The sequence below is a fragment of the Callospermophilus lateralis genome, chromosome 1, assembly GCF_048772815.1.
Source record: "Callospermophilus lateralis isolate mCalLat2 chromosome 1, mCalLat2.hap1, whole genome shotgun sequence".
NCBI classification, from domain to species: domain Eukaryota; kingdom Metazoa; phylum Chordata; class Mammalia; order Rodentia; family Sciuridae; genus Callospermophilus; species Callospermophilus lateralis.
In genome coordinates, this window is record NC_135305.1 from 124,503,689 (window position 1) to 124,564,636 (window position 60,948).

The window sequence follows — 60,948 nt, forward strand, 5'->3', positions numbered from 1 at the left end:
GAAATCAGACTATTCATGTAAAAATATAGAGAGACCTGTTGAGCCACAAAAAAAGCTGGGCTCTTTTGTCTCTATGCCTTTTGACCAGGAAAGGGCACTGACTAGGAAGGGACACTGTGGGAGAGTCCTGTAGTCCCCACATAGCTGCTGAGTTGGGACCACTACTCAAAGGAGCCGTAGCCTTGGGCTGGGCCCTGTGCTCACTGATAAGGACTCACCAACTGCATTATTTCTGGCCTGAGTATTGAAGCAAGGACTTTTGTCTCATCTCAGAAAAAGTTTCCTCCCAGGAATCCATAAAGAAATAAAACAAGCCCTCATCTTCTCAGTCTATACAGTATGAATTGAGCTCTAGGACCAGGGCCCAAGGAGAGGCTGGGGAAATCATGAAGGAAGCATATTTGCATGAATAACCTCTATACTGGCAGAGAGTGGGAAAGAAAAGGAGGCGCAAGGTGACCCAGCCCCATGGTGGGGCCCTAGGTTCGCTTTCCACCATGGCCTGGGCTCTTCTCCTGCTCCTGCTCCTCTCTCACTCCACAGGTAGGATGAGGCCTCAATGATGGGCAGCTTTAAAACCTTTTTTTTTTCTCCTGGCTCTGATTCATGGGAAATTTTGCCCTGGTCTGTGTGCCATAATGCAGAAATCTCTGTTTTCAGTTCCCTCGCCCAGGCTGTGCTGCTCAGCTGCCCTCCATTTCAGCCTCTCATTGATCATCAGTCAATTTTACTTGCACCCAGAGATGTAGCATTGGCAGATATAAAGTATGCTGATACCAGCAGAAGCCAGAGAGCCCTCACTGGTTGCTCCTGTGCTACTACCGAATCAGATAAGGAACAGACTCTGGAGTCCCTGATCACTTCTCTGGATCCAAAGATTCTCAGTCAATGCAGATGTTCTACACATCTCTGCACTTCAGTCCGAGGGAGAGACTCACTATTGCTATGAAATCTGGCATAACAGTGCCTCTGACAGTGTCACAGATAGATGAGGAAGTAAGGCCAAATCCCGCACAATAGCTGCCCTCTGATTCCCCTTTTATTGATGTTATAATACTTCTACAATAATATAATAAAATGAAATCTACAATATTCACTCAGAAAGCCTCCTCCAATTTAAAAAAAAAAAAAATGTAAACACTTAGCCAGGTGTGTTGACACACACCTGTAATCCCAGAGGCTTAGGAGGCTGAGGCAGGAGGATCATGAGTTCAAGCCAGCCTCAGCAACCTACAGAGGTCCTAAGTAACTTAGAGAGATCCTGCCTCTAAATAAAATATTACACACACACACACACACACACACACACGTGTGCCCTACCCTCCCTCAAGTGACACAGTACAGGATCAGATCTGGCCTTGCCCATGGAATTCTGGGAAATGGAACCCTAAGAATTAAAATTATCATGTGATGATGTGCATGAAACAAAAGTAACCGACAATTGAAGTTATGAGGGAGCTGAAATGACAAACTTTTCAGCCATCAGTTTACAGAGTGAAATAGAATCCAGAGGGAAGATGTTGGTTTTCCTCTTTTCTGGTACCCACTCTGGGTAGAAGATTTACACATTGAGTAAAGATCACAGGGAGCTAATGCTTAAACCCTTCTGAATCTTTTTTTTAAAACATTTACTAAATTGTTTACTTGTAAATCAATAAATAGTATACTAAACATAAAAATTTAGAGACATTAGTAATCAGTGTACATATAAAAGAATTCCACTCTCAAGGCTGAATGTTGAGTAAATAGAATTCACTGCATACATATGAGTGTGTGTCATTTATGACTCCCCTCAGAAAGAATGGATTATTCTTAATTCTTCCCTAGTCTTTTAAATTCCAAATTAATAAAGCTTTATTGTGATTCAGAACTGCCCTAAAGCTAAAATATTGATCCCTTTAGACATTTGTTTGCTACTTATATATGTATATAGATGGGTAAGTCACAGAGGTATTGGTGTTTTTGGTTTTGAAGTTTAAACGAACAATGTATAGTTAGTAGCTGGCTGTGCTAAATTATCCTTTGGTTCCATTCTAAATTTATAATCCAGCTTTTTAATGTCATCTTTTGAGTATGTACAATTGTCACACACGGGGTAAAAATACTAGGACTTTAAATTAAGGTGATTATTTTTGCTTAAGATTAATTATAATCAAGAAGTTAATTTACCTAGACTGAGAGATTTTAGAATCCAATGTTCTGACTCTGTCTTTTTTTAATAACTTTATTTTATTTATTTATTTTTATATGGTGCTGAGGATCAAACCCAGGACCTCCCACCTACTAGGCAAGTGCTCTACCGCTGAGGCACAACCCCACCCAGCCCCTGACCCTGTCTTTCTTGAAGAAAAGTGATGCACAATTTTTGGATAATTCAAAGAGAAGTTACAACTTTTCCAACTAGTTGTTTACCAAACTTCTGAATTCACTGGTTTCTAAAATGAGCCTTAAACCAAATTCTGAAACTTAGGAAACTATTAAGAACCACATAACCTAGTCCAAAAAAAGGTGTTTCAAAGTGTCTTAGAATCACTTTTCACCTTATAGGAAACAATACAATTTTCTCACAATTCCACATTTTACTGACCTCATTACTACCTACATCTTACTACATATAACAGAGGCTGCAGAATAAGTTCATTTTTATTTATATAGCACTAAATATAACTATCAACTTATGAAAGAACTTATGAAAAAGATCACAAACTTTCAGAGTATCTAAAATTATTTTTTGGTACCAGGGACTGAACCCAGGGGCACTAAACCACCGAGCTACATCCTCAGCCCTTTTTATTTTTAATTTTGAAATAGGATCTTAATAAGTTGGTGAGGCTGGCCTTGAACTTGCAATCCTTCTGCCTCAGCCTCAGTTACTGGTATTACAGGTATGGATCACCACATCCAGCACAGAGTATCTAAAATTTAAATATTATGTTTCTTATACATATTTTTCTCCTTACATGAAAAGTACTAAGTAAGTTACATTTAAATGCCTTATATTTTAAAAAAAGAAAATTAGGTACTTCTCACTTAAGAGAGTTGAAATTATTTAAAATGATGGGTGAGGGTAAAGAATGAGCTATATATCCATTGTAAATTGGATAAAACCCAAATATAAAATATAAACAGAAGGGGAAACTTTCCTAAAAGGGAATACATATTAACTACTTTTCCTCCCAAGGTAGGTAAATTAACATTACAAAGAAATCTAGAGGAAGCCAGTTTGAGTTTCTTGCCCTTATAAATGTAAATAAAAATAAAATCCATGGGGTCGAAATATTTAGGGTTATAACTATAAATATATAATTCTACTTTTATGAAAGGCAGTTAGTTGAAATAAGTTAACACAATCATTTGAATTGGTTGTCTGCACACTGGACAGGGCTTATTCCTTTTCTTCAGCTTCTTTGCACATGTGAAGCCTGCCATAAGATGTCCTGTTTTACCATGAACAATGCAACCATTTTTAGGTTGACCTTGGCAAATCACACAAGGTTCAATGGCATTAAGGGGGAAACTAGATTCCATACTTTCTTCTTTGTCTTGTGTTTCTTCCTTCTCAAACTCATTGACATCTTCTTGACTGCTATAAATAATGCTATTTGAAGTTGATGGCTGAGAATAGTCCTCACTTTCTTGTGACTGGGAGGCTTGTGTGATCTTATCATTTTCTTCAAAACATGATTCTTTGGAATCATTTGCTGTAGTTTTTTTTCCTTTACCATCAGGCACATCCAAGCCAATTCTCACGAAGTTTCCAACATCTATTGAATGTGGTGGAAGGGGAGTATTCATTTCATTGCATGAAGTACACTTCCAATAGTCAGCTAAGGAAATTTCAGGATCTTCTTCAGATGAATCCGTATCACTTTCCCCTGCCTGATACACAATAACTCGATATACCTCATCATCTACTCTGAGAGTTCTTGTCCTTCTTCACTAAGGCTATTTCCTCTGAATCAAGAGATTCAACTTCAAATTCTATACTAAATTGATCTGAAACTGAGTCCTGATTCAACCAATTACTGGAATTTTCACTCACACCATCTTCAATATCCAGATTTGATGGAGTCTCTATTGATTCACTGCTACTGCTTTTTTCACAACATATTTCCCTTATTACACACAGAGCCAGGCTTTCATCAAAGGAAAGGAAAATACTATCAGATTTGTGGCACTTTCATCATTCACCAGATAATTCATCTGAATTTTCTTCTGTCTCACTAATTGCTCTCCTTCTAGATGAGGTAGATGGTCTAGAAACCAAACAGGAGGATGAAGGCTTCTCTTCTTGTAGTTCTTGCACAAGGTCCTTCTAATCACTCCCACCTTCAAGGTGACACCTGTTCTCACTCACTAATGTGCTGGAATCTGATGATTCCTGCTGATTGGCTACACCAAATTTTTGTAGATCATTGTATATATTCTCCTGTGCTCCTTCACAGAGAAGCTTGGCATTCCAAACAAATCTTCTAGAAGATTCATTTGAACAATATACAATATGTTGTTGCTTCTCATCATATAATAGTTTAGTCATAATATACTGGTCAAGATAAAATATAACCTCTTTCATAGTGTAAGTGTCTTTTTATGCACCAACAACTTCAAAAGCAATGGCTTTGGTCTAACCAGAGTCTCTTGTTCCAAAGCTGGAATCTGTGAGGTGCTTACAGCACCATCAATAGACACAGACATGTTGATATTGCACATTGGCCTGGATCAGTACATAAAATGTGCCTCACGTCTGTGACCACAGGTGTCTACCTTCAATCGCTGGTGACAATTGCTCAACACTTGGGGCTTTTTGCTTGGGTTGGGGGCGGGTACGGAGGGGCCTTCAAGGTACCCCAGTTTTCTTTACCCAGAGTGCTTGGGCCTCGACGACCATCCCACTCACAGCCCAGACCACTGGGCGCTTGAACGCACTAAGTCCAGCGAGAAAGGAAGTTCCTGGCAGCAGAAGGGACAGGAACTTGGCTAGAGGGGTTAGGGCTGCCCCTCCATTTAAGTTTCTGGCTCCATTTTCTCCCAGGAATACAGGGCTGCAGGGGCCAGCACAAAAGCCAAGTTCCGCAGGATCTGAATCTTTTATTATAAACACCCACGTGTTCCCAAAACTTGAAGTGTACTACTCAAATTTAAGATTTAAACATTCAACGCAAAAGAAAGTGCAGATTACTTTTGTCATGCAAACAGTTATATAGAAGAATTAATTAATGAGGAAACTTTGGTTGAATGAAGTGAGGTTGGTCTCATACTGATAAACAGCTCTCAAACTGATACAACAACAACTGATACAACTGATACAACAGCTCCTTGTTCAAACTGAATCCAATCCTTACTTTGAATTGAAATATATACAAACAATGAAGGTATTTCTGCACTTAAATTATGATTCTAAAACAACAGATTTTTTTTCTTTACTTGCTTGATTAGTGGTTTAAATGACAGTTAAGTTTCTAGTCTTTGTACTATTTTGGTGAGATGAGATTTTTTAATTTTATTTATTTATTGTTTTTTTTTATGATGAAAATTTTTATTCCATTCTTTTTTTTTTTTTAATGAAATCTCATTGCTCTTATGCACAAGCAAACAAAACCCTTTTTCAAAGATCATGTCTCAGTCATGTTGAAATGGCACAGCCACTGTCAATGGGATATCCATTCATCTGCTCCTTGAAATGACCCTTCGCTATTTGGGGAAGTGCCTTGATTGTAGATATTACACTTATCTTTCAGGATCCCATGCTTGAGCTGTGCTCATTATTCATCCATAGTCCTCTGTGTCAGGAAAGCAGCTAGCTGGACAGGCACAGGGTGAACCGGCAACATAATCATTCTAGAACTAGGATATCAGAACTGTGAGTGGTCTGCCATTGTCCAGCACCCCACACTGTTTGATATCTCTGAATAATTTTAAAAACTGATACATCTGAGAACATTGCACCTTCAATAAGAATGCAGCATCCTAGGAAGAATGGAGGAACTTTGAGTTGGGCAAATGGGAAAGTGAAGAGGAGTTATGGGGGTAGGAAAGATGGTTGAATGAGGTGGACTTCATTACCCTATGTACATGTATGATTGCACAAATGGTGCTTTTCTACACCGTGTACAACCAGAGAATTGAAATGGTGCGCCCCATTTGTGTATGCTAAATTGAAATGCATTCTGCTGTCATGTACAACTAAGTAGAACAACAACAATAAAAACAACAACAAAAAAGAATGCAGCATTCTCTCTTTATCCTGATTCTGGAACTCACTCTTCATGCAGACCCAGATCACAGTTACCTACTTCCTGGCCCCTACAGAAGGAGCTATTCAGTTCTGGGTTCCAGAGCCCTGTGCATTCTCACTTCCCTGCAGTCTCTTCATATGGTACAAAGATCTTATTCTATACATTTGAGCCTCTAGGAGTCTAGGAATTTCTCTGTAGCCAAAGCTATTTACTAACATCAGCCACTGTGTGATCAGTCAGTGGGGTGTTGCCCATGGAAATCTACAAACTGACAGTGCCAGGTTATCCAGCCAATGTGTTTTCCACTGAGACTGATGTTTGAACAGTGAATAGCAGCAGGTGCTGTGGGTCTTTCCAGAGTCTCCCCTGTAGGTACCCACTATTGAGTCATCCCTCTAACTGCTAGGCTGGGAAACTGGCCTATGTTTGCTAATTGGGACTCAACATCTGTGTCTCTCTGGGCCAGAGTCTCCTGCTCCCAGGTCTATGAAAGATCCCAGCAGCTTCTTCCTTCCTAGTGTCTCTCCTACATCAAAATCTGAGTCTACACCCTCTGCCTCCACTGCCTAAGGAATCAAGCTCAGACTGTAGCTGGTGCTCAGAGTGGAGCAGAGATCACCAATAGAGAATAAAATTGGCATGACCAGTCCTTCCTATTTTAGGAGAGTGAAGACAAAATAAAAGTGACCAGCCAACCCTGCTCTTGGGCCTTAGTGAGCTGTATACACCATGGCCTGGACTCCCTCCCCTTGTGTTTCTCTCTACGGAGGTAGGAGCATTTGTCAGAGAAATGGGACATACCCCAAGACTGTGTCAGTAACTGGCTCAGATAACCAACCAGTTTAACTCTGATCCCTGTCCCCATCATCCATGTGACTCTATGTTTTTCGGTTCACTCTCCCAGCCTATGTTGACTCAGCTATCCTTGTTCTCTGCATCCCCTGGAACATCTGCCAGATTTACCCGTACCATGAGCAGTGGCTTTAGTGCTAGTGGATTCTACATATACTGGTACCAGTGGAAGCCAGGGAGCCCTCCCAGATGTCTCCTGCACTACTGCTCAGAATTAGAAAAACACAATGGCTCTAGGGTCTGACTGCTTTTCTGGATCCAAAGATACTTCATCCAAGCAGGTGTTCTGCACATCTCTGGGCATAGCCTGAGGATGAGGCTGAGTTTTACTATAGTATATGGGATGGTAGCTATAACACACAGTACTCTAGGCTCACAAGAAAGTCAAACTAAAATATCTCCTGTGTGCACCTGGTCTGATGTGGTAACTGCTGCTGGTCAATGTTCTCAAATCTAGCTCAGGGCATAACTACTAGGACTTCAGTGAATCTGTTGTCAGTCATTCAGCTAGTACCTGTTGTACAGGACTTGTAGATATGAAAATCTCTCACTATTTTTCTCAGTTAAAAATAATAATTTGATCTTTGACTAATATTTTCTCACTCAGATCCTACCCACCATGGCACAAATCAGTTCTTATGGCTCAGGTTCCCTCCAGGAAAACGATGGTTGAGATAATGGGAGGTTGGCCATCCCTTAATGCCAAATCCATGTTCTAGGTCTGACTCAGAGACATATGTGTTCTGGAAGCTTCTGGTCTGTCTCTGAGTCCACTAGAACAATCCTAAGAATAAGGTCACCTTCCTCTGCACCTTCTAGTTCCAACCTGTTTCTGGGAATTGTCCTTCCATCCTGAGGCTGAAGAAGTAGGTCTCTATGGCTCCAGGGATATTGAGCAAATAAACCGAGTCTCCTCCACTATGACATGATATTGTGTCCATGACCACCACTAAGTACTGGAACCCCCAGCCTCAGGATCCATCCCCTACTGAGTCAGGCCCTGCAGTAACAGTCTCCCTTCTGCACATCAATGGGATCTGCTGCTCATTCCAGGACTTCAGTGAATCTCGGACACTCAATGATGGGTATATATTTAAATAAAGAGGTTCCACCACACGAGTATTGTACAAGGATCAGAGGAATTCAGAGAGCTATGTCCCCACTTTGGGGCTTAGGAAGTCAACTATAGGGACACCCTGCACTGGCTTGGTCTCCCTTCCTCACACTTCTCTCTGCACAAGTAACTAACTGAATGGGATTTAAGGGAAATGGCTCATAGGGGCACTTTCACTGCTCCTCTTTTCATCCCATAGCACAAGCAGGCCTTTATACCAGTTTCAAATAGTAGAAGCAACAGAGTCTTTGGGTGACTCCTATGTCTCCCTCAGACTTACCTGACCTGACAATAACCTGATCAATTGTCTATGCCTCTCCCAGGAATCTCCACTTTCCCCAAGTTCTTCAAGTGCTTTGAGCAATGAATCCAGTCTTGATCATGCATCTATCTTGAGTACCTAGAGAGTTCTCCTCCACATAATTCTTCTTCACATGGCCTCTTACCCATTTCTTCTTTTTTTTTTTTTTTAAAGAGAGGGGTGAGAGAGACAGAGAGAGAGACAGACAGAGAGAATTTTTAATATTTATTTTTTAGTTTTTGGCAGATACAACATCTTTGTTTGTATGTGGTGCTGAGGATCGAACCCGGGCCGCACACATGCCAGGCGAGCGTGCTACCGCTTGAGCCACATCCCCAGCCCCCCATTTATTCTTTGATAGAGAATGTTGAGGTTATTTCTTCCAGAGTAAAATTTCCACACATATCTCCTTTTCACTAGGTTCATAAACAGGTAGAAGAACTATGTAACCTTGCTGAGTCTATTCTTATAAAGATCATCAATAAGCCTTATTTGCTGCCAACACCTCCATATTTTGTGATTTTTGAATTAGCAAGTGGTGACAATGAGGACAATTTTCTCTCCTAAGTAGGGATTTTAGAGAGCATGGGCCTGCTGAATTATTCTGGGAAAGGGAGACATCTGCCTCAGTTTGGAGCAATTTTTACTGGCCATGTGGTAATGGGATTATGTTAAGTCTCATAGAAACCCTAGACCCTTAAGTGTGTTGGGATCTTTGGTTATAGATCAGCTGCAATGTCCTTAATCTTCCATAATATCTAGATATCCATTTGAGCCCCCAGCAGGTGACTGTCCTCATGGCTGGAGCTGACTGACTAGGGATTTGTAGTCTGTCGTCATTGCATATACTGCTCAAGGAAGTTTGAGGAAGTTTGGTGGATGTGTTTAGCTCATAGACCATCAGGGAAGAAACTTTTGTTAAACATCTTATGGAAGTTGTCACCACTTATACACATTATCTGTGTAAAGCTTAGAGATGTTACTCTTCTAGACCTGAGCAGAAACATTTCTCAGGGAAGCAATTTTCCATGGATCTAATATAAACCATGGGAAGAGAACCAGCACTCACTCTGACCTGTTTAACTTTCTTTCTCCCTGTTCAGAATGGTCCCCAAAACAAATGCTTTCCTGGCCTTCAGAAGGGAGTGGAAATGAGCCTGGAGAACAGTACCCATAACACATTTGGACAAACCCTATGAGAATTTAGGCTATATGGGTTCAAGTCACTAAATTGAATATGTTAAACAGCATCACTTAGATTATCAAGCCTGATGCAGAGTAGGGTTGTAAAATTATGTATCTTCAATATGTTTTCTGGGGATGGACAATTTAATATGAAGATTTTATTTGCTCCATAACAAGTATTTCAGCAGAATTGATTCTGAGACGAGTAGATTCTGCTTTGGGGTATAAGAAACAGGGTCCTCATTGATGTAAGACTCTTCTACAACTGTCATCCACATTACCAACTGACCCTAGTCCTCCTTCTCTTAAAATATTGCTACTAATTCTGACTCTTTCTAGGTTTTCAGTGAACTTTTTCTAGGAAAAGTATGGCAGTCTAATGAACATCTATCCAGTGGTTTTTGAAGCAGTGTTTCCAAGTTGTATCCACAAGATAGTTATTTGAGACTCCTTCCTCATGACCTCTCTCCCTCACCCACCTCACTCACACTGTTGACCAGTGTTGGAGGTCAAGTTTAGTGGCCCCTGAAGATCACAGGGTGTAACTTTCTCTCTAATATTAGGTATCCTGTGGCCTTTGGCCTTAACCTTGTGTAATCTATCACCACAATCTGTGTCTTCAGCAGGGGTCTTAATGGCCTGGTGATCTGGTCAGAGCATCATTCAAATATCTCCTTGGAGTATCAGAAAGAGGCTTTCATTATAAGAATTGGAGCCACCACCTCTCAAGAAACCAAATGAGCATAAGAATAGCTCTATTTACATCAGATAAAATATATTTAAGTTAAAAAACTGTAAAAGCAGATAAAATCGCCACTATATTATGATAAAGGGTGTCAATTCAGCAAGATAAAAAATGTAAGTGTACGTACTCAACATTGAATAACCAAAACATATAAAGCAAACACTATTATAAAAAAAAAAGGGAGACCTAGATTGCAGTACAATGATAATTGTTGGAACCAGGCACAGAGGCGCATACCTGTAATCCCAACAGCATGGGAGGCTGAAGCAGGAGGATCATAAGTTCAAAGCCAGCCTCAGCGACTTAGCAAGGCCATAAGCAATTCAGCAAGTTTCTGTCTCTAAATAAAATATAAAAGAAGAAATATATTGTAAATTTCAGAATGAATATTGAAGTAATTTATTTTTGAAATCTTGGGGGAAAAAATGTCTTTGGAAGTACTGTCACATGTTACTAACCTTAGAGATAAGTATTCTTTAGGTTAGAATGGTCAATCTAATTAAGTGAATTTTATGCATCTTTAAAAATAAAACAGTGTGGAAAGACACAAAAAGATCTTTAAATTTATGGTTGAAGGAAATGCATCATACATGAAATTGTAGGTATAATTTTGTGAATTAGGGATGGAATGGTAATATATTATTGGGTAGGTTTATGTATAAAAAACATACTAGGCCTTCGGCCCCGCGGGATCCCGGAGCCCGAGCCCGCCTGGGGCCGAGGCCGCCCGAGCCGCGCTTCCAGCGAACATGGCAGCAGAATGAGAAGGCTGGCGCCGGTGGGTGGCCGCCGTGGCCGCTCTGAAGCTCGAGATCCGCCTCCGGCGAGCTCCGAATCGCATCCGTAGGCGGCCTCCCGGTGGCCACTGGATTGTTTCATTGGGAACCAGGGCGGGGGAGAAAGAAGCCCCCGCCGCCGAGCGAGTCCGTGCTTTGGGTGTGGAATCGTGTGTGCGACCCGCCGGCTGCTGAAGCGACGCGGGAGAGAACCGGCCCGGGCTGCGGCGGTGCGCACGCGGGGATGAGCCGGCCATGGAACGGCCTCGGCGGGGCGCACGGAGCCGGCCGGCGCCACAGCGGGAGCGCTGCCTGAGCCCGGGCTCCGCGGGGCTTCGGGGCCTCGGGCGCACTGGGGGAGTCCCAGACGCTGCCTCCGGGAAGGACGGGAGCCCTGCGTGGGGGACACTGCAGCAGTCGCCGTGCTGAGGAGCCCAGAGCCTGCTCTGCCCGCAGCTCGGCGCGCTGTCGGCACCCGGGCGCACCGCGGCGTGGTGGGTCTGCTGCGGGAGCCGGGTGCACGATTGGCTAAAGAGGTGTGTGTGCGCGAGTGTTGGCCTGGCGATCGCGGCAGAAGCAGAACCGGGCGAACCTGAGCAGCCATGCTTCCCGGGGTGGGCGTGTTCGGCACCAGCCTCACGGCCCGTGTCATCATCCCGCTGCTCAAAGAGGAGGGCTTCGCGGTGAAGGCGCTGTGGGGCCGCACGCAAGAAGAAGCGGAGGAGCTGGCCAAGGAGATGAGCGTCCCCTTCTACACCAGCCGCATCGACGAGGTGCTGCTGCATCAGGACGTGGACTTAGTGTGCATCAACCTGCCGCCGCCACTCACGAGGCAGATCGCTGTCAAAACCCTGGTGACCTGAGGAGGTAAACATACAGTCCTCCTGGACACAGCAGCCCTGTTCCTTGGCCCGAGGACCTGCACACCCTGCTCTCCTGAGGATTTTGGACCAGCCGCTTGGCCAGGAGCCATCAGTATAAGCTGGCCCCAGCCAAAGCTCTGACTTGGAGTTCTGTACAAACACAGTGTCTTTGAATGTCACATAAAATGATCTGGCCTCGCGTTTCTCAGGCTAGCCAAGACTTTTACAGGAGTAATCTGATAGCCCATCAATATTTTCCTGCTTTACAAATGGAGAAAATAAAGCTATAGAATGAAAAAAATAAAAAATAAAAAAAAATAAATAAATAAAAAACATACTAACAAATCTTGAGAAAAAAATAAACTAAAAACAAAAACAATAATACAGGAAGGGTGGCTACTCTTTAAACAAGGTTGTCAACTCTTGGAAAATTGTCATTTCTACCAGTTGTCTTAATTGACTCAGAGCTCCTTTGATTTAAATAGCTTCATCCTCAATGTGTTTGTCAAAACCATTAAAAGTTATCCATTAACACTGCAAATAATCAAGCCAACCCATGAAAAAAGAAATAAGAGATTGACCAAACATACAAAGGGGAAAAAAATGAGAAACAGGTAATCCATAGGTGATATTGAAGACCTTAGACAAATTCCTTGGTGGGGTAGAATTATATATATCATTGGTGGGGTAGAATTCTTGACCTTCATGACCAAGGACCATGTACAGAAATTTTTGACCAGTAGTTCAAAGGTGCAGAACAAAGACAGAAAAATACTTGAGATCATTATCACGAAGTGTCCTTTCCCTCAGGCAGCAGTAACTCAGATGACTTGGGTTTATCTTCCTAAGATAACTTAGGAACTAAGTCTACAAGGTTATACTTTAGACAGCAGTTGATTAGCATAGTGACCTAAAATTTATACTAGCAATTAAGTTATGGAAATACATTTCTAGAAGGTTTACAAAGTAAGAAGAAACTTCACAGGTATCTGTTTATTGCTGACCTGTCACAGAATTGTTTACATATCAAAAGAGAGTCCTCAGGCTTCCAAAATATAGCCATTTGTAACCCAATAGATAGGGACTCCTGGTTAATTAGGTTCCCAGAAGAGAGACTAGCAGAGGGGAAAGGGAGAAATTAACCCTTTCCCCAGGCACTGATTTTTTTATCATAATATTTTTATAATTTTATTTTATAATCCAGTCTGGTATCTCTGCCTCAATTTTAATATAAAATAGCATCCCCAATGCTAAGGAATAAACTTAACCAAAGAAGTGATAAATATGTGTCACCAGGCAAATACTTTCTCAAATCCTGAAAAAACAATCCACTTGGCTAACCAGCATTTTGTTCTAGAGCAGACACCCACCTAGCCAGTTATGCAAACATCTGGGACCTGGGCAGCTGCTGGAATCAGGGAAAACTACTTTCAGCCAAAAAGAACAGTTTGTGGATCTGTTATTCACCCCAGACTCACTACCATCTCTTTGTAATATAGGGCCCTACTAAAATTCCCACCCACCAGCCTTCTCTTAGTCTGATCTGCTTCTGACTCTGATTGGAACCAGCCTGTTAGAAATATCAGGGTGCCACAAAGAAAGCAGATAGTACTCAAAAGTCACTTGGTAAAGCAAACTTTACTTCTCAGAAGGGTGTGCTACAAAAAAAAAAAAAAAAAAAAAAAATCTGGCAAGCAAGCACACTGGGTAGGAAGTCTGCTCAAGTCTCTAACCCTAACACAACACTGCCCTTGCTCTGATAGGAGAAGTTTGGGATTACAATCTATATGACTGACTAATTTAAAAATAAAGAGGGAAAAATGAAAGTTCTGTAGTTATGATTGAATCACCCACTATACTGTAGGCATTAAGATTGAGAACAGTCTTACTGCCTACAGTATAGGAGTCAAAATGGCTATCTTTTAATCACATGGTTCAGATTACAGAAAACACAGTTTTGCCACATATTAGAAAACTCAGACTACAGGTTTAACTTTGACAAAAAAGAGAGCATTAATCTTAAAAGCCAATTAAGGATCAAAAAGAAAGTGACCACTCAGCTCTAGGCTAGATCTAACTCCCTCCCCAAGAAGTCATATATGTATAATAATTAAAAAATTATATTATTATATTATTAATAGTATTCCTACTCCTTAACTAAAACCCTCCCCTTTCTCCCTTTACTCTTTTTTTCCACCCAGGGCCTTGTGCATGAGAGGAAAGCACTGTAACAACTGAGCTATATCTCCAGCCCTCCTTTTACTCTTAAAGGACCTTCATCCTTTGCTAGGGCAAGAAGCTTATCTGAGAGGTATTTCTCCTGGCTTCTCCAAAGAACCCAGATTGAGTAAGAAATTAGTAACCCATATTGTGAAAACTGCAAAGTATTTGTGAATATGACCTAAATAAATGGGATGACAGCCTCTATTAATGTATTATTAGCTTAGTGTGGTTAAGCATGGAAATACTCTAAAAGCAGCAAAGAGATTTAATATAATCCCCATCAAACTCTGTTTTGTTGTTCTTCTAATTCTTCCATTTTTGTGCACCAATTTAAAAATTGACCACAAAAATTGTATGAGATTGAAAAAACAAAAAACAAAAAAAAATTATCAAAATCATCTTACAAAAGAAAAAAAAGTATGACAACTTGTACTTAGAATTCCAAATTATACAATAAAACTACACTAATCAAGGGTGTGATACAAGCATATGGAAAGACATGTCATTAAGTCCACACATCTGTAGTCAATTGATTTTGAATAATTTCACCATATATGTATGATAATTTAAAAATTATTTTATTGGCCCTTTATGAAATATGGTTGAAACAATTATATATCCACACAAAAAAAGAATAAATTTAGACCCCTGCCTCACACTGTTGTAGGACAGGCAAGGCACCGAAGATAGCAGGAAACGGTTTTATTTGACTGCAGCCAGGTTCAGAGGGTACAGCCTTTGCTGTAATCAATCAATCCCCTGAACCCCAAGTTCAGGAAATTTCAGAGTTTTTATACCCAGTGTGTAAGGGGAGGGGCTCAGAAGTTCACAGACTGCAGAAGTTCACATAAAAGCAGATTTTTTCTTTCACTGTTCTGGGCAAGTTAACTCTTTAAGGACAACACCTGAGAAGGGGAGAGCTTCTTCTCCCCTTTCTTTCCTCCCCCTGCCAGCTGTTACCATGGAACCCAATTGTAACTTGCCTTAAAAATGTAGACATCTCTGTGAAGCCCAGCTCAAGGCCAGAGACCTTGTTTGCACATTTCTTCAAAGTACTATACTTGATATTTTGTGAAAACTAGTAAGGAGGTGTCCAGCACCTGGAGTGCTGGTATCTTCTCAGCCAGTGGCCAAGTAAACAGGGTGACACGAAAATAGAAAGTTTATCTACATTGGACTCTTTTGCAGAGACTCCTTTGCTGACAGTCTTAAAATCAGCCATGGTGAAGAGGGCTTTTCTGTTGAGAAAGGGGGTGCCACTTCAACACCATTTTTAATGATTAACTCAAAACAGATTAAAGACCTAAATACAACATTGAAAACTATAAATTAACCCTTAGAATTAAATTATAGGGACAAATTTTAATAAATGGATTGTTGGATGTGACCAAAAGAAAAAAGCATAACAAAGGAAAAAATTTAAATATGACTTGATTAGAATTAAAACAACAACAACAAAAATATGCTCACAACATTAAACAGGGATGAGAGGTGGGAGGGAAAGGGAGAGAGAAGGGAAATTGCATGTAAATGGAAGGAGACCCTCAGGGGTATACAAAATTACATACAAGAGGAAGTGAGGGGAAAGGAGGAAAAATATAAGGGGGAGAAATGAATTATAGTAGAGGGGGTAGAGAGAGAAGAGGGGAGGGGAGGGGGGAGAGGGGATAGTAGAGGATAGGAAAGGCAGCAGAATACAACAGACACCAGAATGGCAATATGTAAATCAATGGTTGTGCAACTGAAGTGATTCTGCAATCTGTATATGGGGTAAAAATGGGAGCGCATATCCCACTTGAATCAAAGTGTGAAATATGATATATCAAGAACTATGTAATGTTTTGAACAACCTACAATAAAAATTAATTTAAAAAAATATGCTCACATCAACAGATATGGCCAAGAAAATGAAAAATCAATATAGTTTTAGCAAAGAAAGATGTAAAGAAATTTGAACCTCCAAACTTGGCAGTTGTCAATGTAAAATGCTTTACCCAAATTAGAAAATAAATGGCACTTCTTCAAAAAATTAACAGAATTACAATGTGAATCAACATTACCACTCTAGGTACAATTCTCAAGAATTGGAAATATGCCCTCAAATAAAAAATTGTATACACAGCCAGTGATGGTGATGCATGCCTATAATCTTGGGGATTAGGAGGTTAAGGTGGGAGGATCAAAATATGAGGCAAGCCTCAACAACTTAGCAAAACCCTGTGTCACAGAAAAGCAAGGAGCTGAAGCTCCAAACCTCAGTTCTTGTGTTCTGATGAAAGAAAATTTAAAGTCAGACACCAAAAGTCATGCAAGAGAACATTATTATAAGTGAAAGTGAGGTAAAAGCAAAGTGAGGCTTAAACAGAGAGCACCCTCAAGAGAGAGTGGGCCATCTCTGAGCAGAGAACAACAAAGGAGACAATGCTGTCTCCAAATTTATTACTCTTTCATATTTATCAGGAGAACTGGGGACCACCTTCTGTACTCTTTGCCAATGAGGAGTATTTGACTCTAGTTGGTCCTCTCAGGAACTGTCATGGTGGCCTTGCTATTGGTGGCCAGGGGGGCTTCATCTATAAGTCAATCCCATGTTAATGTAACACTTGGGGTCACTAGCTGTTCACAAGTTACCTTAGTGTGCTTGTACTACTAAAGGAATCTCTCTTCCCAGACAGATAGAGACACTTATGGCTATAATTCCTAATTTCACATGGACATCAGTGGACCCTGTCAAGAGTTAGTCTCGTTAATCCTTTTCTTTTGATGTATTTTCACATTAGCTCCTTTGCTTTTGTTTATGTTCTAAAAATTTACTATCATCCTTTGCTTTCTCACCTACTTTGGAAGTATAAAGAAGACCCTAAAGTAATTTAAAGAACACTTGTAATCTTGCCTTCATTTCACTACTCATTGCTAGCTATTACCTAATACTATCTCAAAATAAAAAATAAAAAGAATTAAGAATGTAGCTCAATATAAAGTACCCCTTATTCAATCCTCAAAAGCAAACATTTTTAAATTGTATGCTCATATTTGTAGTAATAATAGTACAATAGCCAAAAAAGAATCAAGAACCCAAATGGTTAACAGTTAATAGATAAACAAAATGTGATATGTGCATATAGTGTAATACAGTTTAGCAATAAAACCTTCCTATATAGATGAACCAGGAGGAAATTAGGCTAAATGAACTATCAAGGATAGGTAAATTCAGAGACAGAAATTAGATTGATGATTACCAAGGGCTGAAGAGAGGGGAAGTGAAGAAATATTTCTTAATGGGTATAGTTTTTTGTATTTTAAATGTCCCCCAAAAGCTCATATGTTGAAGGCTCAGTCTCCATCCCAGCAGTGTTCAGATGTGGGACCACTGGGAGATGAGTGAATCATAAGACTCTGATCTAATCAATAAATTAATCCATTTATGGATTTAAGGATTTGGGGAGAGGGGTTTTATTTTATAAAAGTTCTTCTCTCTCTCTCTCTCTCTCTCTCTCTCTCTCTCTCTCTCTCTCTCTCTCTCTCTCTCTCCCCTTCCTGGCCACCAAAAGATAAGCAGCATTGCTCCCTGCCATAATGTCCTGCCTTGCCATTGGCTCATAAAGAATGGAACCAAGTGATCATAGATGAAACTGTGAGGCAAAATAAATCTTTTCTTTCTGTATGTTGGTTCTTCTCAAATATTTTGTCAAGATAGCAGCAACAACATCAACAACCACAAAAAAAAGGGGGGGGGGGCTAACACAGTGAGTGTGTACTTTCCACTCTAGTTGATGCAAGAGTTTTAGGACTAGGAAGAGATAAGTAATTGCCCAACATCATGAATCACCCTGATTTAAATAACTTAAAATTGTTAGTTTTATGTTAATTTCAACTCATTAAGAACAACAAGAAAACTGAATTGGAATCTTTGCTCTGAACCAGATTTGCTCACAAACCTTAGACTCCTTAGACTAGACCAGGTCTAGAGGAAGATGTAAAATATCCATTATTTCTCCCTCCCAATCTGTTTTAACCCAGGTGCACATATAGAAGAGTGCACTGTACCTGGAATTCTTCCTTTTGTTTTCTCTTCAGATTCTGCTTATCCATGCATTCCAGTTCTATTTGCCAAAGTGACACCAACATTTAGACATAATCAGCATTTTAGTACTATTTTAGGCTGAGGATAATTACCTGTATTCAAGAAGGTCTGGATATCCCTAGTATACCTTAGAGCTAAACCACTACAAGACAAACCAAGCTCACTCACTTATAGTGAGGGTCAATCTTTGAATAACTTCATGTTTCCCATCCTTTATGAGGAAAGGGGATGGAGGAGTGCTAAGGGAAGTAATATCCACCTGTCATGGTAAAAATGGGGCAAAGGATAAGGGAAATCCAGGTTCCAGTCCTTCCCAGCTAAAAGCTTTTGGCTGGTCAATCACTTTCCTTTGTCTTTGGTGTGTTGACTCCAGAACAAGTCCACAGTGGAAAGAAAGGCCAGAATTATAAAATGCTTTGGGTGGGGGCACATCACTAAAATCAGCATTTAGCCAAGTATAAGGGTCTGTAGCTTGTAAAGGAGGTTCAACGTTGGTGAAATGGTTCCTTTATTTGAGGAGTGCCACAGTCTTGCTGGGCACAAAATCACGAGCCACTCAAACAGGAACAAACTTTATTTTTGAAACTCCCGCCAATGCCCTGTATGCTCCCAGGAAATATGCCGATCCACACACGCGGCATTCTCCCGAACACACACACACCAACAGGAAATCCCTCCTCCGGAATTCTCTCCTACTGGACTTCCCCAACTAATGGGAACTCTCCAGGAGTCCCATAGCAGGCCAAGGTGGACAGCAGGGGTCTAATATCCATTTGAATGCAGATCTTAACATAATCATATCATCTCAATGGCTTGCTGGCATCACCTTTCAACCAAAAATGCCATGCATCATTACTACTTGTCTATGGCTCTTAGCAGAGGAGGGTATAGTTGCAGAAAAGCAGGGAAGAGAGTCTCCCTCCAGGGTCCACTGGGGTGCATCTAACATTTGAAAAGATCTGTCCCTAAGGCAGCAGAGGGCATTGTGAGCCTGCCCAGCTGGAAACCAGTCACCACCTCCATCCAGATGGCCTGAAACACAGAGTTCTTAAGAACAAACCAACTGTTGAATCTCAGCCCTGGGAGACTCATTACAAGTTCTGCCCAGCCCCAAGCAGAAAGGACTCAGAGCTCTGGGTGTGGGAAGCCATCCAGAGGGAGGAGCATAATTTTCATGGAAGGTCCCAGACTCCTTTAGTGGGGAAATAAGTACAGGAGACATTGGCAGCTCTGATACAGCTGCGGGTCCTCAGGAATCAGAGTTCTGCAGGAACCTCTACCATGGCCTACGCTCCTCTCTTCTTCCTTTTCACTCTGCTCAGGTGACTGACTTTGAAAAGCAGAAGATATCATGGGGGTCCTCCAGGGTTGATTTTTTTTTTCCTTTCATTTGGGAAATATCATACAGGCAATAATCAGACTCATTTCTGTGTATTTCTGCATCTTCTTTCAGCATCCCCCTGGGCAGTCTGAGCTGAGCCAGGAAGCCCCAGTATCAGAGTCTGTAGGACAGTGTCACCCCTATCTGCACTGGAAACAGCAACAGTGTTAGTATCTATGATACAAACTGGTACCAGGAAATTCATGGTGCTGTTCCCCAAATTGGGGTGATTAGGAGTTCTCAGCACGTTGGGAACACAGCCTACCTGACAATCTCAGACCTGCTCCTATTATGCCAGATTCGTGGACCCAAATAGACCTCCAGTAGCTGAATCCAATGCAATCACACAAGAGTCTTTATTGCAAGTTCGAGCCTGAACTCACATCCATTCCCAACACAGTGGTGCCCGGGAGTGAGTCCCAGTCCTTTGTTCAGTGAGATTTTATAGGTTTGGGGGGGATACTCTATGCATCACAACATCACACAGCAAATCATTCCATAGCGCGAGAAAATCAAACAACTCTTAACGTTGATTAGCACATTCAATGGCGGGAACAATTTGGGTAGGGGTGATTGGTTAGTACAAGAGGGGGATTTGTGTGAACTGATTGGTTTAGGCTACGAGGGGTGTTCTTGCTAAACTACATGGTTTCCCAACATGTTATCAACCACCATAAACTACTTGGGGGTCATCTGGCATTCCAGGTATTTTCCATGTCTCATGATGATTGGAAATTGCTAGGGGGGTGCTATAGGTTCTCACCTAGCCTAACTGAGTCAGGGACACCTGGTTACTCAGACCTCTCTTGTTATTTACAGACAAACAACTCAACAGGGTGGGTATGTGCTTAGGAGTGCTCTGTGGGTTTTTCCAAGGACAAGGGTCAGACCCCCTTCCTTAGGACAGACCTTGAGGTAGAAGCTGCTGTTTTTTATTTATTTTTAAAAATGTAGTCACATCAGTTTCTCACTCCCTAAGGACAAGGGTCATTATTACTGTTCAACGTGGGATGTCAGCATGAATGCTTACACAGTGCTCCAGATACACAGGACACTGAGACAAAAACCTCCCCTTGGCTTCTTTTTTTTTGTTTCCATTATTTTATTTTTGCTATTGTGAACAATGCTGCTATGAATGCTCACATCCTGACATTTATATGGACATAAGTTTTTATTTCTCCTAAGGAGAAAGCTATTTGTTGAATTGCTATGTCATATGGTAATCTAGTGTTTAGCATTTTGAGAAACTACCAAACTGCTTTCCAGAGTTGCTGTACTTTTTTACATTTCCTCCAGCAATGTCTAAGGGATTGCATTACTGTCAATCAGATTACTACAAGTTATGTAATTACATACAGAAATCTCTTTACTTTTAATTGCATAACTAATTAACTAAGAGGATCCATGTTTCATGCGGTTGTAGGCACCGCTTCTCTGCTTCCGACATCTTTTCAGTCTGGATACAATACTGTAATAGTTACCATCTACCAAAACTCATCCCAAACCCCATTTATACTGTTTCAATTTAACTAAAAATCTCCTAACCTTTAACAAGAGGTACAAGAGTTCAAGCATTTCCCCCATTTCTATACTTGTTATTTATGTTATTTATTCCTTAAGCCAGAGGAAAACTGTCACCTCACCCAGACACCACGGTGGGAAGTGCCTGATGTCAGGTGGCACGAGAGCCTGGTGAGGCCTTGGCACAGACGCCAGCAATTGAAAGGATGGCAGGGTGTCAGCACAGGCAAGCATTTAAATGGAAGGAGAGCAAAGCCGAGCAATAGAAGGCTTACTTGTAAGTGACTGACTTTTCTTCTTGGTATCCTGTCAGATGAGGCACTCTTGCCGAAGGTTTCAAATCAAGACTACTAGCGTTAACATTCACTTTCACTTTTAACCTGCTCCTTTTACAAAATTCACTTTCTATGTATCTTGTAGGCAGTTTCAGCCATTCATTTGGAGTCATAAAGTGCCTCGAATTAGAAATTATTGGGATTCTGGACTGGATCTTCTCAATTTCTTTAAATTCTTTCATTGTATATAGTTTGCCAGTCTCACACTGAAGGAGAGTTCTTCTTTCATCATCCTTGTCACATTGTGCTTTTTTCAGAGGGTCACTAAACGGTGGGTTGATAACTTTCATGAAATTGGGGTCTTCTTTGCTCATACAAAAAGGATCATATTCTTTTGGATCATAATGTTGTATAAATGCATTTCCCTTTTTATTTACGTAGTTCAGAAAACTATCTAATTCCTCTTGTCTCCTTTTTTTAATCTTCTTATGTGAACAAACTTTGTCTATAATTTTCTTCTGGAGAGGATCTGCCACATGGTCAACCCATCTTTTATACAACATCTCTTTTCTTCTCATATTTAATAAGTCATGATGTTGTAAATACTTATCAAATTCCTTAATTATATACTTTTCTCTACATAAGATAGATTGAATAGCTGCATCAATATCTTCTTTAGCTAAGGCCTAAGAACCTCAATATACCTCCGTGAAGGCAAGCTGTGGTTCCAACCATTCTTTTGAGCTCTTGACTCTGGGAAGTGTGGCAGTTACCAGATCATGGCCGCCTACGTTTTTCATTGTGGTCACGAGTAACAGAGACCCTTTTGTAGCCTTGTGTGGGGGAACTGCACCTTTCAGGCTGCCGGAGCGCAGGCCGGGCTGCTTAGAGAAGGGAAGCTGGGGCTTTCGGGCAAAAATCTGCGAGTCCTCAAACTCTGAGAGACCACAGCCTCCCCAGGGCCTGTGTCTGCGGCAGAGGCTGTCCGTGGGCGCACGGGCAGATCTAGGCGCCCACTCCGGCATCTGGGGCGCGGGGCGCGTGCGGCCTCCCCCAGCCCTGGACTCCGCGCCCTCGGCGTGCACCGGGCCACTTGACTGTGCTGCACCACCCTGGGCCCAAGGCCCGAGAGCCGCCCGCCCAGGCCTGCGGCCTCAGCCCGAGCGCGCGCTTTGGAACGCACGAACGTTCGCGTCCAGTGTCCCCGCGCCGCAGCCCTGCGCGCCCCCTCCGCCGCGGAGGACGCCACCAGGCTGCGCTGGGGACGCCAGGCGGGCGGAGGACCTCCCCTTGGCTTCTTATGAGACTGATCTTCCCATGACTGCCTGTGACAATCAAAGATAGTAACCATGGCAGACCCAAAAATATCTGTATCTAAGAGTCTGACTTCCAGAGCATAGACACACTTCAAAGGGATAGTGACAGTGAACCCCTTTCATATTGTTTATAAAAGAGTTATACTGAGGGGCTGGTGTTGTGGCTTAGTGGTAGAGTGCTTGCCTAGCATATGTGAGGCCCTAGGTTCAGTTCTCAGCACCACATATAAATAAACAGAATAAAGGTTCATTAACAATTTTAAAACAATTTTAAAAGTTATATTGAGATATAATTTATATACTATAAAGCCCATCTCTCTAATATGTAAAATGCAATGTCCATAATATAATTATATAGTTGTTCAATCATCACCATTGTCTAAATTTAGATTTTTGTCACTCTCAGATTTAAAAAATTAGTATCAAACCAGTATTAGTTAGTTGTAATTTTAACTATAATTTAATGTTCTTAATTAAGAGATGAATCACATCTCTTAATTAAGAACATTAAATTACAGTTTAATGTTCACATAAAGACAATTATTAGTCATATGTGTATTTTACACATATCAATATAAAAAATTTTTCTGTGATATCAGTAATTGTTTAACAATTATTTCCAGATAACTGTTGGACATAGATGGCTTAAACTTCTTGGAAATCATGCATAATACTGCTATTAACATTTTTGTGGGAGTTTCTCTGTGGACACATGTTTTCATCTCTCTTGGGTAGATGACCAGGAGAAAGATTTCTGAACCATGTGGTAGCTCTTTTGGGAAAAATTCCAGACTGCTTTCCAAAGTGGTGGCACCAGTTAGTATTTCCATAAGCAAAACATACAGGTTACAATCTCTCTGCATTCTCACTACCACTTAATATCATCCTGATGGGAGCCATCTAGTGTAGAATGATGTTGTATCATGCTGTGGTTCTGATTTGTATTTTCCCAATGACTGGTGATGCTGACATCCCCTCATGTGCTATACTGTTCCTTATCCATATGAACAGCAAAGGGTCTAAGGTATCATTCAATAGGAGGAATTTCAGACTAAATCTTTGCTGTATTCACATAGTTGGGCTGTTACCTCCACCCTGGAGAAAAATCTTTATTAGAGAATGCAGTTCCTCTCAGGAGCAACAGAATAATCCATAGACTTCAGCATCAGAAGAGAGAATGCAATGCAGAATCTGCCTATACAATGCACTGCAGCCTCAGAGCTCACACAGGGCTCTAGCGCTGCTCTAGAGATTCTTCTTGAGCACACTGTTCACTTGATCACCAAGGAGACATACACCAGGCACCCACTGTCTACTGAGGCCTCAGCATTTGCTGATTTACTGGGAGAAAAGCCTTTGATGGAGTCTTGGCTCCATCCCCTTCTTCTACACATACAGCACCATTCATTAACTATACAGCCAGTGGATAAGCACCTGACAAAGAATGAATAATTTTTTGAAGAAATAAAAACTCTTCAAAGTATAAAATGAAGACCAAACACACATAGAAATCCACTATATTGTTGGTCAGGATGACTTCATATTAATAAGACTGAAAAATATGCTAATTTATTATATCAGCCATACCAAGTATGTTTTAATAAATATCATCAGAACTAAAGGGAATCTTGACTTTCTTCCCCTACACTTATATTGGAAAAGATAAATTCAGAAATAGCAGAGAATATTTTACAAATGAATTTAGTTTCAGATATTTAGACACATCTTAAAGCAACACTTGTTTAAATAGTGTAAGGCTGATGCTGGGAGAAAAACAGGGAAATTTCATTTAAAATTCAGAAAAATGAGGCCCTTGCTTTTTCTTAGTTGTCACAAACATGTCCACTTGGTAGGCACCAGCTCGATGAGTTCCAATGAGGACCAGGAGATGGAACTAGAAGCATTTTATTCTATTTATGAAGGAGATGAAAGTTTCCGGGTATAAGTCCAGTTTCATTTCAATATTGGGTGAAAATGGTGATACCAAAGCCTTCTTAATAGCGATTTCCTGGACAGAAACATATCCCCAAACACCTCTAATTATATCTATGAACGCTTTTTTTTTTTTTTTTTTTTAACAACACCATATCATCAGCTGTAAAGCAGAGCATATTAGCCAAGTTACAGGAAGCTGTGGAAGTGAATCTTGGAACTGCTATGACCTATACGTTGTTTGAATATGCCAAAGACAATAAAGAGCAGTTCATGGAGAATCATCATCCCATTAATTCTACAACATCTATAAGCAATATCATCTCTGTTGAAACTCCTAATATAGCTCCATCAAATAAGAAAAAAGACAAAAAAAGAACAACTTTCTAAAGCCCAGAAACATAAACTGGCAGACAAAACAGATCACAAAAGGGAACTTCCTCCAGGCTGGAACTGGGTTGATTTCATGAAGCATTTAAGCAAAACTGGCTCTAAGGATGATGAATAACACTTGGAATTTGAGACAAGGAAAGAACATCCTTTAAAGAGTAAACTATGTTCAACATCTTTCAATAACTATTTTCTGGTATTGAGGTGACTTTTTTATAAAAGGAAGGGTTTTTTGTATGTTTCTTACATTAAAAAAATGTTGTCAGTGGAAAGTTCATGAAAAGATCTGGTTGTATTACATTTTTTCACAAACTTGCCTTAATAAAAGGTGAAAATATTACTGTTTAGTATACTTTATGAAGCCTATTAAGCTTTATAAATGGATAAATATGGGAAATAATAATCAGTGTTAATTTGTATAATCTTCTTGTAGGGACTATGAGCCCTTTTCAAATGTCTTCCCAATACAGCAGAATTTTACATATACAGTTATTCTGTAGTTATTAATTATAGGTTTCCCATCTTAAAGTCTTCATCTCTTCTTTTACTTAATCACTGAAGCATAAATTGCTTCAGAGAAATTTAAATACCAGTATTTAAACTTTTTATGAAACTCTTTGTAGTTCCTTTTTATATTTAAATGGTGAATTGTTTCCCTTTAATAAATTGGTATCTATTTATACTTTTCTCTTGATTTGTGTCAGGTGTTTGATCATGAGAACTTTCAATGATATGTGTAATAGGAGAATATAAAAACAAACCTGCCAAATACATTAGAAAACATTTGAATAAATACTGGCTCTTATTTAAAACATTTGCTGCATATACTAGGATGGGAATAAAAGATGCCTTAATATTAAAAAAAAAAAAGAAAGAAAGAAAGAAAAGAAAAGAAAAAAGAAAATAACCTATGCCTGAAATGGGAATTAGGATGAATTTCAAGTGCCATGTATTAGTCAGACACAACTAATTCAATGGACGAATGAGCATGATCATTATTAAAATTTTACTTTGAGCAGGGAATGGTGATGTATGCCTCTAATCCTAGCAGCTCCTGGGTGGTGAGGCAAATACAAATTTGAGGACAGCTTCAGTAATTTAGTGATATCCTAACTAACAAATCAAAAAGTTTTTAAAAGGACTGGTGATGTATTCCTATGGTAAAACACCCTGGGTTCAACCCCTAGTAACCCCCCCCCAAAAAAAAAAAAAAAAAAAAAAAAGCTTACTTTGGAATCTTCCTTAAAAATGATGTTCAGAAGGGAGAAAAGATTGTGGATTGAAGGAAAGAAGCACCTCAAAGAAATCCCTCCACATTGGACTTACAAAGCAGGAAGACAGCTTCTCAGCAAGGTGGATAACTAAGGGAACTCACTGAAACTTATTTCTCAACTGTTAAAAAAAAATAGAGAGAGATGCACAAAGTCAGAACCTTGAATGTAAGAAATAATAAACTACATAGAAAAGCACTAGCCCAGGCACCAACAAGGGGAGGGGCAGTGAAGACAAAGGGTATGATGTGGCCCACAGATAAAGACTTTTAAAAAAATTTACTTGGGGAAACCCATGCATTAAAGATGAGGATTAATTTTAATGGACAGAGTCAGTAGGAGAAGTGCCTTAGTAGAAGGCAGATATAAAATTAGTTCCTCCAGAAAGGGAAACCTTGGGGTGCTTAAGATGCACCTGGACAGGGAGAGAGGATGGTGTACTCCTGAGTACTTTGTGGAAAAGCCCCAGTGACTGTAGATGGGCTACAGAATATACAAATATTCTGGACAACACCAAGAGATCAAAACTGAGAATCATTGGGATAGAGGAGAACATGGAGACACAATCTAAAGACATTAAGAACATTTTCAATGCGATTGTCACAGGAAAGTTTCCCCATTTCAGAAATGAGATAGAAATACATATACAAGAGTCATAAAGTACTCCCAAATAGACCTGATCTGCCGGGGTCCTGGCCTAGTGGGATCCAGGGAGTCCTGAAGGATGAGTGGCGTCGGCAAAAAGATGAGACAGGAGTCGTTCCATTGGAGTAATCTCCAGAGAGAGAGCTCTAATGCAGCTTTCTCTGGGTCATCTTTTATTGCAATTTTTCTCATCATTATAGACTCAGAATATGTCACTGATTATACAATTTCAAAACTTTGCCAAGACATAATGTTTCCTTAACCATAATTAGGGGTATAGAAAAATGTAACATCAATTTACATTTTTCCAGGATGTGACCTTTAGTTATCAATCATTAATAAAATGCGTCACTAATTTACATTTTTTCAGATTTTCCCAAGATATACTATTTTCTCCAAGATATGCTATTTTCTTATTAACTAATGGCAAACTACGTAACCAGACTTTAAGTCTCCTAACCTATCATTAACAGTTAAGTTTTAAAGTACACTTGCACTTTATTTCTAATCTAAAATTCCCATATAAAAAAGTCCCCTTAAATCTTACACTTAACCAATTAAAAAAAAAAATCTTACACTTAAAATATCCTAAAGTTTATAAACAATTCTTAAAACATATCAGAAACCCATACAACTAAAAATTTAAGAATTCTAAACTCAAGAATCTAAATAGAATAATATTTCTAACATTATTCTAAAAATATGTCTTATAAAGCTACTTTAATTAATTCCTAAATTTATTCTCATAAAACTGGTTGAGCTGCTTTCTCTCTTTGTTTCTCAGTCGAGGTGCACTAGTTCTTATATCTTTATAATCTTTCTCAATAAAAAGTAAGTTCTAAACATCAGTCCACTTTCCGCCAATATTAAGTATGCTCATCATAAATCCCTATGTGAAGTGAAAGAGGGTTTATAGAAACGAGAAGAATGTATCCTTATATGTCTTAACTTTCCTAAGTGTATAACATAACTTTCCTTAATCAAGAATGAAACTACAGGGGCTGGGGATGTGGCTCAAGAGGTAGCGCGCTCGCCTGGCATGCGTGCGGCCCGGGTTCGATCCTCAGCACCACATACAAACAAAGATGTTGTGTCAGCCAAAAACTAAAAAAAATAAATAAATATTAAAAGTTCTCTCTGTCTCTCTCTCTCACCTCTCTCTTAAAAAAAAAAAAAAAAGAATGAAACTACATATGGTGGGTTTTGTACAATTAACACAATGATTAGGTTTTCTAAAAGACAGGAAATATGGGCTTGGGTTCTAGTTGATATAATCAATGTGGTGCCTAAAATTTTTATGACCTTTTGGAGAATGATTGTTGTCCATTATCAGGTTTGTCCTCAGTGTGCTGAGATAGAAGAGCAGCTTTCTACTTTGTCCTTGATATGCTGAGGGGTAGTAGAACAGCCTTGTTATGTTCTAGCCATCTGAAATTTAATTTGGTTTGGCATTTAACATACTCATGCCTCCTGTCAGTAACATAAGCATGAAAATGAAAAGTCCCAATTACATAAAAAAGGGTCTCATGATTTTAGTTCCCTCCAACCAGTGAGGCTTTGCCAGCATTCATTCTCACTGTGACCTTGTCAAGACAATGGGAGAGCAGCTTTGCCAGCACTTATTTCACTTTGACCTTGTCAAGACAGTGAGAGGGGGATCACCTTCACCACTGATCAGAAGAAAAGTTCTCCAAGATACATAATAAACCAGCCTCATCTGTCCCTACAATAGCACCTCAGATACAGCATTAATCTCCAGGATATACAAAAAGAACTCAAAACACTGAACACCAAATATATGTAAATATAAATATTATATATTATATATTATATATATATTATATTTATAATATATATATATATATATATATATATATATATATATATGAAACCCAATCAATAAATGGGCAAAGGAACTGAATGGGCAATATATATATATATATATATATATATATATATATATATCCCAATCAATAAATGGGCAAAGGAACTGAACAGGCACTTCACAAAAGAAATATGATCAGTCAGCAAATATATGAAAAAAATGTTCAACATCTCTAGCAATTAGAGAAATGCAAATTAAAACTACATTGAGGGCTGGGGATGTGGCTCAAGCGGTAGCGCGCTCACCTGGCATGCGTGCAGCCCGGGTTCGATCCTCAGCACCACATACAAACAAAGATGTTGTGTCCGCCAAAAACTAAAAAATAAACATTAAAAAAATTCTCTCTCTCTCTCTCTCTTAAAAAGAAATAATAATTTAAAAAACTTAAAAAAAAAAAAAACTACATTGAGATTCATCTCACTCCAGTCAGGATGGCCATTATCAAGAATACAAGTAACAATAAATGTTGTCAAGGATGCAGGAAGGAAAGGTACACTCACACCTTGCTGATGAGACTGCAAAATGGTGCACCCACTCTGGAAAACAATATGGAAATTCCTCAGAACTTGAAATAGAACCTCTATTTAGCCCAGTTATCCTACTCCTTGGCATATACCCAAAGGATGTAAAATTAGCATACTATAGTGACACAGTCACATCTGTGTTTACAGCAGCTCAATTCAAAATAACCAACCTAGGTGCTCTTCAACAGATGAATGAATACACACTGGAATACATATACCATGAAATATTATTCAGCCATATAGAAGAATAAAATTATGGCCTTTTTCTGGTAAATGGATGGAACGGGAGGTGATCATGAAAAGTGAAATAGGCCAATCAAAAAAAAAAAAAATCAAAGGCCAAATGTTCTCTCTAAATGTAGATTCTAACACACAACAAGGTTGAGGGGAGAGAAGAATAGAAGTTCAGTAGATTAAACAAAGAGAAATGAAAGGAAGGGAGGTAGAACAGCAATAGAAAAGATAGTGGAATGAATCTGACTTAACTTTCCTATGTACATACATAAGCACATTGCAGTGAACCTCCATATGTTATAATATATCAAAATACACTCTGCTGTCTTATATATCTAAAAAGAACAAATTTTAAAAATTATAAAACTTTCTGGAGAAGACCATCAGAACGGTGCAGAGATCACACGCCCCAGCCCTGGAAGATGGGGAACTGCCTGAAATCCCCCACCTCGGATGACATCTCCCTCGGATGACATCTCCCTGCTTCACGAGTCTCAGTCCACCTGGCTAGCTTTGGCGAGGGGATGGAGCCGGATCAGGAGCGGCTGCCGCCATATCAGGAACAAGTTCCAGTTCCAGTTTATCATCCAACACCTAGCCAGACTCGGCTAGAAACTCAGCTGACTGAAGAGGAACAAATTAGGATAGCTCAAAGAATAGGCCTTATACAGCATCTGCCTAAAGGAGTTTATGACTCTGGAAGAGATATATCCAAAAAAAAGATCCGGGAGTGTGTGATCTGTATGATGGACTTTGTTTATGGAGACCCAATTCAATTTCTGCTGAGCATGCACATCTATCACCTGGACTGTATAGATGACTGGTTGATGAGATCCTTCACGTGCCCCTCCTGCATGGAACCAGTTGATGCAGCACTGCTCTCATCCTATGAGACTAATTGAGCCAGGGTCTCTCCTCTGACTTCAAGTGAACCATCATTTTTGGTGGTTTTGATCTTTCGTCACTGAGCCCAAAGAGCCAGGGATTAGGAATTAAGATCATGCACAAAATGTTTCCTAAAAATTCCTGGAAGGCTGCAGATGTTGAGGAAAGTATGTGATATTTTAGAAACTTAGGGGCGGGGGGGGGGGGGCGGGGGAGTAGGATGGTATTTTTATGTAAAGCCTTGACCCAGTGTTTGTTTAAGAATATAATTGTATTTAGACCTTGTTATTGCTCCAGTACATAGGAATTGTGTAAAGTGTTAAAACAATTGTATATGTTTAAATTGTATGTGTTGCAGATTAGGAAAAAAGATAGTGGTTATTTTTCCTAAATGAAATAACTTTCTTCTCTCCACCAAATTTTTTTTCTGAAGTTAATGGCATTTGGGTCAAGGTTTTATTAAAAGCTACATTTTATAACACTGGCACACAAAAAAAGTAGTTTTAAGTTTGTTTGCACAGTTCTTTTTTTCCATTGGAAATGGAATTCATTGCCTTAGGTCTTTTTAAATAGTGTATTATTGTTAGGGCTGGCTCTATGCTTGAAAACCAGTTTATGTATAACCTGTTGTAAGTGCTATATTCTGTTTGCAGTTAGGAAATGCAGAATTTTAAGTGATCTCCTAGCTTGTAAGCAAACTGAGATGCACTATCCCTTTTCTATATAAAAATGAGTTAATGTGTCAATAAATCAACTCAGCAAGGTGGGTTTAATATTACCCTTTCCTATGTGTTTTATCTAATTCTTTTGGTTGTTAATATGGTGATAAATGAAAGTCAAGGTAAATTTTAAATATTAATATTTAAATTTTTTCCTTTCTGATTTATTGAGCTTGAATTATGCCACCATGCTTATGTAAATATGAAGGTGGCACCATGGTAAAACTTAATGAGAAGTAGTTTCTCAGTTGTAACAATTTTGATTTCTCTTTCTTGTGATCTCTCCTTCCCTGTTGTCTTGAACCATAGCAAAAGGATACTTCATCTCTCATTACTATAGTGATGAGATTATTGAAGTTATATAAACACATCTCAGTTCTCTGTTTCTTTGAAAGGTATCTGTTAAGTCCTGCTAGATGATTGACAAGACTAAGTAGGGAGAATAAAGGTAAATGTGATTCAAGTTTTGCAAACAAATGCAGAATTTTATAACCATATGACTTCATAGTTGTGATCTCCAAGAAAGGAATTTCTCCTTTAATTTTTCTTGCAGTTAATGTAAGAATACTCTAAATCTCTAAGCTTCTGAAGTGTTAGAGGTAGAGATGGCCTAGTAAAGATGTAGTAGTAATGTTTTATCCATTTAGCATGTGTTTATTTTTCCTTATGTACTCAAGGTTATTTATTTGTTCAGCTCAGTGATATTACAGTTAAAAAACATTCATTAGCAAAAGGAGAAGCAGTCTACACCTAACAGAGGAATCAGAAATGTTTCTTATTGTTGTTGAGTTGAATGTTTGACTCTAACACTTTTCTACATACAAAACATAAGTTCCTTAAAGATTCTTCATAATTGTATTATAGAAGAACTTAGTATGTCATAAATACTTAATTTGACATTCAACTGTAGTAGCCATATGTTGTTTGATTTCCTTATGAGCACCATGATGGAAACACTCAAATGAATTTGAGAAAAAATGGAAGAAATTAGATTATCAAATTCTGTTAAATTGTTAATGTATCTTGCTTAAATTTTTGTTCATTAATTTATATCCATCTGATTATATAAAGTAAATTTGGAGGAAAAAAAATTATATAACTTTCTTATGTTATATGTGAAAATTCTAACTTACAAATTTCAAACCCTTACTAGTGTTTTGGGGATTTTTCAAGGTATTTTAATCCCCTCAGTAACTTCAAAAGAAAGGTACCATCATTATATTTATGTTATAAAAAATCAGCAGCAGCAACTCCCCCTTGAATGTTACCTTTTATAGGCTAGAATCATGACTGTGCACTAGGGACAGGTTCAGTCTTGACTGACATAGTAAGCATCCCCTGATCTTGTGGAAGGCAAGTTTGTTTCTTGGGAACAGAGACAGGCAGTTTTCCTATCTCTTAGATGGGGAACAGGAAAACTGGCATGTCCCTTTATCTTCTCAAGGAGAAAACAGGGAAATCAGTATGTCCCCATCTTAGGGGCCATTAAGTTGTCTCCTATCTGTCAATGAAAGAACAGTGAGAGATCAGCATGACTCCAGGCCAGTAGGTTTTATCTCAGGCTAGTTTCTATTTCTTGGGAATAAGAACAGTATTCATAAAGTGGGGGTGGGGAAAAGGAAGATGGCTGCAATTATGCTAACACTGTACTGATTGAATATAATGAATATACATGTACTTGAGTGACAATTAAGAATTGTAGCTAGTTGCAATTGAAATTGAGGTAAGGTTAGAGGGTAAAATACAGTGAAGTTAGGCTGGGCATAATAGTGTGGTGCAGGCCTATGATCTCAGTGATTTGGGAGGTTGAAATAAGAGGATCACATTTATGAGGCCAGGTTCAGCAATTTAGCAAGACCCTCAACAACTTAGCAAGATCCTATTTAAAAAAAAAAATAATAACAAAACAACTAACTGGGCACAGTGGCACATGTCTGTAATCCCAGGAGCTTGGGAGGCTGATTCAGGAGGATCATGAGTTCAAAACCAGCCTCAGCAAAAGCGAGGCACTAAGCAACTCAGTTCAGTGATATCCTGGAGACCCTGTCTCTAAATAAAAAACAAAATAAGATAAGGACTGAGGATGTGGCTCAGTGGTCCAGTGCCCCTGAGTTCAATCCCCAATTTAAAAAAAAAAAAAAAAAAACCTTAGTAGAGGCTCCTGAGTCCAGAGAGAATGACTTTCACCTTTGCAGTCATAATTATTCAGTGTCTTATTTGAACAATAAAAACAAACAGGATTTATTAAAATGTCCATGAAAAATCATCAGACTTCTGTATTCTCACAAAACACAGAAATGGTGGTTCAGCAAAAGAGAGAAGCTGTTGAACCATGATGTAAAGACAACTGACTCCAATTTTAAATCAAATTAAAGCAAGCTCGTATTGTGCACACCAAAGCTGGCCAGCAACTGTCTCTCCCAAAGCCAAGCTAGAGATCGGTCCCCCAGCTCTCCAGGTAAAAGGTTTTATAACACAAAAGTTACAAAGGGTGAGGTGTCTTGGGAACTTACAGATAACAGGATTCTGGCAAGCATAATACAAAGGCAGAAAGCAGGTTAATAACCTACATGGCTTAACATTTCAAGGTAGGGAATAAATCGAGATTCCAATATCAGAATTTATAAGGTGCCACCAAGGTTTTAGGGAGGGTTGTTATCTAGCCAATGAGAGCTACGTATGTGTGAGTTCAGAGCACAGGCAAGAATTTCAAACAAGTTTTTAAACATCAGGTTGTCAGACCAAATAGGAATCTGAAAATTTTATAGTATAACAAAAATGAATTTTTCATAACTTTGTGACAAGATAACTTCCAATCTTAAGATGGAATTTTTTGGTTTTATCAAAACAAGCATTTTGACAGTGGACTGTGCACAATTATCTCATTTAAGCTTTAAAAACCTCTGCAACCTTTTTACAATTTAATACATCAAATCTTGGAGTCTCCAAGCACAGTGCCTACAAAAAAGTAAAAGGTCAATAACATCTGCTATGCTTATTGTTAAGCTATCAGAAATCAAATCCTGTTATCCTCATGCTCAGTTAGCTTTAGTTGTTTTCCATCACATGTGGAAGTAAATCCAAATTTTGTGAATAACTTAAATGGCCCTGCTTGAAAATTCCTGCAGCTACATTCCTAACATTGTTTCTTATCACTCTACTTGTGACATTTCCAACTACACCCTCAGTCATTCTCAAACACACATGCACATAATTGAGAGAGGAATGTAGCACTTGCTCTTCCTCCTCTAGCAAGGCCTGGGGATCATTACCACTCTTCCTTCAGGGCTTTGCTTAAATGCTACCTCCTCAGAGAAGGTACCCACCATCTCCATATGCTCCTCTGATCCTCATCTTCTCTATGCAATTTAGCACAGTCTCCAAGAGACATAAATGACATAATTTTTTTTCATATCTATTTTATTTATTCAAATTCCTGTCAGTAGATAAGTGGAAGGAGAGACAGAGACAGAAAGGAGAGAGAAACACAGTCATTAACACTTATTTGTCATGGAACCTATTAGGTTCTGTGCCCAAGATCATGTGCTTATTTATGCAACAACTGTATGTTGGACCTCCTAAATACCAGACCAGCATTTTTTCTACATCAGTAGGACAGACATGATACTGATCTCACCTATATCATTTGTATAGTGTCATTTCTGGGCCTTTGATGTTTTCTTCATTGAATGATTAATTTACAAATGCAATTGTCACAAAACATCACCACAAATTCACAATCTTTAAAGCCTGGTTAGTTTTCTTTAATACTCCATTACTCTTGCTGGGCACAGTGGCACATGCCTGTAATTCCAGTGGCTCAGGAGACTGAGACAGGAGGATCACAAGTTCAAAGCCAGCCTCAGCAAAAGTAAGGCCCTAAGCAAATCAGTGCAACTCTGTCTCTGATGAAAATACAAAATAGGCTAGGGATATGGCTCAGTGGTTGAGTGCCCCTGAGTTCAATTGCCAGTATGGAAAAAAAAACAAAAAACACTGAACAGCCAACTTTGATTCTCTCTTGATACCCATGCACAATTGTAGCTGATGAAGAATTCATGGAAGTAGGGTTGCTAGAGAAATGTTGCATTATCTTATATTTTGATAGTATCTAATGCCTTCTCATAAGGTCATGTGAGTAAATCAGCACTACCCTGCTTCTGTCACCATTTCTCTTTTTTATAATTTTAATCCATATGATACATAAATCCTAAAGAGATTGACAAGTATCAATAGGATAAGATACATATGGCCAGATATTCATACCTAAATTGTATTGAAAATTGAGCTACATCTTTATATAAGTGCCGCAGTCTCTGGCTGGGCACAAATCACGAGTCTCCACACAGCTTGTAGATTCAAACAGCAATTCTTTATTCCCAAACTCACACCGGCCGTCTACAAACACCGTTCTGGGGGAATCCACGTTCTCTGCCTAAATCCACTTCTCTGCCCAAATTCACTACTCCTGGGCTTCTGTCTCCCAAATATATTGTCTGACCCTAAGAACTCAAGAGGAAACCAGGCAGCAGGATACGCCCTATTCTAAAGGGGGAACAGCCTAATCTCCTATTATGCTAAACCGCCCTATTCTAAAGGGGGAACACCCTAATCTCCTATTATGCTAAACCAGGAACACCCTAAACACGGATCCGCCCTGGTCCTTGAGCAAGGTCACCTTACATGCAATGTCCTGCAAAATGTCCTATTTCCATGAGTCCTTCCACTAAAGAAACATGGGGGTACGCTGGCAAGGAAATTGTCATACCTACTTGGCTGATGGCTCCCAGCAATAAGATACAGAAAAATTGTCTCACATTGTCCAATGCTGGAATCTCCACCAGGCCCTCAGGAGACCCTAGGGGGATAATATTGACAGTAACTATCAGTATGATGATGATTGGTGATAATGAATCACTCAGGATGTTTTCTTGATGTTGGACACAGGGCTAGAGTTGTTCAACCCTAGGACTGAAAATGTTCAGTGTACTACTCTTTACTTATCCCAAAGAAGGAACATAGAGGACTCAGTGGATGTTTTGGACATTTCATTTTCTGTGTACTCCTAAGTGGTGGCAATCCCAGATACAAAGGAGGACTGCACTGCTCCTACAAGCAGGGGGAATATGTAGGAGAGGTTGCATGCCCACTGTGCGGATGAATTTCTTTTGAAGTTTTATAAGTGCAAGCTTTTACTTTACAACCAATATTACTCTGTTTAGACCCTCATCTAAAGACTGGAAATAAGGGAAGTGGCCAGCCCTACCTCTGCATTTCTTTCATTAGCACAGTCTTTAGAGTCCTTCTTATCTTACTGCAAGCTTTTCTATTGGTCCAATTAGTGTTTAACCTAACAAGAGTACATAGAAGTGGCCAAAGAGCATGGACTAATCTGCTGCTGGGGCACCTTACTCTTAGATAACAGATGAGTTGGAAAGACAGAGAAAGAAATGAGACACAGATGGCTTAGCCTTGCAGGAAAAAGCATATGGTCCTAAAATGCCCAATATGATTCCATACAAGACTCTCCTCATTTCTCCACCTCTTTCTTTTTTTTTCTTTCTTTCTTTCTTTCTTTCTTTCTTTCTTTCTTTCTTTCTATCTTTCTTTCTTTCTTTCTTTCTTTCTTTCTTTCTTTCTTTCTTTTTTTTGGTATTAGAGATTGGATCCTCCCCCCTTTTTTTAAAATTTGAAACAGCGTCTCATTAAGTTGCTTAAGGCCTCTCTCATTTGCTGAAGCTGGCCTCAAATTTATGTTCCTCCTTCCTCAGCCTCTTGAGTTACTGGGATTACAGGCATGCACCATGTCACTTAGCCTCCCACAGGTTTTGACCTCATCTAAACTGCTAGTGTCTTTATGATATTTCCAAGCCCATTTCAGTATACAAGGATCAAATCATGCTGCTGTTATATCATTTGTTTCCATAGGATTTCTGAAATTAATCCTAAACCAATTTTTATCTATGGAATAGATTTCATTCTAATAAATACATTCTTTGGCACTTAATGCTAATTTTAGTTGAAGATAATCGAATACTTCTGACTTGAAAATATTAAAATACTACAATTCATAATAGCAAACTATTTCCATCTTGTGTAGTCCTTCTTTCACTACTGTGTACACATACTCTTTTGTTTTCCTGTGATCAGAAGAGACAGAAGTCTTTGTGTCACCCTCATTGAAGATGTTGCTGTTGAGACTGGCTTCATTCACAGAGCTGACACTCCCAGAGCCTTCTGTACCTACTTTAGTGTAACTAAGAGACCTGGCCCAGAAAACTGTTTGGGGTAGGAATAAGTTCACAATTTTCTTCTGAGACCACCTCAAGATGGAGATTTGAAATCAAAATATTTCCTCTATCTTTCTCAAAGATGACTTTGGATAAAATTCTTTCCTGCCAACATGACTTGAGTATTTTTATAATTAATATGCACCAATGAAAACTAAAAAATAAAGCCCAGAAAATAATCTATGCTGAGCGATAATTTATGCTGAATGGCAGCTAATCAAACTCTCAAGTCATGCATTATGATCCAAGAGTATTCAAAAGAAAATGGAGGAAGTGACATCAGTGGAAAGGGCAGAATGAAGATAGCCCCAAATTCTCTCCTCCATAATCTCTCTTAGGTATTTCAGAATTATGGAAATTAACCAAAGCTTTCTGCAATACAGGGAGCGTTTATTCAAAAAAAAAAATGGATGAATATTAGTAAGAACAATAAGCTTTATAAAAGTTTAACCTGTCTCAGTACCGTCATTCTCCCTCCAATTGTATGCTTGGCTTGAAAAGTAGCAGCCATTTTCATGGTGAAAATCAAAAACCTTCAAGTCACTTGAATGGGAACAGAATTTCAAAGCCTCTTTCCAAGAGAAATATCATTATATTATCTGTCTGATAGATCTCTATTTGTATTGACTGTGTTTGAAATGATTCAGAACTTGCTGGGTACAAAAAAGCATTTGCTTCTAGAAAAAAATTAGAGACAATGTTTTTCTTGTGGTTATCAGAGGTGATGGCTAAGTGTCAAGGCAAATATCAAATAAAAAGCACAAAAAGAAAAATAGAATATTGACAGAGGTGATTTAGATAGTTCCAAGTGAAGAATAAACAGAATTATAAATGATTATGTTGGGTGTTGACAGTGTTTCCTGACACACAGAATTCCATGAATGTTACTTTGATGATTGATGCATCAAATATATGCTTGTATTTAAAAAGACAGTCTGCCTCCTAGTAATTATTAATAGCACCATTCCTGACAGTGTGTGTATGTGTATATGTGTGTGTGCAGTCAACCCTTGTCATGGGGTCCACATCCATGGATTCAATCAACCATGGAACAACAAATATTTGGGAAAAAACTACATGTATGCTGAACATTTGCAGACTTATTCTTATCAATTTTCCTAAACAATGCAGTATAATAAGTATTTATATAGTACTTGCTTTGTAGTAGGTATTGTAGGTGTTCTGGAGATGAACTACATGTGTTACAGAAAGCTCGATCCTTATCCCTGATGGCAATACAATAACGAGAATACTGTTTTAAGAAAAAGGACAAAGAAATTTTAGTGCTTTGCTCACAAAAGAGAAACACAGGGGTCTCCTATCTCAGAGGTTGTAACACTTCTCATTAGGAAAAGTGTATAACAGTGGTCCACTTTATGGTTTAAATATAGCTCTTGCTGCTCTGCTACTGCAACCTATTTTTAAAGTGGACTTGTTTCTTTCTCTTCCTCTCTCTTGCTCCTCCCTAATCTCTCCCCCTCCCTAATCTCTGGGGAAATAGGATTACCTTTCTTCCCATCCCAGACAGAGTTATCTGTCCCTGTGCACTCACACCCCCCCCCCCACCAAAGGAATAAAGTAATCAGACTTTGTGGATTTTCTAGATCTCAGAAATGGCTATCTCCCAAATTAACAAGTGAATTGCTGTTAGTTAGGTCCTTAGGCCAAAGTAACTCCATTTTAAAAATCAGTTTCTGTCCACCAAGGCATGACTTTCTGGTTAGGCCCGCCCCCAAAGAGTCCCTAACTACTAACACTACAAAAAAGATGTCAAGTAACAATCGCAGCACCAGATGGGTTATTTTTTAAGTACCCCTTTGTACATGACCAAATAGTTAAGGAGATTTTTTCAATAGGCTACTGTACCTACCAGAAAGGCAGCCAAGCAGACATTCTCTGTCAATAAACATTTGCTTGAACTCAAAAATGTGTCTCTCATGGATATTTGAGCCAGCTATTCTAACAATTATAACTCCAACAGAGAACACATGGAATATAGCCTTTGAATCAGCTTTTTAAAAACCCCTGTTCCTGCTGACGGGCACAATCATAGCCTTTGGGACAGGAGTCCCCTGTGTTTCTCCTTGGCTAGCAAAGCAATAAACGTTCATGTTCCTTTTTCTCAAAACCATGTGCTCATTATTGCATTGGCATCAGGGACAAGGATGGAGCTTTCTGAACAAGTAGAGGGCTTTTAAAGAGCCTTTTCAAAGGTTTTATTCCAGGTATTGTTAGCACAAATGATAGAGAGGAGGAAGGCAGGAACCCGACCTCAGACCAGCAAACTCTTCTTTATTCGGTGACAGAGTCAATCTGTCAAAAACCTGATGTAGCTCATTTTCCAGGAGGAAAATGGTGGTAGATTAAAGCAAGGGTCTGGGTTTTATAGGTTTCATTTAGAGTGGGACAAGAGGGTAGTTCCTGGGGTTCATTGAATTGGGGTCAGCTGATCTGTTAAGATGGGAGCAGAATGTGAATAGGGAATTTCCTGGGGCTTATTGTATTGGGATCAGCTGACTCATTAGGGTTGGGGGGTCAGGAGTCAGTTAGGTGAGAGTCCTTTTTGTGCTCCTTCTGTTATGCTTGAATTCAGGACCCTCAAAAGACCACCAGAGACCAAAATCCATGTAAACAGCAAAGAGGTGTTTATTACGAGCTAGCTCGGTCCTCCGCGTGCACACACAGCAATTGGTGACGCTGAGAGGCCCCGAGCCCAGGGTTTGCAGCAGTTTTATATATCCTTTGGAGAAGGCAGGGACCCCCACATACATCATAGCCTCTCTTAGCAAATCATCACACACCACGGGAAAACAAATAACAACTCTAAAACATGATTAGCACATTCTCTGGCAGGAACAAGTTGGGTAGGGTCAGTACAAAAGGGGTATTCATTTGAACTGATTGGCTTAAGCCAAGAGAGGTGTTTGTGCTGAACTACATGGTTTCTTAACACCATAAACTACTGGGAGGGTCATCTAGCATCCCAGGTATTTCCCTGTCTCTTGCTGATTAGTGGTTGCTAGGGGGTTGCTATGGATCCCCACCTAGCCTGACTGAGTCAGGGACACCTGGCACAGCAGATCTCTCCTGTTATTTGTAGATAAACAACTTAGCAAGGGGGGAATGTGCCTAGGAGCACTATGTGGGTCTTTCCAAGGACAAAGGTCATGTCCCTTCCTTGGAAAGGCTTTGCTCTGAGATAGAGGCTGGTTTTTTACTTCTTCTAACTGAGGCCAAGGCTTTTAAATGTCAAAAGCTTTAATTTTAGGGGCTGGAGGTATGGTTCAGTGGTAGAGCATTTGCCTATTTGATCCTGGGCGCCACATAAAAATAAATAAACACCAAGGTGCTATGGCTCACACCTGTAATCCAAAGCAGCTAGGGAGACTGAGACAGGAGAATCAGGAGTTTAAAGCCAGACTCAGCAAAGGCAAGACACTAAGTAACTCAGTGAGACCCTGTCTCTAAATAAAATAAAAAATAGGACTGGGAATGTGCCTCAGTGGTCAGAGCACCCCTGGGTTAAATCCCCAGTACCAATAAACAAACAAACAAAATAAAGGTATCATGTCCTAAAAAATTATATTAAAAAAAAAAAAAAGCTTCAATTTTACCCCAGACAAGGCAGGTAGGGGAACAGCTGCAGAAAGGGAAAATGTCCTTGGACTTATTCTTCATATCCTTCAGGTGTACCCTGACAAGGGGTCCCAGGTGCTCCCTGATAGTGTGTTGAAATTCACTTCTTAATTTTGGAGACCGTCACTTCCTAGATCTTCTATGACATCTCCTTCCATGAGTACCAGATACTCCTACCATGAGTTATCTGGTACTCATGGATACCCTGGTATATATACTCTGGTATCCATGAGTACCAGATAACTCATGGTACTCTTATTCCCATCCCCAGGTTAGGGAGGGAGAGAAGGAAAAAAGAAAAAGAAAAAAAATGTCCTTTTAAAATAAGCAGAAAGGTCTATATTCAAAAGATGAAGTGGATCACTGTTACACACAGAAGGATGTGCATATGTGATATAAATATACCACAACATGTAATTTAAAGGACCTGATTCCCTTCAGATTTTGGCATTTATGGTGGGTTCTGGAACCAATTCTAACACAAATACTGAGACACAACTACATATGATGAAATAATACAGAAAACCATTTTTCTTTAGTTCTTTAGACATGATTTTCTGTATAGAGATTATCAAAGAAATTTAAAAATTACCATGAGAAAAAACCAAACATAAATTCCAAATTTTAAATATAAATATGAATTAGCAGATTCAGCCCGCAGAAAAATCAATATAGATAATAGCCAAACTGTAACAAGGGTTCACTTGAGAAGGGGCCTGCGGCGGCCGAAAGGCGCCCGCAGGGGGCGCGGGCCTCCGGGCCTGAGCGGCGTCGCCAGCCGCCTGCGGCCTTCTCCGCTGGCCCTCGGCAGCAGCCACCTCAGCTGTGCCTGGGCCGGCAAGGGCCCCAGGGAAACGTTTTTCTTAGGTCACGGTCTTCCCTTCCTTACAACTGCTGGCAGAGAAAGAACCGGAAACAAGATGTAACTTGGTGGTGGCAGTGCTTAGCCATGAAGATGTACCCACATACAGTTAGAGTTATTCAATGTCCAGGAATCAGAAGACATGTATTTGCATCTCTGGTTTTGCCATTTCTTAGTTGACTTGACTTTCACTGAGTATGTTTCTTCATCAGTAAAATTGAGGTATTTTTTTCACCACCTGTGGAACCTTTGTAATTCATTTTTCCTCACTGAAGTATTAAGAATTATACCAAATTGAAAAGATATGAATGAGTAACCTAAAAAAAGAAAAAGGAAGACTTTACACCCTTCTCGCTATTCAGATTCCTCTGGAATAAGCAGAATTGCAGATGGATTCAATGGAATTTTTTCTGATCATTGTTACAGTGTCTGCTCTATGAGACAGCCAGACTTAAAATATTTTGACAACAAAGGAATTGGTGGCAAAGCAGGAGTGATGTGGAGTTGGGAGCATTTATGGTGGAAGGTTAAGAACAGTGTTTCCATAGCTCTTCCACTCAGCTATACCTCTCAGTCTGAAAGGCTAATGAACAGAGGATGATGATTCTGATACCGAGACATCAAATGACTTGCCAAAATTTGCAGATGGAATCAAAGCCAGAAACAGAAATCAGAACTATCTGGTTCCCAGTCCTGTGCTTAGAATTATAGACCACATTGCCTTTTCTGCAGAAAAATCTGCTGATGTAGAAATTTGTGATGAAGAGTGTGACTCACCCGAATCAATCAACCAGCAAACTCAAGAGGAGAGTCCTATAGAAGTTCACACCGCTGAAGATGTCCCCATTGCTGTAGAAGTGCATGCCATTTCTGAGGATTATGACATAGAGACAGAAAACAATTCCTCCAAGAGCCTCCAAGACCAAACTGATGAAGAACCACCAGCTAAACTTTGTAAAATTCTTGACAAGAGCCAAGCTTTGAATGTGACTGCTCAGCAGAAATGGCCTTTACTGAGAGCTAATAGCAGTGGCCTCTATGAATGTGAACTTTGTGAATTCAATAGTAAATATTTTTCTGATTTAAAACAGCATATGATCCTGAAGCATAAACATACCGATTCAAATGTGTGTCGAGTATGTAAGGAAAGCTTCTCTACCAATATGCTTCTGATTGAACATGCCAAACTACACGAAGAAGATCCCTACATTTGTAAATACTGCGATTACAGGACAGTAATTTTTGAGAACCTCAGCCAGCACATTGCAGACACCCACTTTAGCGATCACCTGTATTGGTGTGACGTGCAGTTCTCCTCAAGCAGTGAACTCTACCTGCATTTCCAGGAGCACAGCTGTGATGAACAGTACTTGTGTCAGTTCTGTGAACATGAAACGAATGATCCAGAAGACTTGCATAGCCATGTTGTAAATGAGCATGCGTGTAAATTAATAGAACTAAGCGATAAGTATAACAATGGAGAACACGGACAATACAGCCTCTTAAGCAAAATTACCTTTGACAAATGTAAGAACTTCTTTGTGTGTCAAGTATGTGGTTTTCGGAGTAGACTTCATACAAATGTTAACAGGCATGTTGCTATTGAACATACTAAAATATTTCCTCATGTTTGTGATGACTGTGGGAAAGGCTTTTCAAGTATGCTAGAATATTGCAAGCATTTAAATTCACATCTGTCTGAAGGAATTTATTTATGTCAATATTGCGAATATTCAACAGGACAGATCGAAGATCTTAAAATTCATCTAGATTTCAAGCATTCGGCTGACTTGCCTCATAAATGTAGTGACTGCTTCATGAGGTTTGGAAATGAAAGGGAATTAATAAGTCACCTTCCAGTCCATGAAACAACTTGATTATTCCCTTCTATTTTGATTTACATAATGTTTTTGTGAAATAATAAATTCAACCTTTTTTTTTGAAATGTTAAAATGGGTAATTTTTGCCGGGGTCCAGCCCCAGCGGGGTCCAGGGAGTCCTGAAGGAGGAGTGGCGTCGGCGAAATGATGAGACAGGAGTCGTTCCGTTTGAGCAATCTCCAGAGAGAGAGCTAAAGCAGCTTTCTCTGGGTCCCCTTTTTATTACAATTTTTCTCATCATTATAGATTCACAATACGTCATTGGTTATATAATTTAAAACTTTGCCAAGACATGACATTTCCTTAACCATGATTGAGAGCACACCGATCTACATTCTTCCAGGATATGACCCCCAGCCATACAATTATCAAAGTACAAAATCATCAATAAAACATGTCACCAATTTACATCCTTCAGATTTTCCCAAGATTTACTATTTTTTCCAAGATATGTTATTTCCTAATGCCAAACTACGTAACCAGACTCTAAGTCTCCTAATCAATCATTAACCTAAAGTACACTTGTACTTTATTTTTAATCTAAAATTTCCATCTAAAAAAGTCCCTTTAAATCTTATATTTAAAATATCTTAAAGTTTATGAATCATCCTTAAAACATATCAGAAACCTATACAACTAAAGACTTAAGAATTTCTAAACTTAAAAATCTAAATAAAATAATATTTCTAACATTATTTTAAAACTGTGTCTTATAAAGCTATTTTAATTGATTCCTAAATTTATTCTCATAAAACTGGTTGAGCTGCTTTCTCGAAGAGTTTCTTTGTTTCTCAGTCAAGGTACACTAGTTCTCAAAGAGTTTGTTTCTCAGTTAAGGTGCACTAGTTCTCAAAGAATTTGTTTTTCAGAGGATGATTGTTGTCCATTATCAGGTTTGTCCACAATGTACTAAGATAGAAGAATAGCCTTTTACTTTGTCCTTGATATGCTGAGGGGTGGGTAGAACGGCCTCCAAGGCATGAACTACCTGTTCTGTTCTAGCCATCTGAAATTTAATTTGTTTGGCATTTAACATACTCATGCCTCCTGTGAGAAGCATAAGCATGAAAATGCAAAGTCCCAATTACATAAAAAAGGGTCTCATGGTTTCGGTTACCCACCAACCAGCGTGGCTTTGCCAGCATTCATTCTCACTGTGACCCTGTCAAGACAGTGGGAGAGCGGCTTTGCCAACACTTTTTCTCACTGTGACCCTGTCAAGACAGTGGGGGATCGCCTCCACCAAATTTTAAAAACATTAGATTTGCCTTTTATCAAGTAACATTTTCCAGTATGTAATTATACCTTTGAAAGACCCACCGATTCCCTGTCCAAGAAAGACGCACGAGGCACTGGCTGCAAACGCAAGAGGTTTATTCAGACACAGATGCCTGCGGGTGCTCAGCAAAACCTCAGCCAGAGCTTTGGTGAACTGGCACACCGGGCTTTGGGGTACAGGTCTTTTATAGGATAATGGGGCAGGTTTCGCGCGCGCGGGAAGTGACAGGTTTCTTATTGGTTATTTTGAACCCAACATATAGATTACCTAAAGGGCAAAGTTGTTTTTCACTTTATGTTCCTGGATAAACCTCATGACAGTTTCATATTAACACTCTGGTTTTTCTGTTCCTGCTTATCATTATCAGTTCCTGTTTGTTCAGGCATGCCTTGGGATCTGCTTTTCTGTTCTTCCTCAACCATCCTGTCCTCTCACAATAGACTACCCTTAACTGATTAACAGATAGACCTCTCTTTATGTGGGTTAGCAACACGCCCTGATGGTTTCACAATGGGGCCTGGGGTTTCTGGGCTGGGGTCTTTCACCTTAATTGTGGTATTCAATTGCATGGTAGTATATAGTTTTAATCATTCTTGGTGACTGTAATTTGGTGTCTTGCATGTGGTTCAATTTTATGATTTGAGAAGAAACATGTACTGAAAAAATTATCTACAGTTTTCCTTCCTTAACCATGGTGCTATTAACCTTTTTAAATGCAAGATATGCTTAAAAAAAAAAAAAAAAAAAAAAAGGGTTCACTTGATGCTTTGACTATAGCCCTTGTGTCTTTGAAACTTACATTTTTTTTTCTTTTTCCAACCCTTCTCCTTGATCATTTTTCCCCTAACCTTTTCCCTGATCTTCTCCTTCCTAATCTCTCCTCTATAATCTCATTTTCTCTGAATCACCTTTATAAAGTATCTTGCTGATAGGCAGAATCAGCCTTTGGAACAGGAGTCCCCTGTGTTTAGCAATAAACCTTCTGTTATGCTTGAATTTGGGAACCCCAAAAGACCACCAGAGACCAAGATCGATGTAAACACAAAGAGGTGTTTATTGTGAGCTAGCTTGGTCCTCCGCATGCACACCCAGCAGGTGAGAGAGGCCCAGAGCCCAGGGTTTGCAGCAGTTTTATACATTCTTTGGAGAAGGCAGGGACCCCCACATACATCATAGCATCTCTTACCAAATCATCATACACTGCGGGAAAATCAAATAACAACTCTAAAACATGATTAGCACATTTACTGGTGGGAACAAGTTGGGTAGGGGTGATTGGTTACTACAAGAGGGGGATTTATTTGAACTGATTAGTTTAAGCCAAGATTGGTGTAGTGCTGAACTACAGGGTTTCCCAACACATTATCAACCAGCATAAACTACTGAGAGGGTCATCTGGCATCCCAGGTATTTCCCTGTCTCATGCTGATTGGTGGCTGCTAGGGGGTTACTATGGGTCTCCACCTAGCCTGACTGAGTCAGGGACACCTGGCACAGCAGATCTCTCCTGTTATTTGTAGATAAACCACTTAGCAGGGTGGGAATGTGCCTAGGAGTGCTCTGTGGGTCTTTCCAAGGACAAAGGTCATGTCCCTTCCTTGGACAGGCTTTGCTCTGAGATAGAGACTGGTTTTTCACTTCTTTTTCCTTTTTCTCAAAACCCTGTCCTTGATATTGGTTTGGCATCAGGGACAATGACTGAACCTTGGGGAACAGAACTAAATAGTACCATCATTTAACAAGAATTAACTAGTTTGTGAAATACTACATCTAAAACAGAAAAACAGATGCCCTACCACTTGCCCCCATGGGTGGTAGGGCCCCATACAGAACACTGGGCCCCAGGGCACACTAGGATGTGTCCTGGGGCTTCTCTTACCACTGCTGTGGCCTCTGGGGTCTTGGAGATAGGGGCAGTGAAGGGGTGGTCAGGATCCTGGGAAGAGTGGGCTAGTGATATTGAAGCCAGATTTAAAGTTAGGTAGTCAGTGTAGTTAGGTAAATCGGGTCTAATACGGAGTGAAATCTAAAATGGAGGCCATGCTGAGAATGCTTCCAGGAAACGCAGGACAACTCATGGAATGTTAATGAAGTCCTGAGAAAAGCCCTAGGCCCAAAGCCCATCCCAAAGAAGTGTTAATAAACAGCCCCCAGCAAACTTGAAGGTGCTAACTCAGAAGTCCTTCCTGCTCAGACTACTTCTTTGGCCCACCTGTGTCCCACCCCTCCGGCCTTCCCACCTACATTCCACCACTGAAAGAACTATAAAAAGGGGAGACAACAGCCCTTCCACGGATTCCACCTCTTGGGTCCCCTTCTTCCTCCGGGAGAAGTTTTTTCTGTTGTCCTTTAATAAACTTCTAATTTCTACTCTGACCTTGACTCGGCTTGCTTCTTTGGTGTTATTCTTCAACATCGGGGAAGCAAGGACTCGTCACTGGTCAACAGCAGTAACAATCTCTAGTTACTGGTGATAAATTCTGCTCCCACCAATTGGTAGTTTGAACATTAGAGAAGCACACTGAGGCAAGCATATAAAGCAGGGTTTATTTTAAAAGGGATAACATAGACTTCTCCCAGTAGGGAGAAGGGGACCATAGCTGGTATCTTGGTATTCCCAGAAGTGAGGTATTCTGCCTTTTTTATAAGTCTTAGCTTCCTTTGTTCTCCTGCTCTCTTCCCCTTATCTTTCTCCTTCCTGAGTATATGACTAGGCCCAGGAATGCTCACTAGGCCCAGGAAAGCTTGGTGGGAGGGCCAAAAGGTGGAAAACAGGTGGGCTGAAGGGGGAAGGTTAAGATGGTGCAACCCAGGAAACATTCATTAACAACTTTATAGCTCCCTGTAGGGAGGGTCAATTCCTGGGACTGGATACCTTAGCAATAGGTTAGAACAGGGGCAGGTTCTTGATAAGGGTGGAGGAAGGGCTCTGAAGGAATTAACATTTTAGTTCCTCAGGGGACAGTCTCCAATTTCCCAGGATTCACTCAAAATTGGCCTGATTGGATCTGACCTGACTTGATTTACCTATCTATTCTGACTACATGTTTAATTTTGGCTTCACTAGGTTGAGCCAAGTTGAGGAGGGGCTCATGTGATTTGTAGTGCTATAACAGTGGTCCCTTCACCTTCTGAATATGCCCTCATTGCTCTAAGGGTATATATATTTTACTTTTAAGTGGACACAAAATCTTTAGTTTATGTTTATGTGGTGCTGAGGATTGAACTCAGTGTCTCCAGCATGCTAGGAGAGCACTCTACCACTGAGCCACAACCCCAGCCGGTTTTTTTTTTTCCCCTCTGTTCCCTCCCTGCCTAACAAGATTAGGGAGATAGTGTTATCTTTTCTTCCCCTAGTTAATTGCCCTTGAACACACCCACTATGGGAAGGAAATGCCTGCTGAGGATCTGGGAAGTGCATATTTCCCAAATTAACAACTGAATCCTAACTTGTCAAGAGGGCACCCTGAGACCCCCTATCGGAGCACACCTGGAATGTAACACTTCAAGAGTTTCTTTAACCCCCCACCCACCCTGCCAGTCCCCTGTGCTTCTTCTTTGCTACCAAAGAAATAAACCTTTTTCCTTTTTCTCAAAACTGTGTCCTCATTATTAAATTGTCATTGATTGGCACTGGGGAAAGGGACCAAGTTTTCAGTTACAGTGCTCACCAGACTAAAGGGATGCAAAGGGCAGGGTTTTCAGCCACGTGGCATTCCCACCGTCCCCTGTGCAGCCAATGTCCAATTTAGTCTGGTTGATGAGGTGTCTCCTGTATTCCTCTGGTATCCAGGCCCCTTTGTAGGGGAACAGCTGTTGGCCTGTCCTTCCCCTGAGACTGTTACCAGTGATTTGACTCAATTAGGGCTGAGTTCCATTTCCACTGATGTTAAGATTGAACACCAAAGAAACTGAGAGGCAAGTGTAGAAAGCAAGTTTTATGTAGAGGATAGAACAGAGACTTCTCCAGAGAACAGGTCCCAGACCCGGGTATCCATGGGAAGAGAGTGTCCTGTCCATTTTATAGTTTCCAGGTTTCCTATTTCTTATGCCCTCTCCTTCCATATAGCAAAATGGTGGGAAGCAGGCAATTCAGGGGTACCTCTTCCTAATTTACATTGTCCAGAAAAACAAGAAGGGACTCAGCCAGGGGATACTCATTAATAAGTCCCTGCTGGGATGAACTATCCCCACCCCCACCCAGGCAAGTGACTTTTTGGCCACCTGAGGGGAGGGGAAAATAAGTTCTGAAAGTATTAACATTCCATTCCTTTTGAATCAACTTTTATCTTACTGACCCAACCCCAACTCTAACCCTAACCCTAACCCTAAATAACCCAACCTGGCCTTCTGTCTACACTAACTGCCTGACCTTTGTTCTTGTTTCAAGACCGCTAAAGGATTATGGAAAATATATGCCTATAAAATAGTCCCCAAGAAAAAATGTAGAGACAGTGTGGCTCTGGGGGAGGAAGAGTACATTAACCAAACATTGAGCCTCTCTCAGCACATTCTTTCCCATTAAAAATGGCCTCCAAGGGAAAAAGCAAACTTTCATCCCTTCCTGGGTTCATCCACAACATCCCCACCAAAAGCAAAAATTTACCCCTTCCCAACCACAACAGATCCTGAAGGGAGAAGGTGAATATGAAACACTGGACCCTGGACTTTTACCTTTTCCCATTGCAGATGAATCTTGGAAGGAGAAAAGCAAATTGTGAAGCTCTAGGTAACAATGGGTCCCAGAGGAAGGAAATAAGCAGTAAACAAAGAGTAGTGTGAGCTTTTTCCAGTGACAATAAATTTCAAACTTTTTATTACTGCCTTCCTGAGTTAAAATTTTAACATGCACAACTAGGTTCCTTACTGTTCAAACAGCACGTCCACAGTATCCAATGATTAATTCAATCTCATTGTAAACTATAAAATTCAGACTCCTTCTGTAACCTACAGGCCATTTCTATACCCAGAAAATGAGCCCTCCCATGCCTGACTGATTGACTTCACTGCAGAATAAAGGAAAGCTTGCAGATATGAGGTTTGCTTCCCATCTTCTGTCTCTGTTATTTGTGCACAATTGTGCTTACAACCCCCAGTGGTTTAAGCTGTTGGAGAAGACTAAACTAAGGGCGGTGGCTTTTTATAACAGTGGTCCAGTTTATGATTTGAATATAGGCCTTGCTTCACTGCCACTGCAATTTATTTTTAAAATGGACATGTTTTCTCTCTTCCTTTCTTTTCCTCTCTAGTCTCTTCTTCTCCCCAATCAGAGGTGAAATAGGATTACCTTTCTTCCCCATCCTTGGTAAAGTTAATGGTCTCTGAGTACACACCCACCATAGGAACAAAGTAATCCAGACTTTAGGGATGGCACCAGAAGATCTCAAAAATGACTATATCCCAAATTAACAAGTGAATTACAACTCCAGACACAGATCCTGTGGAATGGAATGTAGCATTTGAATTACTTCTTTAAAGCCCCATGTTTCTGCTGGGACAGGAGTCCCCTGTGTTTCTCCTTTGCTAGCAAAGCCATAAACCTTCTTTTCCCTTTTTCTCAAAATTGTGTCCCCATTTTCTGATTGGCTTTGGGGGCAATAACAGAGCTTTCAGCAACATTTTGAGGGGAGTGCCAGGAGTGTACTGGCTCCCTTCAGACTCCTGTCAGAGATGGGGGCCACAGCAAGGCACAGGGGTGGAGAGTGGTTGGTGATGGGCCACCTGGCCTGTGTGGAGCAGATGTCTGCTCACCTCCTCCAGATAATATACTGTGTTGTGAGAGGGTCTGGCTTTGGGACCTCAGTTCCAATCATCCTTTGTCCATCAGAGAGTTGTCAGTCACCTTGGCAGTGTGGGAGCTGGTGGAGGCTAAAGGCAATCATGCCAACCTGCTCATGAAGCTAGCCAGCTACTTCACCCAGGATGAGGCCCTTTGGCAAAAGGGATGAAGGTCTGACTTCGGGCCTCCTAGAAACCCATCCTCTGAGATGGTCTCAGAGCCTTTGGGAGTAGGCTCTGAAGATGAGATTCCTGCAGAAACAGAATGCACCACTTGTTTCCTGTGCCCTTTAGACCTTCAAGATGGATGACCTTCCTGGAAGAGATCCAGTCAAACTTCTACCAGGCTCCCTAGAGAGCCCTTGATGTGGCAGACTTGGCCTTATCTGAGAATTGGGCCCAGAAGTTTCTTGCAGCTGGAGATGTTATGGATATAACTCAGGATTCTAATGAGATTGACTGGTCCCAAGGATTCATCACAGAAGTTACAGACCCCTTGTCTGTGTCCCCTGCATGCTGGGCTGAGGAATATCTAGAGCAGTCTGAGGAGAAGCTGCACTGGGGGAGCCTAAGGGAATAGCCACCACTGATAATATGGAATGATGACTATCATCCTGAGAAGAATCTGTAGCACACAGCCAGTGACTTTGTGGCCAAAGAGGATGACTACAAATTGGCTAATTCTGAGGCATTAGATGCATGGCTTGACCAGTTCACAAGACCAGTAAACACATCTGCACTTGACATGGAGTTTGAACAAGGCAAGTCAGCTATAGAGTCTGATGTTGATTTCTGGGACAAGTTGTAGGCAGAGTTGAGGAGATGGCAAAACAGGATGCTGATGCTCACTCCTGGCTTTCTGACTATGATGATCTTACATCTGTTTTGTATGATAAGGGGTGCCAGTTTGAGGAAGATAATCCCCTGCATGATCACCCTTAGCCTTTTGAAGAAGGGCTATGGTGGCTTCAGGAGAGGGACCTGCCACATTCTGTGCTGCTTTTTGAGGCTAATGAGCAGAGGATTCTAAGCATATGAAAGCTCGGCATTATCTGGGTACTACTCAGCAGAGAAAGAGCAAGAACTTTTAGCCATCAGTGCATTGTGGAGGTGTCAGGAGCTAGAGCCAGATAACTGGACAACACTGACGGCACTGGCTGTGAGCTTCACCATTGAGTCCCCACAGCCATAGGCCTGGAAAACACTGAGAGACTGGTTGTGCTACACAGCAGCCTATGCCCATCTAATGGCACCTGGTGAAGAAGGGACTGGTGGAGCAGGACTGGGCCCCAGTAAGCTTATTTTGGGATCTCTGTTGTCTGATTCCTTGTTTTTTGAAGTGGAAGAGCTGTTTCTGGCCCTTTTTCCATTGACCTAATGTGCAATGTGGCTTAGGAGTCCTCTTCAACCTGAGTAGTGAGTATGACAAGGCCATGGACCATTTTGCTGCTGCCCTCAGTGTTTGTCCCAATGACTATTTGCTTTGAAATAAGCTGGGGGCCACCCTGGCCAATGAAAACCAGAGTGAAGAAGCAATGGCTGCATACTATGAGGCCCTTGAGCTGTAGCCTGGCTATATCTGGTCTCACTACAACCAGGGCATCAGCTACATTAAACTTGGGGCTCACCAGGAGGCTGTGGAACAATTTCTGGAAGCCTTAAATATGCAGAGGAAGAGCCTGGGCCCTCAAAGTGAGGGGGCACCATGTCACAAAATACTGGAGCACACTGTGTTTAGTATTGGGTATGTTAGGCCAGAGTTATGCCTATGGGTGACTGATGCCCAGGATCCCTCCACACTATGTTTGGCCCACCCCAGTGACAGTGGGATGGGCTGCCCTGTGAGTGTCTGCTTCAAGGAGACTCTGCTGTGGATATGACTCCCTCTCCCCCAGTGGGCCTACCAAGGGGGTAGGCTAATGACCACAAGCTGTGAGGTCTCTCAGGAGCTGCCTTAGTGTATGGGTGGATAGTCTGTGTTTTTAGGTCCTACATAATTATAGGGAAAGGAGCTCTTGTCAGAGTCCCTTAGCAATTTAAGGGCTTTACATCCAGCTACAGATCTCTCTGCATTCATCACACCCTTTCTTTCTTTCTTTTTTTTTTTTTTTTAAATTGGTTGTTCAAAACATTACAATGCTCTTGACATATCATATTTCATAAATTTGATTCAAGTGGGTTATGAACTCCCATTTTTACCACGTATACAGTTTGCAGATTCACATTGATTACACATCCACGTTTATACATACTGCCATACTAGTGTCTGTTGTATTTTGCTGTCTTTCCTATCCCCTTCCTATTCCCCCTCCCCTCCCCTCCCCTCCCATCTTCTCTCTCTACCCCATCTACTGTAATTCATTTCTCTCTCCATCACACCCTTTCTTGATGCTGCTTTTGGGGTAGTTCCCAAGGATATAGAATAATTGTCATCATCAACTGTGATTTCTAACAAGATCTACCAAATTTGTAATGTCTGTATGCACTTTTACTCAGAATTGGTATTAGCCTGCTTCCTTAGGCAGTTGTTCATAGGCTTTTTTGCTCTATATCTCTAGCAATGATTCTGTCTGGGATGGGCTGTGTTAGAAACTGGTGTGTTTCATTAAAATATTGATTTAGCCCAGAATAGCTGAGTTGGGGTCCTCATAATTTTGTCATTTTTGGGCTTCTCCTGGCTGTGATCTTGGAATACAAGTGCAATGCTGATGCAGTAATGCCAGTATTTTACTGATAGGCATCCTCAGGAACATCTAGGGTCTGTTACTGCAGAGAGTGTTTACTTGTGGGGTAGAAGAAAGGCTTAAGTGTTGAGTGAGCCTGGAGGGACTAGGTAGGATCAGATAAGGAACTCTGTCCTGGGACTTTTGCTGTGAGAATAGAGGAATGTGGTGAATGTGGTGAATGTTCTTCTTCTTAGATTTGTCAGTAGGAATTGTAGAAAGTTGGTTTAGAAATTGCCATCTTGCCAAAATCCTAGGAAAAAGAATATTCAGTGTTATCATTGTAACAGGGATTCATTTGATGCTTTGACTATATCCCTGTGGTTTTGAAACATACATTTTTTTTCTTTTTCTCAACTTTCTTCTCCCTGATCTTCTTCTCCCATCTTCTCATCTTCTCCTCCCTGATCTCTCCTCCCTAATAAAGGTGATTGTCTCTGAATCACCTTTATAAAAGCCCTCTGTTCCTGCTGTTGGGCAGAATCACAGCCTTTGGGACAGGAGTCCCCTGTGTTTCTTCTTTGCTAGCAAAACAATAAACCTTCTTTTTCTCAAAGCCATGTCCTCATTATTGGATTGGTACCAAGGACAAGGACTGAGCTTTCAGCAACACCATACATCTTTGCTATACTTCTTGAAGTGTTTCCAGGGGTGAGTGTTATAAAATTGCCTTCCCTCAAATTACCTCCACACAGAGAAGATTGAGGGGAGCTGATGGAGAAGCTTGGATTCTTCTCAACTGTTCCCTGCATTGGGGAGATACACTAACCACCAGAAATGATTGCTAGGACTTTTGCCTTATCTTCAGTAGTGAATGATCATGTAGCTGAAAGTTTGGTCCTTGTCCCAGATGCCAATCCAATAAGGAAGACATTGTTTTGAGAAAAAGGAAAAAGAAGTCTTATTGCTTTGTTAGTAAAGGAGAAACACAGGGAACTCCTGTCCTGAAAGCTTTGATTCTTGCCCATCAGCAGAAACAGAGTCCTTTTATAGAGGTAATTCAAAGGCTACATTCCATATGTTCTTTCATCTGGAGTTGCAGTTCACTTGTTAATTTGGAAAATAGTTATTTCTAAGATCTTCTGGTACCATTCCCAAAATCTGGAATACTTTCTTCACATGGTGGGTATGTACTCAAATAACTCTGCCTAGGATGGGGAAGAAACATAATCCTATTTCCCCTGAGATTAAAGAAAGGGAGAGATTAGGGAGAAGTAGGAAGAGGGAAAAAAGTATGTCCATTTAAAAAATAAGATGCAGGGGCAGAGCAGCAAAGATTATATTCAAAGCATATAGTGGACCACTGTTATAGAGGGTTTTTTTCAAATTACCATGGACCCAAGGTTTTATCCTGAAATTTATTTTTTTGTATGAATATGTATAAATGATTTTACAATAATGTTAAGTATTTACATAAATAAATAAAACCGTTAAGGGTGTATTAAAAGAAAGAAAGAAAGAAAAACAGCAAAACACACATTCATTCCAAGCATATGTAAAAAGTTAACAGACAGGCTGGGGATGTGGCTCAAGCGGTAGCGCTCTCGCTTGGCATGCGTGCGGCCCGGGTTCGATCCTCAACACTGCATACAAACAAAGATGTTGTGTCCACAGAAAACTAAAAAATAAATATTAAAAAATTCTCTCTCTCTCTCTCTCTCTCTCTCTCTCTCTCTCTCTCTCTCTTTAAAAAAAAAGTTATCAGAGAATTTAAAAGTTAACTCTGGGCCTTAAAATACACTTTTTCTAATTTTAAAAAAATGTAAATCCAGCAAGGTACAATTGAGTGTTGCAAAATTTTGAGGTTATTTACAACAAATGATGCTGGGAAAACTGGAAATCATTATGTAGCAAAATGAAATTAAACTCCTATCTCTCACCCTGCACAAAACTCAACTCAAAGTGGATCAAGGACTCATTAGGCCAGAGACCCTGGGCCTACTAGAAAAAAATTTAGGCCTAAATATTCATCATGTCATCTAGGAAATTACAAGACTCCTAAATCTCAAGGAGTAAAATCAAGAATCAATAAATAGGGGGGCTAGTGTTGTGGCTCAGCGGTAGAGCACTCACCTAGCACGTGCGAAGCCCTGGGTTCAATCCTCAGCACCCCATAAAAAAAAAATAAATAAAATAAAAGTATTGTATCTGACTACAACTAAAAAATAAATATATTTTAAAAAAAGAATCAATAAATAGGATAGTATTAAACTGAAGATCTTCTTCACAGCAAAGGAAATAATCAAATATATAAAGAGAGAGCATATTGAATGGGACAAAATCTTTACCACCTGCATCTCAGATAAGATATAATCTTCAGGATGTACAAAAAACTCAAAAACAACTTAACACAAAAATAAATAAAATAAATACCACAATCAATAAATGGGCAAAGAAACTGAATATTCACTTCATAGAATAAGAAATATGATCAGTCAACAAATATATAAAAAAATGTTCAACATTTCTAGCAATTAGAGATATGCAAATTAAAACTTCACTGAGATTTCATCTCACTCCAATCATAATGGCAATTATCAAGAATACAATTAATGGGCTGGGATTGTGGCTCAGTGGTAGAGTGCTTGCCTAGCACGGGCAAGACCTAGGTTCGATCCTCAGCACCACATAAAAATAAAGGCATTGTGTTGTGTCCATCTACACCTAAAAAAATAAATTAAAAAAAAAAGAATATAATTAACAATAAAGGTTATCAAAGATGTGGGGGAAAGGTACACTTATACATTGATGATGGGACTGCACATTGGTGCAACCACTCTGAAAAACAGTATTGAGATTCCTCAGAAAACTTGGAATGAAACTACCATTTGACCTAGTTACCCCACTCCTCAGCATACAGCCAAAGGACTTAAAATCAGCATACTATAGTGATACAGCCACTTCAATGATTATAGCAGTTCAATTCACAATAGCTAAGCCATGGAACGAATCTAGGTGTCCTTCAACAGATGAATGGATTAAAAATAATGTATAATTGTAAGGACCTTGCTTAGCATCTGGATGGCCATTTTAAGTGACAACTGCCATTTTAAGGAAAAAGTTTCCCTTCCCCTTTCTGAGAAAGGCTTACCACTCCCTTATACCAACCCCACACTTAACTACCTGCATTAGGAGCCGCCCAGTTCTAATCCCTGAACCTGCCCCATAAAAGTCCCAAACCCCAAGCCTGTTTTTTCTCTCTCCATCTATGGAGAGATGTGCCTTTGTCAACTCTGACAAATAAACTCTCATGTGTATCTCTGCCTGGTCTTTGTCTTTCATTTCTCACTCACTGGTTTCCCGGTTCCTTACTTTCCTTTCATTGGTGCCAAAACCCAGGATTGAATTCCCTGGTGTGCCCACACCCCTCTTTGAGGGTCACTGAGCATCCCCAATCCAAATTCCATTGTGGGACCAGGCCCTCCATTTTGCCGAATGCCCTCTGTGCACCTACCACCGAACATTTCAGGTAAGACCCCTGTCTCTGGTTGACCTACAGCTCCCTGGAAATGACCTTTAATCATCCAGCACTCCCAGGGTTACCGTGTGGTTGGGGGCACCCCCAGTCACAGCTTTCACAGCTATAGATGATCACTACTGTCAACCAGGTCTATAGGTGATCTTTTATTTGGGTCTTGAGTTTTGAGAAAAACCACTGAGGGTGACTGGGAGTTGTTCCTGGTGAGACCTCTTGGCCTTGGGTTAATCTATATGGCTTCTGCCCCTATGTAGTCCCAGTAGGATCTCAAGTGCATCTACAGGCCCTTTCCCCAATGCTTACTCAGCAGTGATGATCCCCTGAGTATAACCTTCCTCTCAACTAGGTGATACTAGAGACTGTGGGATGGCCCACCTCTAGAGTCACCTCCTATATCTCACCATGGGCAGCTCCTCATCCATTTCCTCCCATAGTCCTCTAGGCTGCCTCCTGGACCTAAAACCCCAAAACCTTATCCATTTGTGCAATCAGATATTGCCTCAATATCCTTTGGACTCTAAATGGCTGCTTAATATATCCAAATATTATCAGGGATCTTTTCAACTATTGTGAATGTTCAGGTAAGTGGAAAGAGATATCATATATTCAGGCCTTCTCTCTACATTCTAAGCCCTCTCTCTACAAATCTTGCTCTCCCCCACAAGTCTTCTTAACTCTCACCTCCTCTATGCCTGCCTCCAAAGGGACAGAAAATCCTACCAAGGACTCCTCCTCCTTCTACCCAGTGGATGAGCCCCTGCCATACCACAATTCTCTTTCTGATGAAGCCACCACAACAACTGTACCCTTGGCCCTTCACCCTTCTCTCCTTCTGCTACACACTCATGGGCTGCCAGGCCCAACCTGCATCTCTGTATCCCCTAGGCAAGGTGGTTGGGGTAGATGGTGTAATCTGGGTTCATGTGCCTTTCTCTTTGTCAGATCTTTTACAGATAGAAAAGCAGCTAGGGTCCTATAATTCAAGCCCCACCACACATATCAAAGAGTTTCAATATCTGAACCAATCATATGATTTGACCTTTCATGATGTCCATATGATCTTGTCTAAAACCCTCCTGCCTAAGGAGTACAGATGAGTTTGGGAAAAAGCTAGAAATTATGCTGTTGAGGAACATCAGACCTCCCCTGACCATCCAATTGGCACTGGACCCACCCATGGTAAGACATAGGAGGTAAGTCTAGAGGTGGGGTGTCCCCAAGTCTCTAGTCTCACCCAGTTGAGAGGAAGGTTATACTCAGATGTTCCTCACTATTGCTGGGTAAGCATTGGAGGCAGGGCCTGTAGATGCACTTGGGATCCTGCTGGGACTATATAGGGGAAAAAAACATAGAGATTAATCCAAGGCCAAGAGGTCTCACCAGGAACAACTCCCAATCACTCTTGGTTTTTCTCAAAAATCCCTGATTGGGACCCCAGCTGGGATTATAATTCACCTGGAGGAGTAACTAGTAGAAACCAATTCATTACTTGCCTCATGGTAGGACTTAGAAAGGCAACCCATAAGGCTATCAATTATGAAAAACTCCAGGGAATCATCCAAAATAAGAATAAAAACCCTTCAGCATTTTTAGATCGCCTGACCAATGCTTTATTACAATATATTAATCTGAACCCTGAAACTCCAGATAGGAGACAACTACCAATGACCTGCTTTTTCTCCCAGAGTTTCCCCAATACTAAGGCACTAAGGTGCCTCAAAAGGGGGCCCCTAACTCCCAAAGATGAGGTTCTGGGAGTAGCCTTTAAGGTGTATAACAGGAGAGACAAGAAGGCTCGAAAGCAGAAATATCAAATGCTTGCTCAAGCCATGTGTCCAGCCACATCTGTCCCTGGTTTCACTGGCCCATGTGTCAGGGGCTAGAAGGAAGTTCTCCTTCAAAAAATAGCCTGACAGTTACAAGAAACAGCCCCCTAGGAGACATCCTGCCTGGGAGACATCCTGCAGCCATCTATTTCCCTGAGACATCCTGCAGCCATCTGTCTTCCTGAAACATCCTGAGGTTATCTCACCTTGTGAAGACATCCAGCAACTGCTGATAAGAGAGCTTTCCCATCCCCAGCATATAAATACCCCTGTGTGAACAATAAAAGTTTGCAGCTTGATCAGAACTCCTGTCTTGCTGTCTCCTTTCGTGTCTCTTGTCCCTTCATTCCTCCCCATCTAGGTTCGCTGCCCACGTTGATGTGTCCTGCTGGCCGGGACACCCATGGAAGAGTCCCTAGGACCACCAAGACCCTACCTTAAATGTGGTCAGATGGGTCACTGAGCTCATACATGTCCCAAGCCTTGCAAGTTTCTGGGCCCTTGTCCTAAATGCCATCAGGGAAACTGGGCCATTGACTGTCCCTGATCCCATAGCAGCCCCTGGTCATCCAGCCCTTCTGGTTCCCCTTTCCAACTCTTAAGACTAGCTGCAGAGGACAGATAAGGCCCAGGTTCCCATCACCCTACTACTACCATCACTCCATTGAAACCCAGGGTAACTGTGTATTTCAGGTAGGCCTGTCTCCTTCCTCCTAGACACCAGGGTTACATAGTCAGTCCTTAAGGAGTTCTGAGGGCCTACTACCAACTCTTACAGACACCACCCTTGTGTGCATTTTTGGCTCACTAATTTTTACCTACTCCTTTTTGGTCACTTCACAGTGCCCCCTGTTACACTTATGGGAAGGGACATCCTCACAAAGTTGGGGGCTATACTTTTCTTCTCTCCTCATATATGCTTCCATCCAGACCCACATGCTGCTCCACTGATCCTCACCCTCACCTTAGAACCATCTCCTATTCTGCCTGCCAGTGCCTTGCTATTACCTCCTTCTAAGGTTGACCCTACTGTCTGGGATGTTTCAAGTCCTTCTATTGTCTCACACCACAAGCCCATTTACATCTGTTTCAAAAACCCTCTCCATGTTCTAACCCAATCACAATACCTGCTCTCCCTCCTTTCTGCTGCTGTCCCTCTCTTTTGCTGAGCAGCCTTGTCAGGTTCCTGACAATAAATCCACTTTCTTATTCCAGGTGTGTGTGTGTGATTAGTCCTGAGCCATTTTTCTTTCACTGATGTCAGTGACTCAATCATGTTCTCCCATCAGCATTGCTCTTCCCTCCAGGGATTTAAGCTGCTTTGGGATTCTGGCGTGAGGGCTCAAGACAATTATCACATTCCTTCTTTCTTCCATATTCTGGCCTCTTTTGGGTAAGTGTCTGCACTTTCCCTCCCCTACTCTTCACAAGTCTACTACCTAGAGATGGTAGTAACAAGTCTCCTCTCTAGTACTTAGATCTTGGCCCAGTACCAAGATTCTCACTCATCCCTTCCCCTTGATGAGTTCACTTTCAGGTCCTGGTTCTCAACTCTTCAGCAGAGCTCATGGAAGCCCTGGCCAGGCAACCAAGTCTCTCTACTGCCAAAGCCTAGGACTAGGAAAGTAGCGGGTGACTCCCTTCTCTCAGTCCCAGACTCCAACTCACCATGGGGAACTCCCAAATCCCATCTGACTCATGTGTCAGCTACCTCCTCACCCACTTAGACCTACTCCATCTGGCTCCTGATCTAAAGGCCCATCAACCAATTCAACCTTCTAAACTTCATAACTTATGTGAGCGCTCAGGAAAATGGAAGAAAAACCCTTATGTGCAGGC

At 40.6% G+C, this 60,948-nt stretch overlaps 1 protein-coding gene and 6 pseudogenes across 1 annotated transcript; 5 read left to right on the forward strand and 2 right to left on the reverse strand.

Annotated features, from left to right (window-relative positions):
- Positions 1-3,327: 3,327 nt before the first annotated feature.
- Positions 3,328-4,710, reverse strand: LOC143406966 (E3 ubiquitin-protein ligase Mdm2 pseudogene; annotated as a pseudogene).
- Positions 4,711-11,710: 7,000 nt separating this feature from the next.
- On the forward strand, positions 11,711-12,072 carry LOC143398330 (glucose-fructose oxidoreductase domain-containing protein 1 pseudogene; annotated as a pseudogene).
- Positions 12,073-21,552: 9,480 nt separating this feature from the next.
- Positions 21,553-22,435, reverse strand: LOC143398340 (protein FAM228B-like). Its single transcript, XM_077110119.1, has one exon. The coding sequence runs from the start codon at positions 22,132-22,134 to the stop codon at positions 21,553-21,555; it is 582 nt and encodes a 193-aa protein (XP_076966234.1). The 5' UTR covers positions 22,135-22,435.
- A 2,301-nt stretch (positions 22,436-24,736) lies between these two features.
- Positions 24,737-25,329, forward strand: LOC143406973 (RWD domain-containing protein 4 pseudogene; annotated as a pseudogene).
- Positions 25,330-30,175: 4,846 nt separating this feature from the next.
- On the forward strand, positions 30,176-30,655 carry LOC143406980 (RING finger protein 11 pseudogene; annotated as a pseudogene).
- An 11,794-nt stretch (positions 30,656-42,449) lies between these two features.
- LOC143406986 (zinc finger protein 639-like) lies at positions 42,450-44,022 on the forward strand (annotated as a pseudogene).
- A 6,952-nt stretch (positions 44,023-50,974) lies between these two features.
- Positions 50,975-52,858, forward strand: LOC143398351 (peroxisomal targeting signal 1 receptor pseudogene; annotated as a pseudogene).
- The last annotated feature ends 8,090 nt before the right edge of the window (positions 52,859-60,948 follow it).

What these genes read in the sequence shown, in the direction of transcription:
- LOC143398340 (XM_077110119.1), bottom strand. Translation starts at nt 22,134, where the DNA reads ATGAGAAGAAAAGAGATGTTGTATAAAAGATGGGTTGACCATGTGGCA.